General features: G+C 44.4%; 2 protein-coding genes across 3 annotated transcripts; one reads left to right on the top strand and one right to left on the bottom strand.

Moving 5' to 3' along the window:
* Positions 1-8,326: 8,326 nt before the first annotated feature.
* On the top strand, positions 8,327-42,974 carry KIF3A (kinesin family member 3A). 2 transcript variants are annotated; one of them, XM_080923793.1, is made up of 17 exons: positions 8,327-8,420; positions 11,434-11,707; positions 19,482-19,626; positions 19,724-19,808; positions 20,508-20,613; positions 23,117-23,256; positions 23,580-23,777; positions 24,039-24,213; positions 26,849-26,947; positions 32,924-33,080; positions 33,502-33,682; positions 34,062-34,172; positions 34,554-34,679; positions 37,314-37,367; positions 37,653-37,721; positions 38,139-38,263; positions 40,030-42,974. In XM_080923793.1, exons 1-17 carry the CDS (start codon positions 8,415-8,417, stop codon positions 40,076-40,078), a joined length of 2,100 nt encoding a protein of 699 aa, XP_080779919.1. In that variant the 5' UTR covers positions 8,327-8,414; the 3' UTR covers positions 40,079-42,974. The 2 variants fall into 2 exon arrangements, with proteins under 2 accessions (XP_080779919.1, XP_080779920.1); XM_080923794.1 differs by having other exon boundaries at positions 32,945-33,080.
* A 4,585-nt stretch (positions 42,975-47,559) lies between these two features.
* IL4 (interleukin 4) lies at positions 47,560-55,756 on the bottom strand (the record flags this gene model as incomplete). Its single annotated transcript, XM_080924030.1, has 4 exons — positions 47,560-47,676; positions 51,919-52,071; positions 55,308-55,355; positions 55,625-55,756. 4 exons carry the CDS (start codon positions 55,754-55,756, stop codon positions 47,560-47,562), a joined length of 450 nt encoding a protein of 149 aa, XP_080780156.1.
* Between the last annotated feature and the right edge of the window lie 5,192 nt (positions 55,757-60,948).

Consider the following 60,948-nt stretch of genomic DNA (forward strand, 5'->3'; position numbering starts at 1 on the left):
CACAACATACAACACCCTGGATTTGACTCCCAGCATTAAATAAACCCATTATGATAGTGCACGCCTGTAATCCCAGTTTGAGATGTGGAGGCAGGAGGATCAAAAGTTCAAGGTCATCCTCAGCTACATAGTGGATCTGAGGGCAGCCTGGGTTACAAAAGACCCTGTTTCAAAAAAAAAAAAAAAAAAAAAAGTGATAACTCCTCCCTCTAAGGGGAATTCAGTCTTTTCTGCATTTATCCACTTACAAATTAGCTGTCTAAGTCAATGTTCTATTGCTATGAAGGGACACCATGACCACAGCAACTCTGATACAGGAAAACATTTAATTAGGCTGGCTCACAGTTTCCAAGGTTTAGTCCACTGTCATCATGGTGGGCAGCATGGAGATACCATGGGGAGGAAGAATAGTTGAGAATTCTACATCCAGATCAACAAGCAGCAGGAAGAGAGAGACACTGGGCCTGGCTTAAGCATTTGAAACCTCAAAGCCCACCCCCTAGTAACACACTTCCTTCTAATAGTGCCACTCCCTGGTGACCCAGCATTCAAATCTGAGCCTATGGGAGCTGTTTTTACTCAAACCACCACAGTAGCCCTGGAATATTTAATAATGGAGAGGGTTATCTGTAGGGGGCTGGTTATGTTTTGAATATTCTGATCTCTTCTACTCGCCAAGTGCTGGGATTAGGGACATTACCAGGAAGTTGTGCTTCCCAGGGCCTCATGCATGCCAGGTGAGCTCTCTCCCAACTGAACTACATCCTCACCTTGAGTTGGCAATACCTTGGGTGGTTTTTTTTTTTTTTTTTTTTTTTTTTTTGTATTCTTTTCTCCCTTTTCTCCCTTTCTGGGCTTCATGAGCACCAGGCACTAACAGGGTGCTCATATATGCATACAAGCAAACAAAAAGTGTATAACATGAACCATGCTAAAGATATGGAGGAATTCATTCACAAAAGTCACCCAAGATGTGGTTTCACTTGCATGAAATGTCCAGAATAGGAAAAGACACTGAGACAGAAAATGACTGCCTATGACTCAGGGCACAGGGAGAATATAGGCCCTGAAGGAAATGGAATGAAATGTTGTGGGTTATTTACCAGAGAGGCACCTTGGACATGGGTGTGAGCCAATGGAAAGTCTTTATTAGCTGGCCAGTGACTACACTAAGTGTTTGAGATTTCAGCGTAGCCTGAGCCTTTCTCAGGATAAGCTTTTAAGCATAAAAAACATGCCCAGGGTTGACACACTTGAATAAACAAGAACAGTCAGCCAGAAGCACAGCTAAAGCTAAAGGAGCCCAAAGCAAGGTTAGTACCTTTAGGGACTTTCCCAGACTATAGGGTTCTTTTTCATTTTTGACAGGTGGCACTGTGTCTATGTGCTGAGTTTTACAGCCTGAGTGGTATACTTTCATCATGGAGTCGGTCATGCTAAGGTCTGGGGGCCTGCTAAATCTGGGCCTTGTTAATACTATAAGCACAGAATGTTTTTTTTTAGGGTGAGGGAATTATTATGTTTATAGTCATGTGTTTATAGTGTTTATAGTCATGAAGTTCCACTCATGTTGGCAAACTCCAATGGACTATGCAGCTGAAGTTGGTGAATTGTATGGTGGGGAATATTAGTTACATCTTAATAAAGTTTGTATAGGATCAGCAAGATGGCTTAGTGGGTAGAGGCCAATCTGCCTTCCCTGTTGACCTGAATTTGATCTCCAGGCTCAAATTGATCCCAGATGATATCAGGCTCAGTGTGGTAGAAGAGAAGAGGCTTCCCCAAGTGGTCCTCTAGCCTCCATGTGAACATCTGCAGTTCTCCCACCAAAATAAATAAGTGCACACAATCTTACAAATCTGTATGTATATCAGCAGATGAACATATATCCATACCAGGGATATATGAGGTATGGAGAAGAGACAGGAAGAGCTGGGTCTGGGGAACTTTCAGGGCTCACTGAGATGTTTTCTGCACAGACTCTGAAGGAGGAGAAGGGGTGAGTTAGGTGGACATTTCAGGGAAGAGCTTGTTGATGAGCCTGGGTTTGTACCTGCGCCTCATTGTCTGTGTACATGACTTTGAAAGAGTTATATACTGGCCTCTTCCTTACTCTTTTATTTATAAAATAAGAACAACAATCACTACCTATTTCAAAAGGTTAATGTATGGATCAAATGACTTTTTACTTTTTTTTTTTTTGATACATGGTCTTTTTACATACTTTTGGCTGTCCTGGAACTCACTATGTAGACCAGACTGGCCTCAAACTCACAGAAACATGCCTTCCTCTGCCTCCCCAGAGACAGGATTAAAAACTCTTGTACCACCTTACCCAGATCCCAGATGATATCATTTTTTAAAGATTTATTTATTGTATATGAGTACACTGTAGCTGTCTTCAGACACACCAGAAGACGGCATCAGATCCCATTACAAATGGTTGTGAGCCACCATGTGGTTGCTGGGATTTGAACTCAGGACCTCTTCAAGAGCAGTCAGTGTTCTTAACCGCTGAGCCATCGCTCCAGCCCTGCCAGCCCCTAGGTGATATTTTAAAATGTATTTTTATTGCATTTCCTCACTTCTTTGTGAATGTGTGTGTCATGAGTGCTACCACGGGCCACCATGTGTGTCTGGACATCAGAGGACAACTTTTGGGAGTCAGTTCTCTCCTTCTCTGTAGGGTCCAGGGATCAAACTCAGATTGTCTTGGTGATAAGTGTCTTTATGTGCTAGGTCATCTCGTCCACCTAGATCAAATAATTTTTAAAAGAATGCAAGGGTTGGAGAGACGGCTTAACGGTTGAGAGCACTGGTTTTTTCCAGAAGACTTCGGTGTCTAGCACCCACATGGCAGCTGACAACTATCAGTTCCAAGGGATTTGATACTTTCTTCTGACCTGCAAAGGCACCAGGTACACACATGCTTCACATGCATACACACAGGAGGAACACTCATACACGAGAAATAAAATAAATGTCCAAAAAGGTACTTTCATAATTAAAAGAAAAAACGAAACAACACAATATATCAAGGAAAATTCTATTGGTTTTCTTGAGACGGGGTCTCACTCTCTAGCTCTTGCTGTCCTGAAACTCCTTGGAATCCCGGGTCATTCTTGAACTCACAGATGATCCTCCTGCCTCAGTCTCCTGGATACGGGAATTGCACGTATGGGCCGTGGTGCCAGCTAAAGTTCCTTATGGTTGTGTTTGTCATTTTGTATCTACAGGCACATAAGCCTTGCCTGCTAAGATGAAATCATATCTGGGATGTTGGATGAAATGAGGAAGCCAACTGGGGCTGACTCAGACAAACCCAGAGCGAGAACGGGGAGGCAGAGGGAGGGCTGTGGCTTTTACTCTGTGAGGTGGAAAACCAAAGGAGTGTTAGGGCAGGGAACAGACCCACTCCATGTTTTAGCATCATCCCTATAGGTACTGTGCTGAAAACACAGTCCTTTCTCCAGACATGTGGGAGACTGGATCCAAGGTCCTCCCAGGCCCAAATCTGTGCCTGCGTGTCTCTCCCCTTGTGGGCTGAGCTTTTTTCCAAAACTCACTTTAATAAGGATTCTTTAATGCTTTAACCTCCCTTCCAGCCCAATATCCACCAGCGGTAGTAAAAAGGAAAGTATAGCAGGACAAATGGGGATGTGGACCTGTTTAGAAATAGTTCTTTGAGGGTGCTTCGAATCTTTGTTTGAGAGGATATCAGCAGTTCAGTTCCCACAAACCAGCAGCAGTAGCCTGACCCACTTCCAAACACCATTCGTGAATCAGCAAGGCAGTTTGAGCCAGGAAAAAAAAAAAGAAAAAAGAAAAAAGAAAGAAAAAAAAAAAAAAAAGAAAAGGCAAGGCTCTCCAAATGGTCTGAGTCTGCAAAATCATCACGAAGCCACCAGAATATCACAAATAGTTCTTTGGTGCGTTTTTCTCTATGAAGTCATGAGTCATGACAAGTGATCATCAATGAAGAAACCAAGGCAAACCAATGCCACAGTGTTGTCAGTGAAGACCAGCATCAGCAAAGCCCAACAAAGACCAGCAAAGGGTGGCAAGGTGAACCAATGCCAGAGCATTGTCCACTGTCTATTGGGTTATACTTATACCTTTTCCAAACACCACAAGTTCTCTCAACTGTCTGCTCCAGCAAAATATCACATGCCCTTTCACCAGGCAGCTTCCGGAATATGTCTGCTCCCAGCAAAACATCCTTTCATAAGACAGTTTCCAGAAAAACATCACACGACACAGCTGAGTCTCTAAAGAAACCGGAAATTTCCACTTTATCCCCTACTCCACTTTGTCTCCTGCTTCTCTTCCTCCTCATTTAAAATTATTATTATTATTATTATTATTATTATATAAGTGATTTGTCTACATATGTGTCACGTGCATGCCTGATGCCCAAAGAAGCTAGAAGCAAGCACTGGATCCCTTGGCATTGGAGTTACAGACAGTGTGAGTCACCATGTGGGAATGGGGATTGAAGACAGGAATTCTGGGAGAGCAATCAGTGTTCTTACCCACTGAGTTGTCTCTCCAGCCCCTCATGATTTTTTGCTTTTTGTTTTTGTTTGAGACAGGTCTTACTTTGCAGCTCTGACCCGGAGCTCACTATACACACCAGGCTTGAAGTCACAGATATCTATCTTGTCTCTGCCTCTGCCTCTCCTGAGTGCTGGGTTTACCATAGCTGGGATCCTTTATCTCCTGGATCTCAGGTTGCCTCAGACAGAGCACGCAGTCGAGGATGATCCTGAATTTCTGATTCTCCTACCTCTGCCCATTTGTACTAGTTTTACACAGTACTTAGAATGGAACCCAGAGATTCAGGCTCGATAAGTAAGGACTTAACCAACCAAGGCACAGCTACTGCCCCTCAAGGATGTTATGGAAACTGGCTCTGTGTATGGCAATGCACAGGAGGGTATACCACAGTGCTGGTGATGGTGGTAAGAACTCTCTGGTTTTACTCTAAGGTAGACCCTTAAATGGGCTGTGTTGAAGGACTGGCCCTGGGGTGGAAGAAAGAGATGGGTTTGAGCAGAGCAATTTTCAGAATTCTGCTTCTGTTTGTTGAGACGAGGAAGTCTGGATGGAGCCTTTCTGTGTGTATATGACAGGGATAGTGCGGAGGAAGGAGGCAAACAGGACTAGGGAACTCGATTCAAACTTTGACACAATAAACCTAAATATCTGTTATGCCTCCACGTGGACTGAGGCTCAGGGGAGAGGTTGGGTGGAAGGATGGTGGATTATTGGGTTTTCTGGGCCAGATTCTGTGCTAGGCTGTGGTGAGACAGGTGAGAATCTGGGCTTACTCCAGAGATGCTCTGTTTCTGCTGGTGGTACAGGAAATAAACCAACAAGCACAGTCATTCTGAAAGGTCGTCTGCTCCCTGTGTGGGACAGGATGTACAGTGGCCATTTTTCTTTTGTTTTTGTTTTTGTATAGTATTAATAGTTTGATTTTTACACAACTAGAGATTTTTTCATTAGTAGAACATATCTAAATGTAAAGCAATACACTCAAAATGGAATAATTTCATTCTTTCAGCAAACACTTAAGTACTATTCCAGAAATGAAGCACAAGAGGAAAAAAAACATCGAAAGTGTCTAGCCTGAAGAGACTTGTGGTGGCCTATATATATATATATATATCTGTGTAGTGTAATATGATGTAATATAACACACATTCAAATGCAGGATTATACAAGACAAATGGGCATGGCTAGGAACCTGGATTCTGTAGGCATACGTTGTTTTGCAACCTACTTTTAATAAGAGTTCAACCTCTCCTCTAGTCCCCACCCAGCAGAGGCAGTGGAAGAGAAAATATTAGGATATGGGGAAAGTGGACTTGTGCAGCAGTAGTTCTTTGGGGGTGAGCTTGATCCTTTTGGGTAGTAGTTCAGTCCTATAAACAAACACCAAATACAACTCAGCAGCTGCAGACCAGTCCTATAAGCAGACAGACACCACACAGGAACCAGAAGGTACATTCCAGTCCTCTTGGCAGGCAGACACCAGGCTCAAACCAGCAACTGCCTTTCAATCTCGAAGAAACCACCAGGCTCACCAACTGGCCCGAGGCAAGGCTACAGAAGTGGTAAGATGCTGCAGGAACCTCATGAGCAGCTCTTTGTTGGATTTTCTCAGTGTCAGAGTTATCACAAATTGAGCTCAACAACGCTATGCAAGGCAAACCAATACACGTGTGTTGTTAAAGAATAGTGCATCGGAGCAGACGGAACCAATGCGCTGTGCTCGTGTCCCACTGTCTGAGGTCATATTTATGCTCCATCACGGGTCCTTATGTGTCTGCTACATCCACACTTCCTTTCACCTGTGTCTGCTTCAGGAAAAGCCTTCCACCTCTGTGCCCCAGCAAAACATCGTTTGACATAACTTTCCAAAGAAACTAGAAGTTTCCACTTTCAAGATTCATTTAAAATAAAGACATCTTAAAAAGAAAAAAAACAAACTTTAGTGGCCAGCAAGGTTGCTCAGTGGGTAGAGGTGATTGCTGCTAAACCTGACTAGCTTAGCTCCATCCGTGAGATTCACAGAGGAAAGAAGAGGCCAACTTCTGAAAGGTGTTCTCTGACCTCCTTAAGCATGAGCCACGGCATATGAGTATTGGAGCATACACTTACATAAATAAGTGTAAAACTTTAGTGAAAGAATAGGGGATTATCACTTAATAGCAACAGCTATGCAATGGTGGTCTAGATGATCATAAGAAATGGGTATTTTACCTTCTCCTGCTCTGCATCTTCGAGAAATAATACAGAACATTTTACTAATATTCAAGACCAGCTGTGTAATGTATTGAAGAGGAAATTTTTAAAAAAGACTTTAAAAAAAGGATATGTGTGTCCCTGTGAGTATATGCTTATGAGTGCAGTTCCCACAGAGACCAGAAGAGGGCATAGGCTTCTCCTAGAGCTGGAGTTATGAATGCTTGACCTCAGTACTGGGATCCTAACTCCAACCCTCTGCAAGAGCAGTATGTACTTTTTTAAATTTAAGATTTATTTATTTATTTATTTATTTATTTATTTATTTATCTATTTATTTATTTATTTATTTAATATAAGTGCACTGTAGCTGTTTTCAGACAGACCAGAAGAGGGCATCTGATCCTATTACATACGGTTGTGAGCCCCGATGTGGTTGCTGGGAACTGAACTCAGGACCTCTGGAAGAGCAGTCAGTGCTCTTAACCACTGAGCCATCTTTCCAGTCCCCAGTATGCACTTTTAATTGCTGAGTCATATCTTCAGCCTCCAAAACAAATATTTTGAATGTTAACACAAAACACATTTTATAATTATCTGCAACCTAAACTCTTCTATAACTTCTGGGTGTGATGAAGATGCCTTTAATGCCAGCACTGGTGAGTCAAAAGATCCCTGTGAGTTCAGGCTCAGCCTGGTCTATCCAGTGAGACCCTCCAAATCAAGCCAAAACCAAGACCTAAACAAACTCTCCTATAACTGAGAAATCCAAACCAGTTCTGTTGAGCAAATAGCTGTCTAGATGGAGCTTCTACTTTGAGCTAGTTTCTTTGAGCTAGTTTCTCTTCCCTTCCCCTTCCTTCCCCCTTCCCCCTCCTCTCCCCACCCTCTCTCTCTCCTCTCTCCCTTCCTTTTCTTCTTCTATTCCAATACCTCAGGCCAGAAATAAACTTATGTCCTTCAAAGTGCTCAGTTTTAAACAAGAACATGATCATTGCCCAGAATATCAGCATGATCATCCTGAAGCCTGAGGTACAATCCGTGCACAACCCCCCCCCCCTCTCAAAAGCCCTCTCCTGTCTAAAGGAGCGCTCGCTCAGTTTAATGGTTGAGGAATGCACAGATGCATGCGTGCACATACACATAAACAAAGTTCATGCATCACAACTTTTTATTCAGTCTCAAACTGCTGGTGAAGGCAGATAGTAGAGATAAACAGAACCCAACCTCTGATATTTCTAATAAAAGGATTCATCAGAATCTGGTGCGCTGTTGTCCACTGTTGTTTTTAATATTTGGGAACATTGCAATCGCCAGAAGCTCCTGGCAATCTGAGCGGGTCAGATGTCCCGGTGGCCTCAACATGAACCAGCTTTACTGAGCAGAGGAACGGCAGCACCCCGCGGGCGTTGCCCGAGTCTGGCGTCCATGGAGATAGACGCGGAAAGCCCTTGCGCATGCGTACTTCAAGAAGTCCAGGGCATCGGAGATTGGGCGGGGCGAGCTCAGAGTGCGCCTGCGCACTGCGCTCTGTCGCTGTGTGAGCCGCAGTCTCCGAAGCGCTAAGGTGTTTCGGTCGCCTGTGGCCAGCCTCGCCTCTAAACCCGGTGTTGTTGGGCTGCATTCGGAACGGGGACGTGGGCAGAGCACCGGACGCGGCCACCATGCCGGTGAGAATGGACAATCGACCACGGGGGCTCCGGCTCACTGTATCGGCCCTGCTCGGGGGCGCGGCCGTTGCCATAGAAGCGCGCGGCGGGCGGGCGGGGCTGGGCGGCAGGGCCGCGAGGCCTCTGAGGGGACGGGCGGTGGTGGAGCGGCGGGGCTGGGGTCCAGGGAGCATCTAGGGGGCCTCCCGGGACCCGCCCTGTCGCCCCGGAACATGATGCATCCTGCAGGCCTGTGCTGCCAGACAGCAAAGCATCTCGCGGCCAGCAGGGGCTTGGTGGCTGCGCGCGGCCACCAGGGGCGTGGGGATGCTGGTGACCCCAGAGTCCACGCTCTGGCCTCCTACTTCCCTGGGTATAAGCTGTCATTCTTAGCTTATGATACAGAATGTAACCCGTGGGTATCTTTGTGCGAGTACGCGATGGCGATTTGGTTAGCTCCTAGGATTTCACGGATTGTTATCGTGCCATAATAAGGGGGTGGTTGTAAGTCCCATTGAAGAGGACTTGAGCCATGGTAGGTTATTTTTTGGTTACAGGGCCTCCAAAGGTTATTTACATTGTCTGGGCCCCTAGTTTCTACACAATTAAACTTTCCTTCTTGGGATTTTTATCAAGGCGAAATAAATGAATGCACAGGACACTTGAAGGACAGGGCTTGACATTTAGCACAAAATGCTCAGTGCTTTATATTTATTGCTTTCAAGCTATTCATTCAATAAATATTAGGCACTAGCCGTATATATGCTAACTATGCCGGTGGTAATGCTGGTTGAGCAAAATTTGCTAGGCATTTTTTTTTAATTTTTGTTTTATGTGTACAAGTGTTTGTCTGCATGGGTATATGTGCACCACGTGCCAGGGGAAGGAAGAAGAGGGTGTGGGACTTTTTGAAACTGGAGTTGAAGGCAGTGGTAAGCCTTCAAGATCCTCTGCAAGAGTGCTCTTAACCACTGACCCATCTCTCCAGCATCATGTGCCAAGATACTGGCTTTGGAGAAGAGAAGCTTGCCTTTTGAGGCAGAGGTGAAAACTGTGTACATTAACAGAGAAAAGACAGCCTTAATAAAAGGAAGTGGGTAAGCAGCATATGGTAGAAATAGGCTCTGGTGAACTGGAAAATGTTTCCATAAAGGAATGCTGGCCTACAAATATCAGATCTACTTTTGTTTTCAAAAAAGACTTTAATTGCTATATTTGTGAAATTTCTCAATGTTAGCTGTTGATTAAAATACTTAAAATGCTATGAGCCAGCTCTGGCCAACACTTTGAAATGGTGACAGGGAGGAGGAAGATTTAGAGCTTGAGGCTAGCCGGGCAGTAGTGGACCTTTAAGTCTCCCAGGAGGCAGAGGCTGACAGATCTTTGGGAGTTCGAGGCCAGCCTAGTCTACAGAGTAAATTCCAGGACAGCCAAGGCTACACAGAGAAATCCTGTTTCAAGTTCAAAGTTATCCTTGGCTTCAAATGAGTTCTAGTCTGTCCTGTACTTCCTGAGACCCAGTATCAGAGCAAACCAAAAAATAGGTTGAGAATTTAATGGGCTGAATTGAGACCCTTGACTCCTTGTTTGGATCTCAGATGAAGATAGAATGGCAGACATTAGCTAAGGAGCGAACCAGAGTAAAATTGTATCCTTTCAAAGCCCGGTGTGCTCCCTCCCAGAGTCTGTTAGGTAAAAAAGCATTTGACCTAGTCAGAAAAGTGTTCCCACAGGAAGTGGCTGCTGAGCGGACACCAGAGGATAGATAGATGTTATCTAAGTGAAGGGCGTGAAATTTGTCCTAGGCAGAAGGACTCCAGGAAAGCCGCAGTGAAGAAAAGATCAGGAAGCTGCTGAGAGGAGGAGTTGGTGAAGCCTGGAGGCTTTTCTGTGCCACCTCAACATTTTTTGGCTTGTCACCCGGGGAAATTTTTACATTGGAGAATTATGTGACTTGATTCTTGTTTACACCATCATGTACGAGGACAGACCAAAGGGCAGTGTAATTAGATTCAGGATCGTACACAATTAGGAAACTAATGTAGGGCCCAGGTGATGAAGGCCAAACTAGAGAGAAGAGTATTGATGATGATGATGATGATGATGATAGTAATAGGATTGGACTTAGTTTCTTTGTCATGTAAAATTTTGAAAATCAAGACTTTTTTAAAAAGATACACACACACACACACACACACACACACACACACACAGTAACTGTCTTCAGACACACCAGAAGACGGCATCAGATCTCATTACAAAAGGTTGTGAGCCACGGTGTAGTTGCTGGGATTTGAACTCAGGACCTCTGGAAGAGCAGTCAGTGCTCTTAACCTCTGAGCCATCTCTCCAACCTAAAAATCAAAACTGTATAAATGTTCATAAAACATTTTCTTTGTATGTCATTGGCCTTCTCTGTCCTTGTCTTGTGTAGAGAGGTTAGCTATGTATGGAGGTAAAAATTTTACAAATGCATTCTATGAAATGTCATAGGTGAGCAAAGAACCTCAAACCTTAGTTTGTTTTGAGACAGGGTCTTACTCTATTATATAGGCTGGTCACAAAATCACAGAGATCCACCTGCCTCTGCCTCCTGGAGTTCTGAGATCAAAGGTGTGCACCACAGCGCTGAGCCTCATACATTCTTGATAAAGCTTGTCAACCATGTTCTCGTGTGGTTTTTTACAGGCAGGAACTCCCGATGTTGTGGACTGTTTAGCTAATGTCTTGTATACTAGTTCATTTAATGCATCTAAAGCATTTGCTACAGATGTAAATTTTCTCTTCTCTTTTTTGCACTCCAAAAGAAACATCTCTGTTTGCATCCTGATAAATCCTTTCTGTCTATGTAGAGATCTTTAATTGCACTTAAATTTAATTAATAAATTTAAAAATAAATTAATAAATTTAATTGCACAGAGGCTTGTGAAGTCTTAGCACATTGAGGGTGCTGAGGTGGAAAAATAGCCTTTTCTGACTATATTAGGGAAAAATGAATGTTCTTTTTATTCTTTGTAAACACTCTCTCCACCAGATCAATAAATCCGAGAAGCCGGAAAGCTGCGATAACGTGAAGGTGGTTGTCAGGTGCCGGCCTCTCAATGAGAGAGAGAAATCAATGTGCTATAGACAGGCCGTGAGCGTGGATGAGATGAGGGGAACCATCACCGTCCACAAGACCGATTCTTCCAACGAACCTCCAAAGACGTTTACTTTCGATACTGTTTTTGGACCAGAAAGTAAACAACTTGATGTATATAACTTAACTGCAAGACCAATTATTGATTCTGTTTTGGAAGGCTACAATGGTGAGTGACTGTGCAGTTTGCATTAACCTCCCCCTCCCCCCAGACACACAGTTGTATTGTTGTAGAAGTAATGCCTGGTAAAACAGGCAGCTGCAGCTTGATGGGTTGTGGTAATGGACAGTTGTGAGGCCTCACCCAAGTCCTGTTCTAGAATGCCAGTGTCATTCTCCACCAGCATCCACTGACCTGCCATCACAATAGTTTTGTCCTTCTGAAAATTCACTTAAAGAATTATCTTTATTTTATGTGTAGGAGTATATTGCCTTCATGTCAGCCCGTGCTTGCCTCACATACTTACAGTGCTCACGGAAGTAAGGAGGACAGGCAGGCAATCCTGGGTCTGGAGTTACAGGGCCGTGAGCCACCATGTAGGTGCTGAGAATCCAACCTGGGGCCTCAGGAGAGCAGCCAGTGCTCTTAACTCCTGAGCCACCTCTCCAGTCCATAAAATGCTACCTTTTAAAAAGTGGTTTTCTTTCTCTTTGTGCAGTGTTTTCAATTTTACCTGTCTTTGTCTATCAGCAGTAACGTTGTGACTTAAGAAAAAAAAGACTTATTTATTCTTGTTTATGTGTTTGAGTGTGTGGACCATGTGCATGCCTCATGCCTTCACAAGAAGGCTTTGGGTTTGTGAGACACTGTGTGGGTTCGTTCTAGGAACTGTGTCTAGGTCCTCTAGAGGAGCTTAAGGGCTTTTAATGGCCAAGCCATCTCTTCAGCCCCTGTCATTTTATTCAATCTTATTTTGGATGGTTGGTTTGGTTTTAGTGTTTCAAGATGGTTTCTCCCTGTAGTTCTGGCTATTTTCTGTAGACCAGGCTGACCTCAAGAGGTTTTCCTGCCTTCCTGCCCCTGCCTCCCTAGATCTGGGATTGTGTCACTACACCTAGTTTAGTGTGTGTCTCTGTGTGTTTTAATGTTGAATTGTGTTGCTTTATTGAGACAGGGTTGACCTTAAACTTGTTAGTAGTTGAGCCCAGCCTTGAATACTTGAACTTCTTCCTGCTTTTCCAGCCTCGCCTCTGAATTGAACTCCATTGTATGTCTGTAACACACTGTCCACAGCAGTTGATTGAAGTGTAGTCTTTTTGTTAGATAAACAGTGCTGCTGTATGCCTTTGTAAAGACACAAAGTCTGTCTGTGGGTGGTCAGATTGTGTGTGTGTCCATTTGCTCCAGCAGCTTTTGATCTCAGCACTTGGGAGCAGAGGCAGGCAGATCTCTGAGTGTGAGGCCAGCCTGTCTGCAACTCGAGTTCTAGGAGAGCCAGGACTACACAGGAGAACCTTGTCTGGGAGTAGGAGGAGGGCGGGAGGAAAACTCCACAAAACAACAAGAAGTTCCTTTTGATATTGAATTGGCTTTTGCGGAGTGGGGGTTATCAAAAATCAGTTGACCCAAATGTGTGCACTTGCTTCCTCTTGGACTGTTTGTTCTAGTCCATGTCCAGCCCCCCATGAAAGCTGTCAAGTTAGGTAGCAGCGATGAGATGACACCCATTCTCCACCCTGGCTAGCTTGTTTGTCAGTGTCCACGGCTGGTTTTGACCTTTGTATTTTCCTATAGATTTTATAACCACCTTAGCAGTTTCCGTAAAGTACCTTTTGGGATATTGAAGACAGCTGTGTTTAAATCCTCGCTGACAGTATGGAGTCTTCTGTTTCATTAACATGACTATGCCTCGCTCACCTAAACTCTCACCTTTTTAATAGTTTTTACATATTCTTATGAACTTAAAAAATTACTTGTGTGAGGACATGTGTGCCACAGCATTCACATAGCAATCAGAAGACAACTTGGGGGCGTCATTTCTTGTCTTGTGGAAATTTCTGATTCAAACTGAGGTGTCAGGTTTAGTGGCAAGTGTCTTACCTACTCAGATGTCTCTCTCGATGACTTCTCTGCATTCTCATGTGGATAGAATTGTTTGCAGAAGTTCATGTTGGAATTAAGTATTGTTACTAATATGTAGCAATACATCTGATTTGAAGTAATGTTTATTAAGATAAATTTTAAGTGGCATAGGTTCACTCATCATTTACATGTGGGGTTAATGTTTCCAGTGGATCATGGGGTGCAAACTGTCACTCCCACTCTCGTTAGACTGTTTCCAGTAGCCCAAGAGGGAATCTGAATCTGTTTCAGCCACTTCAGCCCGCTCAACACCACTGCTCTGTTGGAGTTTCCTGCTCTGCCATCTCATGAAAAAGGCTCACATTCCGCACAGCCTTTTATCTGGCTTCTTTCATTAAGCACAGTGTTTTCTGTTCTCGTCCGTGTTCCTGTCATCACCAAGTGGTATTCCTTGTGTAGATACTTTCTGTCTGTACATTCATCTGCTGAGCATTTGGCCTGTTGTTATTTCTAGCTAGTTGTTAGGAGTAACACTGTTTAGCATATTGTACACGCTTTTAACTTTTCTGCACACCTAGGAGTGAAATTGCTGAGTCCTGGGGTTACTTTCTTTGACCTTTTGAAGACCTGCCAAAGGGCATTTCACAGTGACATCATCATCTCACTTTCCTCCCAGCAACCTGAGTGTTCCAGTCTCTCCAAGCCTTTGCCAGCCTCTGTCATTGTCATCCTAATGGCACTAAGTGCTGTCTCACGCCAACCTTGTACTCTGTAACCTTGCTAAACTTAGTAATTCTTGCCAAATTTTAGTGTTTGCCCCTGGGTTAGGGGGTAGAGATCAAAATCAGGACCTTTAATGCCTTAAAAAAAAATTCTCTAGGATTTTCTCCGTGCATAATTATATTGTCTGCTGGTAAAGACAGTTTTTACTTTTCTTTGCAGTCTTTTGCCTTTAATTTACTTTTGTTGCCTGAAACCCTGGCCAGAAAATTCAATAAAGGTAGAGCACAATTGGAGAGAGTGGCCTCCTGATCTGACCCAGAACCTCGTGTTAACTGTGGGGGAACCTCGTGTTAACTGTTGGTTTTCCACAGACGTTCTCAGCCAGACCGAGGAAGTGTCTCTCTTCTAGTTCACTTTGCTCACAGGTATTTGTTGTGCTTATTTGCCTGTCTGCCTTTTCTTTCTTGCAGGGATGTAATATTACATATTTTCAAATGTAGCTTTGTTCTTTTGAAGTTTGTCATTAGGTTTTTATAAGTGAAGCCAGCTTTGTTACTTGGTCATGAGTTATTGTTCTTTTCAAATATTGTTACGTTTCATTTGCCAATTTTTAAAAAAATTTTTGTGTTCATGAGGGATATAAAACAGTTTTCTTGAAATGTCTTTTTCTAGTTGAGTATCAGAATAATGCTAGTTTGTTTTCGTTCTCTCTCTCTCTTTTGGCTTTTTGAGTCAGGGTTTCTCTGTATCATTTCTCCTTTGTTCTTTCTCTGTTTTCCTTCTGTTTGTGTTTGTTTGTTTGTTTGCTTGCTTGCTTGTTTGAAACAGGAACTCTATGTCCATTTCCTGGCTGTCCTGAACTTGCTCTGTAGAGCAGGCTGGTCTCCAGCTCACAGAGATCCTCCTGCCTCTGCTCTGCATGCTACCATTAAGGCAACTGTTGTCATTTGAATCAAGAAGTTTCTCTGTTCTGGTGGCTCCAGACACCTTTCTTGTTCCTCCATGGTGTTTGTTTTCCTGGCTGGGTTGACTAGAGGTTTATACTTTGGGTATTTTTCACTTTTCCTGTGTTGTCTCATATTTTCTGTCCTGTTTTCTTGTTCTGATTTTAGTTGCTTCTTTTTTCTGACTTTGGGTTTGCTCTTTCTCTGTTTTATTTTTGTTTGTTTATTTGAATCGGGGACTCTATGTGGCTCAGCCTGTCCTAGAACTTGCTTTATAGACCAGCCTGGCCTGGAACTCAGAGTTTTTTTTTTTTTTTTTTTTTTTTTTTTTTTTTTTTTGCCTCCCCAGCACTGGGATTAAAGGCATTCGTCACTACTATGCCTGGCCTCTGTTAGTGATGTGCCCTGCCCCACCCACCCACTGCTTCAGTGTTATCCAAAAGACTGGCATACTTTACGCCCATTTCAGAGTGCTTTCTATTTTACTTTGTGTGTGTGCACATTTATGTGTTTGTACCTTCATGTGTGTGCCAGTGTGCATGCATGTGTATTGTACACACGTGTTTGAAGGCCAGAGGTCAGCCTTGAGTGCTGTTCTTCAGGAGGCTGTGCCTTGGTTTCTGAGACTGAGCTGGGCAGGCTAGCTAGTGAGCCTGGGGTCCTCTGTCCACCCCTGCCCAGCACTTGAATCCAAGCACACGCCACCACCTCTGGCTCTTCTGTTGTGATTGAACTCAGGCCCTTGTGCCTGTGTGGCAGGCACTTTACTAGTTGAACCATCTCCCCCCAGCCCCTTGATTGCCTCTTTGATACTCTACCTGTGTGTGTTATTTAGTAGAGATGTGTTGAGGTTTTTCCAGAGGGTCTTTAGATTCTTGCCTAATTTTCATTCTAGCTAGCAAACATACTTCATGTGATTAGAGTCTTACTGCCTTTATGGAGACTTGTTTTCTTTCCTGGAATGTAATTTACTATTAAATGCTTCGTGTATATTTGAAAAGGCTGTGTGTTCTACTGCTGAGGCAGAGGTGTTAACATCTATTAGTCAGTTGGCTTGTTGGTATGTTTAGCTCTTCTATCCATTATTGAGAAATCTCTAAGTACATTTTCTGTATTTGCCTTTTTTACAAATTTATTTTATGTATGTTTCAGACATACCAGAAGAGGGCATTGGGTTCTATTACAGATGGTTGTGAGCCATCATGTGGTTGCTGAGAATTGAACTTAGGACCTCTGGAAGAGCAGTTGGTGCTCTTAGCTGCTGAGTCATCTCTCTCTGTCTCTCTCTCTCTCCTAGACAGCATTTCACTATGCACCCCTGGCTGGCCTTGAACTCAGTGCTGGGGTTATTAAACATGTGGACCATCATCCTGAGTCCCACTTTTTTTCCTTATATTTTGGAGCTCTGTGAGAAGGAGCATAGACGGTTAGAATTTTTTGCTGTCTTCGTGACTTTTTATTGTGCAGTTGTTCTTTTGGGTTTTAGATATCTACATGTGAATAATGCAAGGGTAGTCTTTACACCGTGCACCCAAACTTCACTCCAACTACTCAGCTAGGTACTTGAGGAGGATCCTCCACCAAAGTGCCGCGTTCTCTCTGCAGCCCTCTCCCCGAGACACTGCTTCCTTTCTCATAGGAAGCCAGCTATTCTCTACATGTGTCCCTATCTTGTTCTGTGACTTGGATTTGCTTTTTGCCAAGCTCTGTGTTTGACTTTATGCAAGAAGCATTGCCTGGCTGCTGTAGGCTGAGGAACTGGGGTGAATGAGGCCCCAGCCTTAGTCCTCAGTTGAGGCTGAAGAGCCCACAGAAGCCTCCCACTTGTAAACCCACCAAGGCCCAGGCCAGTTCCTGGCTTTCAGCAGAAGGGAGTTTCCTGAGGACATCAGTTAGGGGCAGGAGCATGGAGACCTGGATTTTGTTTGTTTTCTGGTTTTCTCTCTACATAGCCCTGGCTGTCCTAGAACTCACTATGTAGACCAGTCTGGGCTTGAAAACTCTCAGATCCACCTGCCTCTGCCTCATGTGTGCTACTACACCTGAATTAGTTGGGTTTTTAAAATTAATTGTTTTGAAAACTTTTGCTTTCATTTTTTTATTACTTTCAATTCCAACAAGGATGGCTAATATAGGCCTTAATACTCCATCTTGGTTGGATGAAAGTGTGCCTGCTTTAATTTTGAGTTAACAGAATTATAAACTTTTAAAAGTAAATACTGCGAAGAATGGTGTTTTACGATCAGGTTTGTACCCATTTTCCATTGTCTTGTGCTGATTCTGGAAATTGTGATGACTGTAGAACAGTTTGGAAGAGATGATACTTAGGAATGAAATAACAGTGCAATTCACCCTCCATTACTAAAATGTAATGTTTAGGATTCTCAAGGTTAGTTGCTAATCTTTACCTGTTTTAAATTAGTGTTATCTAGGTTCAGTGATGCATGCCTATGCCAGCTACTTGGAACACAGAGATCAGAGGATCACCTAAATCAGGAGTTCAAGATTGGCCTGCGAACATAGCAAGACCCTCGCTCAAGAACTAATAATAGACTGTATTTTAGAGCAGTTTTAGGGTCACAGCAAAATCAACAGTAAAGTATAGGCAACTGTGATGGGACCCAGTGTAGTGTGTGCAGAGCCTCCACAGTGCGGCTGTCCCCATTACAAATGCATTGAAGCTAGTGTGGCCATTTTGTCATCTCCCGGAACCTGCCATCCACATTCAGGCTCACTGCAGTGGCCTCCTAACTCGCTGTGTCTGCACTGCGTTCTGACACTTGGAGCCACAGTGATCTGGAGGCTGCGGCTCTGACAGGACAGTCCCTCTGGCTTCACTGTGAGCTGGTGTGGTCAGGGTCCTGTGAGTCTCTCTGCTCTCCGTGGTCCATCCTCAGTTTCCATCTCTTTTTCCCATCCTGGAGGCTCCGGTTCCTAGGAGTCTCCTTCCGTTCTCCTCACCACCTTCTGGTTCTTGCACGGTTTGAATCCTAGTATAATCTGACCTCCTGTGGAAAGAATTTCCTGACCTCTCTTCTTCCTTCTCAGCCATACCCTACCTGGTTTATGTCCATATCTCTGTCTAGATTTGTTTCTCCACCATAAGACCGGAGTTTGTATTCACCCTATTTGTATGGGGAATATGTAAGCCAGGCTGGAGAGATGGCTCAGCGGTTAAGAGCACTGACTGCTCTTCCAAAGGTCCTGAGTTCAATTCCCAGCAGCCATGTGGCTCACAACCATCTGTAATGGGATCTGATGCCCTCTTCTGATCTGTCTGAAGACAGCTACAGTGTACTCACATAAAATAAATAAATCTCTAAAAAAAGAAGTGTAAGTCATAACCAGTTGCCTGTAGTAACTATCACTTTTCTAGTGAATAGTATTTCACAACTGTTACTTTAGATAGTTTCTTTTAAAATAGTGAATTATTTTAGGATTAAAAAGAAGAAAATATTATTTTACCGATATTGTCAACCAGGTATGTGTTGAGAATACTTGATGTCTTGATTCTTACTGTTGGTGAGGAGCGAGTCATCTCACTCTTGCTCTTGTTTTATCTCTATGGTCAGATGGCCAGAGTTCCGGTTATGATGGACTCAGACGCATGCTCCTGCTCTGATGTCTTCTGCTGTGTTGTACGATTTAATGACCCCCTCCAACTTAATTTCCAGAATTAACTACAGTGTGAATTTTCTTTTTTTTTCTTTGTTTTTTCTTTTCTTTTCTTTCTTTTTTAATTTTTTTGACAGATTTCACTGTGTAGTCCTGGCCAGCCTAGAACTCACTGTGTAGAGCAGTTTGACCTCAGAATCACAGAGATCCATTTGCCTCTCCCTCCTGAGTGTTGGGATTAAAGTTTTGTAAAGGGTACTTTTTACACATTAGCAGGAGTGCTTTGTTGATCATGGTGCTTTAACAATACTTTGTTTATTTGGTATGACACCTATTGGACATGTTGATACTAAAGTCAAACATATACTAGAATATGGTTTTGTTTAACTTTTTAAAGATAGAGTCTTACTGTGTAGCCCAGGACTGTCCTGAAATTTGCCATATAACCCAGGCTACCCTCAAACTTGCAGTGACCTCCCACTTCTTCCTTTCTGCTGCTGGGATTATAGATGTGTGCCATTGTGCCCAGGTGTAGAATGAAGTTTTAGTTCAGGGAATATGTTACATAGCAGCATCCAAATACTTAATCTTAAAATTCATCAGACTCTGGAAGTAACGACTGTTTGCACCATTCTCAGGGACCATTTTTGCATATGGACAGACTGGGACAGGCAAGACTTTCACCATGGAAGGTGTCCGCGCAGTGCCGGGGCTCAGAGGGGTCATCCCGAACTCATTCGCTCACATATTTGGTCACATCGCAAAAGCAGAGGGCGACACAAGGTGAGGCTGCTTCAGTTTCCTGATACCGAGAGGTTCCCCCCAGACCTAGAGGCATGGCCGCCTTTCAGACACTGAATGTTCACCGTCGTCCTTCCAGGTTTTTGGTTCGAGTGTCATACTTAGAGATATATAATGAAGAAGTTCGAGACCTTTTGGGAAAAGATCAGACACAGCGGTTGGAGGTAAGGATAGAAATAGAGTGCTTGCCAAATTAGGGTTCTTCTTCTGTAAAAGAGGCTTTTAAAGAACCACCTTCATATGTCACGTCTTCAAGTGCACACCTGCGTCATCCTAAGTCACCGAGGCATGGCTGCTGAGTGCGGCGGGAACTTTGATGTCACCATCTTAAAAAAAATTTCAGATACAAAACAAACTAGAAGGGATCGGCCTTTCCAATATTAGTATTAGATTTTTTTTTTTTTTTTTTTTGCAAGTATCCGATTTGTTTTTTCCATCTGAAGATCCTTACCAGTATCCCTCTACTTCAAACTCAGCCTGCCTTGGATGTTTCACAGTTTTAGGTTAGATCACAGAAGCTTACCTGTTCCTTTCACTAGCTTGTCCCCGAATACATTCCCAAGTGCCCAGCAGGTAAAGGGCTTGCCACTGAGCCTGTGCAACCTGAATTTGATTTCTGAGACCACATGGTGGAAGGAGAGAACCATGAACTGTTTTTTTAGACTGTCCTGTGTTTTCTTCATGACCCCATCACAAATAATTATGTGCACAGGGTTTCCTTGTATGTTCTTAAGCCGTGTCACCTCTGTGAGTGCAGGTGTGGCTCCACCTAGTACACTGCCTGGTGCCTTCCCACGTGTGACAGTGGATACTCTGAGTAACTGTTATCAACCAAGGTCTTAGGCTTGACTTTTGTGTTTTAGGTTAAAGAAAGGCCCGATGTGGGAGTTTATATCAAAGATTTATCAGCATATGTAGTGAACAACGCGGACGACATGGATAGGATCATGACTCTAGGCCACAAAAACCGTAAGTGTGCTGTGCTACTGCGCTACTGTGATGGAGTGCTTGTCTGCCTGCTGCTGGAGAAGCAGAGGGTGGCTCTTCCCCACACAGGCTGAAGTCTTCTTCTTCTATTGCATTAATATTATTATTAGTTGTGGGTTTGTTTTTGTTTTGAGACAGAGTTTCTCTGTGTAACCTTGTCTATCTTGGAAATTGCTCTGTAGACCAGGCTAGCCTTGAACTCACCTTGATCCACCTGCCACTGCTTTCTGAATGCTGGGATGAAAGGTGTGTGCCTTCACTGCCTGGAACTTTTGTTTTGTTTTGTTTTAAGTCTACTTATTTTATTTACTATCTAGGGAATATATCTGAATGAGCAGTAGCGCAGTTTGTTTTTCATACTGACTAAAGTTTATTTTCATTAATACCAATCTTTAAAAAAAAATTTTATGTATATGAGTGTTTTGCCTGCATGTATGTATGTGCACCACACGTATGCAGTGCCCACAAAGGCCAGAAGAGGGCATCAGAGTTCCTGGAATTGGAGTTACAGACAATTGTGATCAATCATTTGGATGCTGGGAACCAAACCCAAGTCCTGTGGAAGAACAGTCAACACTTTGTAACTGCAGAGTTATCTCTCCAGCCTCTTTGTTTGTTTGTTTTCTTGAGACAGGTTTTTTCTATATATCTGAGCTGTTTGGTTGGCCTTGAACTCACAGGGATCCTCCTGCCTGTGCCTCCCAAGTGCTGGTATCAACCACATTACCACCAAGACCAGCTCTTCAGCCTCTTAATAGTGCCAGTCTTTGAAGTAGTTTTGCAAGTTAAAATCTTTTTTTTTTTTTTTAATTTTTTTCAAGACAGGTATGTGTGTAGCTCTGGCTATCCTGAAACTCACTGTGTAGACTAGGCTGGTCTTGAACTAGAAGATCTGCCTGCCTTTGCCTCTGAGTTTTGGTGACATTTTGATTGGACACTTAGTGAGCGGGAAGTGCCTCTGCTGTGTGCTTTCTCACACTGATGGCTTAGTCTTCACTGTCATCCACTGGGACTTGGGAGAGTGACACATAGTTTAAACACCATCTCTAAGGTAATAGAATTACCAAGTGGTAGGATGAGGGTTTAAACCTAGGCTCTTAGTCTGAATTAGCCAGAGTCTGTACTGCTTTGCTTCTGTTGAAGAGAAAAGCAAAATTAAATAACATTTTTACTTTCTTGTAATTGTTTTAAATTTTTCTTCTAGAGAAGAAATATTTTACCATAGATGATGGCTTACACCTTTAATCTAAGTGTTTAGGAGGCAGAGGCAGGTGGACCTCTAGTTTGAAGCCAGTCTTGTCTACATAGGAGTTTTAGGCCAGACAGAGCTATCTTGCCCAGGCTAGCCTCAAACTTGAAATCTTCCCTCAGCCTCCTGTATACTAGGATTACAGAAGGAATCTCCAGACTGTTTTAGCATGTGCTAAAATGTTTGTTTTTGTTTTTAGACACAGTCTCACATGTAGCCCTGGCTGGCCTGGAACTTACTATGTAGATAAAACAGGTTCACAGAGATGCGCCTGCTTCTGCCTCCTGAGTGCTGGGTGGGATTCAAGGTGTGTGCCATCGTGCCCAGCTCTTAGTGGTGTAGTTCCTGTGGTGTTGGCATCGCTCGATGTGATTGGATGTGGCTCTACCTCATGCTTTCAGTGGCTGCTTAGTGACTTTCTATCTCACAGTAGATTGACAGCCTTGTGCTGGGTCTTGCTGGTACTCAGTGTGTGAAACAGTCTTTCACTGATTCTCCCTGCTATACCCGATGAGTGTGCAAGTCACTCTAGTTTGGAGTCCCAAGCACAATTCCCTAGAGGGTTGAGTCATCAGCAGGTTGGTTTTTGGTTTTCTGTTTTGTTTTTGTTTTTGTTATTTAATATATGTTATAAATTTAATATATTTAATATAATAATATGTTTGTGGTGTAATCTTTTCTCTTTTTTCCAAGAGAGGAGGTCTTGCTATATTACCGATGCTGGCCTGTCACCTGAGTTGACATGCCCTCCTGTCTTGGTGTCCTAAGTAGACACCACCATGTCCAGCTTTATAGATAGTTCTAATCTTTAGATAGGAGTATTTTGGAGTGAAGTACAGCATTTCATGCTGTGATTATGTTATTATGTTGAGTACATTACAGATTCTTTGGTTATAGTGAGAATTATAAAAGAGGTATACAGTGGCCAAACACAACCTGTGGTTAATGGTTAGGCATAGTCACTGGCTTTGACTGTGGTGAAACCAAGCATTTTAAACGTTCTGGCTGTTTAATTAGTAAAGCTATTCTCTGGGCTGAGGATAGCTCAGTTGGCACAGTGCTTACTTAGCATGGGTAAAGCCCTTGTTCAACCCCAGCACTGCATAAACAGGCATGGTGATAGTCAAGGTAGAGAGAGGAGACCAAAGTTTAAGGATAGCCTTGGCTACAGGACATCCTGTCTCAACCGTAAAGGCATTGCGTTGAAATTTTAAGGGTTTCTTGTCTCTGTTAAAGGTTCTGTTGGTGCGACTAATATGAATGAGCACAGTTCCCGGTCCCACGCCATCTTTACAATTACTATCGAGTGCAGCGAGAAAGGCGTGGATGGAAACATGCACGTCCGGATGGGGAAGCTCCACCTTGTGGATCTTGCTGTAAGTTACCCAGTGCTGCTCACGCTCTCTCCTGTGATGCATCTGTCTGTTAATAAGTTAAAGGTGTGGTTTACACATAACTTTATGTTTATTATTCTGGGACATCTGAAAGTGGGTAGAGCATCATCATGTCACCCAGCGTCAACGTCTGTAAGCTCCTGGCTAGGCTTTTTCATCTACTCTTTCTCACTTCTTCCCCCTTTATTTTGAAGTGGATTTCAGATGGCATATGAAATATTTTAAATTACTTAAAAAAACAGACTAGAAAAAGCACATTCTTCATTTTAAAAAAATTAGACCAAGTTTTGTCTGTTTATTGCTAGGGGTCAGAAAGACAAGCAAAAACTGGAGCCACAGGGCAGCGCCTCAAGGAAGCTACCAAAATCAACCTTTCATTGTCCACCCTGGGCAACGTCATTTCTGCCTTGGTGGATGGAAAAAGCACTCACGTGCCATATCGGAACTCGAAACTGACCCGTCTCCTGCAGGATTCCTTAGGAGGGAATTCAAAAACCATGATGGTAAGGCTTCAGTCCTGGCAGTTAGTCCATATAAGGCAGAATTAAGATTCTAATTAGTGCCCATAATTGACGTGAGTAGCACTTTACAAATTAGTCCCCTGTCTTTGTGTAGTGCACGATGTGATTGGCATGGCTGTACCATTTCCAAACCTATATGATTGACACCAACTTAAAGAAGGCCAGATTGCATGTGTGCTCTGGGTATGTTTTGGTAATGGTGGTATTAGAAGTGTAGAATGATTTACATTTCTAATTCAACAGTGTGCAAATATTGGGCCAGCAGATTATAATTATGATGAAACCATCAGTACCTTGCGGTATGCCAACCGCGCCAAGAACATTAAAAACAAAGCTAGAATTAATGAAGACCCAAAGGATGCTCTGCTTCGCCAGTTTCAGAAAGAAATAGAAGAGCTGAAGAAAAAGCTTGAGGAAGGTAACTTCTTACAGAGATTACTGTCAGCTGAGGCATGCTGGGGACCACAGCATTTGCTTCCTGTCAGACAATAGCCTCTAACATTGAGATGTAAAGTATCTCTCTCTCTCTCTCTCTCTCTCTCTCTCTCTCTCTCTCTGTGTGTGTGTGTGTGTGTGTGTGTGTTGGACATGTCTGAGTGCAAGCACCCACAGGTCACAGTGCACTTGGGTCAGAGGACACCTGAGGGAGCCTGTCCCTCCTTGTGCTCTGATTCTAGGATTCAAGTTCATGTCAGGTTTGTATGGCAAATATTCTATCTGCTGAGCCATTTGTTGACCCCTAATATTGATGTTTAAAAGTAATATTTTTGAGGAATATGTGTCTGCTAAGAAACTATTTTCTAGGGTGACATCCCAGCTGATGGTGGTGAGGAGCTTCCAGGCCTGTTCCAGACACTCCCCCAGCACCTACAAGAGCTCTGGCTGGTATTAGCAGCAGGCGAAGGGCCTGTAGACCAAGCCTTTGGAGTCTCTAGGAAAAACCCAGAGGTGCCAACTTGCCACTCATGTTATCTGGGAAAAATCCAGATTCTGAGAAAAAGCAGAACTACCTCACAGATACTGGTTGCCATCTGTAAATGGCCACTAGGTGGCATTGATAGCCAGTTTGTTTCTGAGATCATTCACTTTCCAGTTAATGCTGAGCACGTGCCTTTATTTTGATGATTCATTTATTTTTCACATCTTTATAGACAAAATGTACATGATAAAGGTTGACATTTGACTCTGCTAGGCACTGCACATAAGGAAAAACATTGTGCATTATCTGTATTTGGCTTATTCACAGGGTGAGGGCTTCAGGGCCCTTCTGTGCTGTGCCCTGTTAGGATTTCTTTCTATCTTAGATCACTAGGACTCTATCCTGTCTCCACACTGGTTTGTGCTCTATCCCTCTATTCTGGATGTGAGTTGCTGCACCTCTTGGTTCGTGTGAATGGTGTGACTGTGCACATTGGATCACACATGATCAGGTCCTTGAGCAGATGGTGCCGGGAGGGCATGTACCCAGAGGCACATGTCGTTTGGGACGGGTTTCACTTTACTGTGTCCTTCTGACCCTGTGCTCTTGTTTTTATGATCTAGTTAATAGAATGATAATAATAAAATGTAGGCAAAAGCATGAAACGAGCAGTTTATAAACTTACTTTAAAATTATTTGAGGCTTGTGGCAGTTCATATAGCAGGGAGAGTTTCCATCTGCCCATGTGTGGCATTATTCACACTAGGACCTGTTACTGAGCCGAGAAAATGCGATTCAGAACTACTCGCCAACCTGCAGACTACCAAGACTTTGCCTTGTAGCGAGACCCTGAGTGAAGTGACGGCTTATTGATCCAGAGTCTAACTCAGAGGCGCTGGCTAGCCTCAGTCCCCTGGCAGTCTTCCCTGCAGCTTCCAAAGACTTGTGACTCTTTAAAAACAGAAATGTCATGGTTAAAGAGATGGCTCAGTGGCTAAGAGCACTGGCTGCTCTTCTGCAGGATCTGCTTTCTTATTTCAAGCACCCACACAGTGGTACACGCTGTAAATGCCCATATACACAGAATTTTAACAAAGGTAGAAATCTTAAGCAGAAAACAGAAGAAAATGCTCCCCAAAATGATCACAATTTAATTTTTAATGTATTTTTTAAAGATTTATATATTTATTTTATTTATGTGAGTGCACTGTCGCTATCATCAGACACACCTGTCTTCAGAGGGCATCAGATCCCATTACAGATGGTTGTGAGCCACCATGTGGTTGCTGGGATTTGAACTCAGGACCTCTGGAAGAGCAGCCAGTGCTCTTAACTGCTAAACCATCTCTCTAGCTCATGATCACAATTTTAAAAACCAAATGCTAGTACATGATCCTTGTGTGTGTGTTTAAAGCTGTCCTCACAGTGGATCAGATTTTAACTTCTCTTTCAGGACTTTAAAAGTAAAATTTCTAGCTAGACATGAAGGTATATACCCTTAATCCCAGCACTCAGGAGACAGATGCAGGCAGAGGCTGCGAGTCCCAGGCCAGTCAGTTACACAGTAAGAGCCCATCTCAGATTTTTTTCCTAGGGGCTGGAGAGATGGCTCAGCGGTTAAGAGCACTGATTGCTCTTCCAGAAGTCCTGAGTTCAAATCCCAGTAACCACATGATGGCTCACAACCATCTGTAATGGAATCTGATGCCCTCTTCTGCTGTGTCTGAAGACCAGCTACGGTGTGCTCATATACTTAAAATAAATAATTCTTTAAATTTTTTTCTAAAAAAGTAAAATAAAATGTTTGTGTACATAGTGTGTGTGGTTGCATGTGATCTGTGCATGTGCACAGGTTTAGAGACGAGAGGCCAGTGCAGGTGTTGTTCCTCTTGGTGGAACCAGGGGAAGCCAGGGCCTCTCAGTAGCCTGGCATTCGTCAGCAAACTCCAGGAGTCCTGCGGTCTCCACCTGCCTTCTCTGTCTCACGTTAGACATAGATACACTGTGCATGAGCATTTAAATGGACTTTCAGTTTGTATTTGGTAAAACAAAAACTCAATTAAGAGAATATTTTCTAAATAGCTAGTAATGACTTGGTAACAGAGTAAAAGTCATTGTTAAATTTCTGTCCCAGGGGAAGAAGTGTCAGGCTCTGACGTCAGTGGGTCAGAAGAGGATGACAACGAGGAGGGTGAACTTGGAGAAGATGGAGAAAAAAGGAAAAAGAGAAGGGGTAAGTTATGCTCATGTTCTGAGCAGTTGGAACCGGCTAGAGCTGCTCCCTGATGGTGCATTGCCCACTCTTTGTTTGCTCTTCTGAATTAAGGTGGCAGTCCAGCAGGGAGCGCACGCTACAGGTGGTTAACTTCAGACTTTGTTTATCCTGCTGGCCTTGAATGCCGTAGCATCTCTTGTAAAATTTTAAGGTGTAAAACTCTGTGGTGGCAGACACATCAGTTACCTATCTGCTTTTGAGATTAGGACAATGTGTGATTTCTTTTCAAGTGATGTTAGTTTTTCAAAACCATGTGCCACTGCTAATGAGGATTACAGTTTCTTGTTGCACTCCTTTCTTTGTGAACTGTGTGTCCTTCTCATTCTTTAAACCTCGGTTGCTGAGGCTGCAGGCGGCATACAGAGCTCCTCAGCTACTGCAGGCTGCTGCACATTGCTGAAAACAGACCCCTCACTGCTTGATGGGGAACCCAAATCAAAACTGAGGATTCTGTACAATCAAAACACAATACAAGCACCATCGTAGGGCAGAAGTTGGCAGAGTACAGCGTGCTGGCCAAATCCACGGAACCTGTGCGTGTGGATAAAGCTTCAGCCCAGCCGTGCTCATCTGTTTGCATGTGGTCTCTGGCTCTTCGCAGTAGAGCGTGCGGCCTGGCCGGTGGTCCGTTTGCAGACACTGTCAGCTGTCCCTGACTCTCACAGCTAGTTTGTTTTCTGACCTGAAAGCAGATAGTAAACTCACTAAAAATAAATTTTATGTCGAAAAAAAAGTTCCACTGTTTAATATTAAGACATTTAAGGTAACATGTGCTGAGAAGCTTAACGTGTTTTCAGTGAGCCTTGTCAATTATCCTCTCAAGCTTTAGATATGAGTAAGTGAAGTCTGACAGCTCGATATCTTGAGGAAAGATGGGGGATTGGAGAGTGTTGTCTATGATGAAGAACAGCTTATCTTTATAATGTGAATTGTGTGACTTTGTGTTTTAAAGCTGTTTCTTCTTAGCAGTTTAAATAGACTTGCCTGTCACTGAGTGACATTTTTGTCCTTTCAACCCTCTGAAGAATTATTCTTTAGATAAGTGTGGGTTTGCCACTGCTGCAAATCTTTAAAGAAATGCATGGCTTTATGGCAGGCGTCCAGTGGCGGGGCTACCTAGTCTCGAGCTGAGTGGATGGGAAGCTTTAGTCCTCTTAAGTTCCTCCTGCGGAACTCAGGTTTTCTCTGTGTACTTGCTCACATCTTGTTCCCTCTCTCTGGTTGCCGTGGGCTCGTTTCTTTGTCTTCCAGGCAGTAGCAGCAGCAGTAGCTCAGACTCCACATGTTCTGTCATAGAGAAGCCCCTGGATGAGTTCTTGCCTCGTGAGTGGCGGCCCTCACCTTCTCTAACAGAGCTCTGGCTTCTCCATCACTCATGGGCTTCATTTGGGAGATGCTGCCCCACTCCCTGTCATGACTGGTCCATGTTGGGCTCCCAGTTGAACAAGCATGTGACCCCCACCCTGCCATGGCTTCAGTTAACTGAAACATAGGCCAGAGCCTATGTTTGAGACAGTGGAAGAGAGAATCATGCTTTTGCCGCTGAGATAATGTAGAGAGAGCTAGTAAGCTGTGAGAGAGGGTAATTCTCAGATTCTTTTTTATGCCTCATTATACACTTCAAACTCTGGTCAGTGTAAGAGACATGAAGAACAAATCTCGAATCTCTACAAGCACGAATTAAAGTTGGTCGGTGCAGCAGCACCCATTGGAACAAGCTGCATGTGTGCCAAATAAAGAACTGTGTGAAGCCAGAGGCAGATGGAGACCGAGTAGTGTTTCATCCCAACTGGATGTTTCCCCTGTCTCGTTACCAGGTCACTTTTAAGACTCTGTGAGGTGTGATTAGAAAACCCAGTCACACAGAGTTTATAAACTCTGTCTGGATTTAATTCAGACTCCGATTTTTTTTTTTTTTTTGTAAACCATTAAGTTGAAAAGCATCATTGTCTATTAATACTTTCAGAAGATGAAGTAAAGCTTGCTTCTCTCAGCTCACAGCTTGCTTTCTCTTAAAGCATTATCTGCATCCTTGCCTTCTCCAGACTAATGACAGAAAACATTGCTTTTAGCTTTACTAGGGAATATCTCAAGAATCTCAGGACGCTGTGTCTGTGACACTGTTGAAACAAGCTACCAGAGCAGCTGACCTCACCGGATAATTTATAAAACACAGGCATTGTGCCGATGTCACGTAGAAGCACAGTTTTGTATTATAAACTGTGAAATGAGAGAAATATCTGAGCAGGAAGCACTGTTCTTTAATTTTCTGTTGTAAAACTTAGCATTCTTAGAGAGTAGTTATATGAAAGTAGGTTGTGAAATGAGTGGTACCTATTCAATTCAAGACCTTTTTTTTTTTTTTCCAATTCAAGAAGCTTTAATTGCCTTTTGCATACTTAACTTTTACTTTTTGTTGTTGTAACATGGGTGTGTTGGGAGTGGAGAGATGACTGTCCCAGCATGTGGTTGCTGTGTGTAACTTGCGTGTATGTCCCCTCCCATTAAAAAATACCAATGGCCGGTCAATGTCCCTTGCTTGAATCATCAGTTGTCATTCCCTTCTCTAGTCATTGTCTAACTACACAGGACAGTCTACCCATAGGCCGAGCTCAAGTTTGCTACTCTACAGGTGTTCTTCATTTTCCGGGGTCAGAGCTGCTTACAAATGGAGTTGGCAAATAAAATATTATGAACTGGCTGCTTTTAAAATTCATTAACCCTTTTGTTAGTCACACGATCAGTATAAACTGTCGTAAACTAGTTTATCTATGTTGTTGCTTCAGGTCTACCTGGTAGATTCTCTTTAAATGGGGGACACCTGTAATGGGTTTCTATGTAGAAAAAAAAACATTGAATTGGGAAATTTTGGAAATGGACAATGAGAGCTTTGCTACTTTTAATTAACTCATTTTAAAAATTGACTTCATTTGCCCTTTTAGCTGTTTTCCAGGTCTTAGCAGGTTCCCAATTCCATGTCTGTAATCCATCAGCATAAGCACATGCTCTGAGCTGCACCACTGTGGGCACTGTGGGCACCGAGATTGCGTGGGAATCGCAGGCTGAACCAGCCGAGCACTCGTGACTGTCTTATGGACGAGCTTTCTTTTTCTTTCGGCTTTATTTCAGTTTTGATGATTTGATTCATGTCTGTGCTCGTGCTAAATGAATGCTGTTACACATTTTCTCTGTTTTACAAAGGAAATAATGTTTTCCTTTCTTCCCTCCTCATCTCTGTGCACATGCTTCCTGTCTGCGACTCGCTTACCGCTTCTTTGCAAGACCAAGCAGGTTGGTGTGATTGGCTGGCACTTCACCTGGTACACTTACTCATTTTCTCAAGACCTTTTATTTAAGTACTTGACAGTTTTTTATTTTAATATTTTTACAAGGTAAGTATCTGTTTTAAAAACAATTCCATTTTAGCTATTTTAAAAACCTTCTCCCCTAAATCTTTAAAGATCAGTTTTTGAAAACACACTTGTACCTGGTTTGACTTCCAGGCATTTTCCTTCTTTCTTGAAGGCCAAGAGTCAGTTCTTGTTGCCTGCGCCATGAGTGCTGTGACACTCAGGACATTAGTCCGGTTGTCACTCACTGCAGCTCCATTCTTGCCCAAACCACCAGGTCACCTTCACTTCAGTGGCACCTGGCAGGCACTGGGAGGCTCATGACTTCTCTTTGACTTAGCTAAATACTCTATTCTATCAATGTGCCTTTCTAGATTTATACTTAAACTTTTTTTGCTAAATTTTAATCAGTGAGAACTAGAAAAGTTTCTGAGGTTGGGTTTTTTTCAAACCCTCTAGAAGTTTTGTGGTTGCTGTTTTGTTTTGTTTTGTCTCTTTATTGATTTGCTTGGTGAGACTGTGTGTATGGTCCCAGGAATGAACCCGGGGCTTTGCACATAGTGGCCAAGCACTGAGCTATGCCCCCATCTCCTTTAAAAATCTCCTCAGAAGTATATGTAGGCTCTTATGCCCCTGAAGAGGGCAAGTGCACATTGAGGTAGGCACAGAGGGCAGACCACGTCAGGCTCCTCACGGCATCCCCCAGTGTAAAGCAGCCCTGGAGGCTAAGACTTACATCTAGGGGAGCACTGGTTAGAAATTCATTCCTTAAAGATCTATGTAAAAATTACTCTTGGTCACCAAATTTTTACACAGTCACATTTAGCTCAAAGTGTTACGTGAAAAAAAAATGTGACTTGTCACAGTGATTCTGGCTACAGCCACATGGGCCTTGGATGTGTGGCTTAGAACTGACCCTAGCTGTGTGCATAGTGTCTCCATGAAACCCTCTTGAGCATGGTGAGACACTTGCAGCTAATGCACGGAGTAGAAGGGGTCACCATTTAAGGTGGTTACCTCAGCAAGAGACAGCATTTATACGTTTTTCTATGCAACCCTGTTTTGTATTACTGCTTCCCGATAGGTTTTTGGAACTGTTTATAACTGTTAGAAAAACAAAACGCTATGAGACCAAAAATCTGTTCATACTGATCTGAATACTTCATCTGTTCTGTCAGTACTCATGCCTTCTACACGCACTGTTTTTGTTTTAGTATATTTACCATTTTTTCTCTAAACATTTGTAACCCCGAGGTGGAAGTTACATGTTTTAATGTGTATGTACTTCCTGTAAACCTGAGTTTGGACTTTTCTCCTCAAATTTTTAGAAAGTTATTACTGATAGAAAGTCTTTTCACGGCATTTATTGGGACTAGGAATTAAATTGTTTGTGAAAACTGTTCTTGTACAGCGTAGTTCAGAAAGAAGGTTCAGGGTAGATGGCGGTGCCGTTAGGCCCTGCCCACCTCCGGCACGAAGTGCAGTGAATCACACCACACCAGCCGCCTGGGTCACAGTCTTAGCTCCTCTTTGATTTTGTGCTTAGATTTTGCTTTTAGACTTTGGTTCTGAAGAAGGAAGAATGTGGTTAAACTCTTGAATTCCTAATGTGACTTTGTCTTAAGACTCGAAAAGACCTTCACATGGTCCTGCCGTTCATGGCTCCTGTCAGAGTCTAGTCAGATCGTAGTCCCCTCGTGATTGGTTTTCAGTTCCTTTTCCTTCTTAGTAGGAGGGGCTCAATTTAGGGTAGAGGTATTAGTTTATACTTCTCTGTCCTTGTCCCTTGGGAAGGAAGTTGAGAATGACAAGCTTTCAGGAGAGCCTCAGGCCTGACAGTTCTGTGAAACACTTGTTGTTCTGCAGGAACAACATTTCTAAGAACTGGATCAACCACAAATGAATTGTCAGTGGTTCAGTTTCAGAACCACTTTAATATGGTAGTGCTTGTTTTCTCTTTGTGATTTTTTCATATAACTTCGTGATTTTGAGGTTCACTGGTGACTTCACTAGAGCAGGCTGCACACATCTGCACACATTAATACACTGCTGTCAGTTGGAAGCTGCTTTTCAGCCTTGTTAGCTGGCAGTGCTTCTGCTGCCTTCATACTTGGCATGTTTGATCTGAGTTGGGGACTTTGAGGATCTAATTTGACATAGTAAGTTACTTTGGTGGCTCATGTATGGTTTATCAGGGCAGCTTACCCGTGTGACATGCCTGCCTTAAATAAGTAGCTTGCAGATCAAGCATGAAAGTGATTGGAGAATCATTTTCGTTTTTAGCTTCTATGTGCTATTTGGGAACCCACAGGCTTTGCTTTTTATTTGGCTTTCCTGTTAATTTTCTTTCCTATTTTCTGCTCATCTATTTTGTTCCTCTTCATTTTCTCCTTTACATATCACTACCCAGTTGGACGACAGTTTGAATTTATTGATGAATTAAAAAACTCTAGGAACTACTAAGTAGAAGTGGAAGTTTGTCTTTCTCTGCTGACTGAGCATAGGCATCGCTGTACTAAGCTAATTCTTAAGTCCGAAAGCCCGGCTGGTTTTAGTGACTGCTGCAATTACATGACTCAAATAGGTAAAAAGAAAGTTTCCCCAGATAAGATGCTGGAAATGCAAGCGAAGATTGATGAGGAGAGGAAAGCACTGGAAACCAAACTTGACATGGAAGAAGAAGAAAGAAACAAGGCTAGAGCTGAACTAGAGAGACGGGAGAAGGACCTTCTGAAGGCACAGTGAGTGTGCCAGAGTGGGGTCGTGACTGCGGGCTCTGAGTGTGCAGGGGGGGGACGCTCGTGACTGTGGGCTCTAGTGTTCTTTACAGGATTGTGTATCAGGAAAACTGATCAACTAAAACACAACCAAACACTTGATTTTGTCTGCAGCATAGCTGTTTTGGGGTGGATGGTGGGTCCACTGAGTGTGATGTATGTCTGAGACTTGGATCTTTCTGATCATTTATTCTCTATGTAGGAGAAAATATTGGCCAATGAGAATTCTATCTTTGGTGATGAGTTAATGCCATGTAGTGGTATGATTTGTAGGGCTGTCACGTGGCGGAATTTCTCTAAGCATGCCCCATCAGCCCTACTTAAATTGGGACTGTGAGGTTAGAGGGGCAGATGACAAGGTTTTAGAATGTTTTTTTAATTGTAGACAAGAGCATCAGTCTTTGCTGGAAAAACTGTCTGCTTTGGAGAAGAAGGTAATTGTCGGTGGTGTGGACTTGTTGGCCAAAGCTGAGGAGCAAGAGAAGCTTCTTGAGGAGTCCAACGTGGAGCTGGAGGAGCGGAGGAGGAGAGCTGAGCAACTTCGGAAAGAACTAGAGGAAAAAGAGGTGACGCCCTGTGGAGTGTGCTGAGTACCTTTCCAAAAACACAAAATTAAATGCTTGGCTCTAAATACCAAAAGTGAAATAGAAGCGAGATCATGGCTCATTTCGAAGGCAGTAGCTGCTAAATGTCTGGATTGTTTGTTACACTTTGAGGTTTGGTGGTGACTTCACTAGAGCAGGCTGCACACATCTGCACACATTAATACGCTGCTGTCAGTTGGAAGCTGCTTTGCAGCCTTGTTATCTGGCAGTGCTTCTGCTGGCATGTTTGATCTGAGTTAGGGACTTTGAGAACCTAGTTTGACATACTAAGTTACTTAGGTGGCTCATTTAGTTTGTGACTTTAGGAAATTATTCTAAAGCTAACCTGTTTTTATCATAGCAAGAACGCTTGGACATCGAGGAAAAATATACCAGTCTGCAGGAGGAGGCACAAGGAAAGACCAAGAAATTAAAGAAAGTCTGGACCATGCTGATGGCTGCAAAGTCAGAGGTTGATGTCTTAAAAATTGACCCATAATGCAGCTTATAGTCTTAATGTGTGTCTCTAGTTTGTTTGGTTTTGTTGTTGTTTTTTGAGACAGGGTTTTTCTTTGTAGCCTTGGCCATTCGGGAACTCACTCTAGTTATGCTGGCCTCGAACTCAGAGATCCATCTGCCTCTGATGGTACTAAAGGCATGTCCCGTTTTAAAGCACTAAAACTCTTCTTTCTGTATATTTTAAATTTTACTTAGTAAGCTCCCCCAGCTGTAAGTGATTTGAAATAGCCAACAGTAGTGCCAGTCTGTCTGAGCTGGTGGGTCAGTGTTTACTGGGCCTCAATGTTGTGCTTCACATCTTGTTTACTTTACACTCTCGTGGGTTCTCTGGTAGATGGCTGATCTCCAGCAAGAGCATCAGAGAGAAATTGAAGGTCTCCTGGAGAACATTCGGCAGCTCAGCCGTGAGCTACGGCTTCAGATGCTCATCATTGATAACTTCATACCTCAGGATTACCAGGTGAGGGGAGACTGATCTAGACATTAGGTCGTTGGTGAAGGCTAGAAAATAAAGTCTGCAAGGTTTGCTTGAACTAATGCCATCATATAAAAGTGTCCTGGTTAGGGTCACCATTGCTGTGATCAAGCACCATGACCTAAGCAACTTGGGGAAGAAAGCGTTGATTTGGCTTACACTTCCATATTACTATTTATCATTGAGAGGAGTCAGGACAGGAACTCACGTAAGGCAGGAACCTGGGCACAGGAGCTGATGCAGAGGCCATGGAGGGGTGCTGCTTAATAGCTTGTTCCTTGTGCCTTGCTCAGCCTGCATTCTTACAGAACCCAAGATCACCTGACCACGTCGGGCACTGCCCACATGGGCTGAACCCTTACCCACCAATAATTAAGAAAATACCCTGCAGATGATTCTTATGGAGGCATTTTCTCATTTGAGGTTCCTTTCTTTCAGATAACTCTAGTGTGTGTCAAGTTGATAACTCTAACCAACATAAAAGATGTTAATTTTCTTTAGACCATAATATCTTTTTGATTATCTAAATGTAATGCATGCTTAGGGAGGTGTCAGACCTACTGACTCATTAGCATGTTTTATTAGAAAGTAGAGAGGAAGCTTAAGAGGTAGGTCAGTGGTTAAGACCACTGGTTGCTCTTCCAGAGGACCCAGATCCAACTCCCAGCACCCACATAACCAACCATCTGTAATTCCAGTCTCAGGAGATCCAACAGCCTCCTCTGTCCTCCACAGGCATCAGGCAGACACATGAGTCACAGACACACACAAATACACAGACTCCAAAATCCACATATAAATAACTTTCAAATAAAAAATATAAGCAGAATGTGCTGGTGTCCTCTCCTTGATGGATGTGCCCTGCCCACCGCCTTTCTCCTCTCCTCTTTTCTCTTTCTCTTCTTTCTCTATCTCTTTCTCTGTGTAAATAGACAGAACATAAAATTGCCCATTCTAGTCGTCTATATTTAAATGGTTCAGTAACACTAAATACAGTTCAATAAATTCAAATTCATTCACAACCAGACGTCATCAGAAATCATTTTCAGACATGGAGTAATTGTTTTCATCAACAAAACTTTAAAATCTTATCTTTTTCGTAGCAAAAAATTTATTTCGTGTTTAGTTTGTGTTTATGTGAGAATGTGGGTTTGTGCATAGAGTCTAGGAAAGAGTAACTAGAGTTACAGGAGGGTGTGGGCTGCTGGATGTGGGTGCTGGCAACTGAGCCCCAGTTGTCTGCAAGAGCCGGGGGTACTCTTAACCCCCAGAGCCATCTCTCCAGCCCACCTTCTAGTACATTTTACTACACTTTAATATGTATGTGTGTCTTTTTTTTTTTTAAGATTTATTTATTTTATATAAGTACACTGTAGCTGTCCTCAGACACACCAGAAGAGGGCATCAGATCCTATTACAGATGGTTGTGAGTCACCATGTGGTTGCCGGGAATTGAACTCAGGACCTCTGGAAGAGCAGCCAGTGCTCTTAACCAATGAGCCATCTCTCCAGCCTGTGTGTCTTTTTTTTTTTTTTTTTTTTTTTAATGTTGTGATTCTCAGTGTAGCTATGAGAGATTTGTGACTCCAGGTTCCCAGAATCAATTCTGGGTTTCTGGTATGCTCCAGGATGCCCTAGTTCCGTTAGCTTATTATCCCAACTCAGAGCTGAAATCTCAGCTGGAACCTATTTCTAGCCAGATGGTTTCCCAGCCTTTCCATTTATTGGCCTCTTCCAGCCCAGCCTGTGTGTCCTTCTGACTTCTGGGATCCCAACTCTAGCCTTTTGTTGTTATGTAGTTGAGTGGTACGTACATGAGTTCCTAAGAAGTGTGTGTGTATACTTAAATTGACTTTTAAGTATATGGGTGTTTTGCCTATATGTCTGTATGTATACTGTGAATATGAATAGTGCCCACAGAGAAGAGGTGTCAGATGCCACTGCTGTGAGCCACCATGTAGGTCCTCTGCAAGAGCAAGTGCTCCTAACCATTAAGCCAACTCTCCAGCCCTAGGAGTATCTATGTTTTAAGTGCTTGATGCAGGCTGGGGGACAATAGTGCACGGCTTTAATGCCAGCACTCGGGAGGCAGGTTCATGGATCTCAGAGTTCCAGGCCAGCCTGGTCTCCAGAGTAAGTTCCAGACCAGTGTGGGCTGTTCACCGGGAAACTCTTGTTTCAAGACAAAAGCAAAAATGAAGTACCCAATGTTTAGAAACAACTTTTTTTACTTAACATTGAAAGTGTGGGTGTAAAGGGCCAGTGAGAGGGGTCAGCAAGTGAAGGCTCATTAGATAAACTTGGTGACCTGTGTCTGAAGCCCGGGACTCACAGAAAGGTATACACAGAGAGCACTGGCTCCACAGAACTGTTCTCTGACCTCCTTGACATGTCCTGACCCCATCATGTGGGTTACGCAGGAATGACAAGACGCAGGGCCTTTAAAGGAGCTCACTCAGTTCAGGGCATGGGGAAGTCAAAGGGATTTTTGTGAGCAAGGTGCAGTGACACATATAGGAAGACGTCACACATGGCTGTGTCATTTTTATACTCACGGTTCTATCAGTATTCTTCAGTACCTTACTCGTTAACTAAAAGTAGGCTTTTACTCTTTTGAAGGAAATGATTGAAAACTACGTTCACTGGAATGAAGACATAGGAGAATGGCAGCTAGTGAGTATTCCTTCACACTTGGTGAAATTCTAGCGTAGAGAGTGCTGACTGCTGTGGAGGAAGCCGGTGCAGGTCGGAGCAGATGAGCGCGCAGTGCACCAGACGGGATATGTTTTCTGATTCACAGCAATGTGGAGACCGTTTGTGGAAATAGGTTGGGCCTGGGGCTTCTTGGCACTAGACTATCGGCATCTTGGTGCTCCAAGATAAGCATCATGTTTACTAATGCGGCTCCCTTCCCAGCTCAAAGTGTTAATTCAGACGTGTCTCTTTTCCTTTTTTGAGAAATGTGTGGCCTACACAGGAAATAACATGAGGAAACAAACTCCAGTCCCTGACAAGAAGGAGAGAGATGTAAGAGCACACACACTGCCTCTGTCTCTATAGGATGGGGCACGCTGCATGGCTATTGTTTCGAGCAGAGGCTCTCGGGTGGGTGGGGCTGCTAGGACAGGCTTTTTCTCCAAGCACTCAGCAAAGCCTTTCCTGTCCTTCCACTGCTGTCACTCTGCTGTGCCTTTTTCAGCACTCTGGGCTGTGGGGACACAGCAGGGGACTAGGCTGCCTCCCTTCCCCCAGTCTTTCTTTACATCTGGGGAGCTGTGTGGTGTGTCAGGACCTCTGACTCCTGAGCTTTGAGCACAGTGTCCATATTGGGACAGAAGACACCTTAAAGGCTTATTTGATTTTGTCCTTAGTGGCTCTTCTTAGTGTCCAACGTGTTTTAAATCTTCCCCAAATCTGTTAACTCGCCTATGTGTTTTCTTGTAGCCGTTTGAAGTAGACCTTTCCCACGTGTACCTCGCCTATACAGAGGAGAGTCTGCGTCAGTCTCTGATGAAGTTAGAAAGGCCACGGACCTCCAAGGGGAAAGCAAGGCCAAAGACAGGAAGAAGGTGAGCAAGGCCAAAGACAGGAAGATAAACTTAAAGGCAGTCAAACTTTAGTTAAAATGGCACATACTGTGAAATTATGTTCTTATGCAGTTACAATTTGATAAGCAAAACAGAAATAAAGAATTGCACTCTGGGACAGTTGTGGTAGCAAACACCTTTTATCCCAGAACCTAGGAGACAGCAGCCTGAAGATCTGAGTTTCAGGTCAGCCTCATCTGCACTGCACATTTCAGGGCAGCCAGAGAGACATAGTGAGGCCTGTCTCAGACAAACCAGGGACTCCGCCACCGAGGAACAGAGCTAGTTCTAGCCTCTGCTGGCCTTGTTCTTTACTAGTGTTTACCCACCACCTACCCTCTAGTTCAGTCTCTTTATCTTCACACTAAGTCTCCTACTTAGATGCTAATTAATTTGCCTAGTTGGACTCTCAGACTGCATTTAGTAGACTTTGTCCCAAGGACGCTGAGAGAAGTCTGTGTGACTCTCCAGCACCAGTTTTGATGGTTGTGTAGTGTGTGCTCAGTGGAAACCTGATGTGGGGCTAATGCACCTTGTGTTCCTACTCTGAGCTAATCTGAACTAATTACAAGACTTTTGTTTTACATGTAGGGTGGCTAATTGTTATTACATAGTCTTTAAATGTAATACTAAATTATTAGGATCATTAAACTAGGGCTTGAAGGAATCAGCTGCATGTTAAAATATACAAGTTTTTGTATTTAATCACATGTAGATGATTTAAAATTTTTATATGCTACCTAAATCTATACATGGAACATTTAAAAATATATAAATACCATTTTATCTATAAATGAGTGTTTTTCCTGCATGTTTATATGTACACCAGGTGTCAGATCCTCTGGGATGGTTGATTGAGAGCCACCATGTGGGTATTGGGATGTGAGCTCAGGTCTCTAACAAATGTCCTTGAGTACCCATCTCTGCAGCCCCACTGTTGTGCTGTTAGTATGTGCTTTTCTCTGAGCTCGCCAGTTATTAAGAGAGTTGGCTTGACAGGGAAACAGGCAGAGGAGGGCAGTGGAGCAAGCTGGGAGTGGGGTCTGTCCCTTGTTAGTGTGGGAACTGAGGCCCCATTATTGCTGGGTTATTGCCTTTTAAAAGAAGATCCAGGTTACTCAGCTACATTTTTATAGATCTTATAACAAATAATTTGGCAAAGCTGTTTTGATACAGTTTTTATAATGCACCACTATAGAATATATGCCTCTTTTTTAACTTAAGGTAAAGAAAATATTTGTGGGCCAACATATGATGCAGACTCAACCCTGTAACAGAGTCAAGAAAAAAAAAACTAGTTTTCCTAAGAAGTAAGAAAACATGCAGTGCTTCATGAGAGGCATGCAGTTGATTATACTGGACAGCAACAAAGAAGGCCCATGGGAGACTCCTGTAGGCTCTGCGTCTGCATCTGGGAAACGTGACTTCGTTTCCTGCTTCATTTTCGGAGGAGATGACCAAGGGGCATCCCTGATAAGTTTAGCTGCCCCCTGACTACACCTTCTCTGATCCTGCCTACCCTCAGCTCCTCACTACTCTGGAATACTGTGCTGTGGCAGCGTGTTCTTGTGCTTGCTTTCTGTGACCTACTCTGAAAAATGGGTGGTAATCAAACTTTGCTATGGTCAAGCACGGGCAGTGTTGGTCCATTCATGGACCCTGGACACAAAAAGTGTTGACAGTTCAGTCTCTTTGGGAAAATCACTTACCTTGTGGTTTTGTTTTGTTTTGTTTCCTTCTCTTAACAGAAAGCGTTCTGCAAAGCCTGAGACCGTAATTGATTCTTTACTTCAGTAAATGTTACGGAATTAAAGTTACAATAATAATTAAAAAAAAGAGTGCTATTCCCATGCCTGGAGAGAAATCCTTAATTAAGACGTGGAGGACGCCTGTATGGTTCACCCGATGGAAGCTGTAAATTACAGCGAGAGACTGGAAAAGGCAGTTTTCCTAATGTCTTTTAGACTTTTAAGTTTCTGTAACGTGTAAGTGCGCAGCTCATGATTGTTGGGCGTGGCACACCGTGTCTGTCACACGCTCTGCAGGAAGTGAGGGCACTATGGTTGTACGTGAATGTGCGTCTCTTAGCTATGTACTCAGCTACCGTGGGTCTAGACAAGCGGAATCTCAGAAGAGAACCAAGTCTGTCTCGTCGGCACACAGCATATAGCAGATCCCCGTGTCCTGTGCCGGTGTCTGGGCTGCTCATCTGAGCAGTGACGTGATCCCACACCTGCCTGGCCAGTCTACATGCAGTCCAACTTTCTAATAGTGATTGCTTCCAAGTGTGCAATGACTGCCTTTATTGATCTCCCATGGAAAATTGCAAACTCTGATCGCTTTGCAGGTTTCCATAGTAAAAATGCAGTTTGAGCGCATGTTTTACCTGTCCCCTCACTTCTGTCACTCCTGCTCCACACTCCGCCTTTGTTGTCACTAAGATGGCTTCGCACTCCTCCTGAAGCCAGCATTAGCCACTTAACTTTGCTCATACACACATTTGGCTTACAGTCACTTCCTTGTCTGAATTTTAAGTTTAATGAAAATAACTACAAAAATTGAGACCAGTCTCATTTTTCAGAAAATGAAGCAGTCAAAAAATACCTTTTAATTTTCTTTATTTTATATATAAATTTTATATATATAAATACTCTCCTGGACTTCTTGTATTGACTAATCCAGTTAGGTGGTATTCCTCTACTAAAAAAGTTATATTCACTGTATAGTAAGGTAAGTTATAGTAAATAGGAGGTCTTGGTTTTGTCGGTTACTTATGAACATTTTTTGAGGATCATGTGCTTCCTAAACCTGTTTGAAATTATACAATCAATTCTGAGCTATTTATTGCAAAAGTTTTGTGACTTCCCAAGTTAGAATTAATTAGATTGCTATGATTTTAACGAGTTTGGATAAATACTGATTTATAATTACATTGCTCTGTGTGGCTGTGGACGGCTGAGGTGGAGGAAAACATGGCGGTACATCTTTAGCTTTCCTGAATTGGAGCACTGAGTGTCCTGTATGTGTAGGGTGCTGGTATGGGCATGGCATCTTAGAGACTGTGTGTGTGTGTGTGTGTGTGTGTGTGTGTGTGTGTGTGAGAGGCTCATGTGAGCCTAGCGTCTTGCTGATGTCAGATTCGCAGTGATGTAAATTTAACTGTTAGTAGTTAGAAGAATCAATAAACCTTTGTTTAAAAGTCCACGTTTCTACCATTTAACAGTTCATTTGCCCTAGAAGGAATGTCTGCTGTAAACTAAGCTAAAACGGGAGCGAGATTAAATCTGCAATAACTCCATAAACTAAAATTATTAGAAACTTGTCTAGGCATCTTGACTTAATAATTTTGTTTGCTTGCTTGGTTTTTTGTTTTGTTTTGTTTTTGAGACAGGGTTTCTCTGTGTTAGCCCAGGCTGGCCTGGGACTCCTGGTCCTTCAGCCTCAGCCTCAGGTGCTGGGGTGGCAGATGCATGTTATCATACCAAGCCATATGTTTATTAAAGCATTGATGTTAAAACTCTAATCAGGTGGACATTGTTCATTTTCTGAAAACCAAACTAGAGTCTCGCCAGGTGGGGAGGTCTGTTGAAGAATGCTAGGACGCTCATTTCTGTCCAGCCGTGCTATGGCTATGTCTTCCTTCCTCTACAAATGGAGTCGTCTGTATTTTCAGTGTTAATTTCATGATTGGATAGAGGTGTAGAATAAACTTGCTTAATGTTTAAAATAAATGTACAGATTTAGATGAACGGAACAGATCTATAAATAGACTATTGATGTGTATCCTTTTTCCTTGATTTAAATAGTATGTATTTATCTGAAGGAGCTGTAAGAGGCCGCTATGGCCGGTTGTGCACTTACACACCTAACAGTCAGGTTCTCTGCACCCAGTGTCCACTCTGCAGCCTTCAGGCTTGGCTGAGAGGCTCTGCAGCCAGTGTTTGCCCCAGGATCCTCTGGTAATCTGTTTCATTTATATTCTGGAAAAGATGATTTTCAAATTTATGTTTTTGGCAGCCAGAACATCAAGGTTAGTTTAGAAAGAGAGGGGAAATTGTTGCTTCATCTGCAACATGTTTTAAAGTTATGATTATAGTTTCAGCGATTTTATTTCCATTTTAAGTTTGTGTAACCCTTCCCTTTTTCTCTCTGAACTCTTAACATAAGGAACACCTTTTTTCCTTATAGAGCTGTGAATTAAGCAATGGTCGAAGTTTACATTTACACACACCTGTGTCTGCCCAGTTTCTCCCCCTCCCCCCTCTTCCATTTTGAGATAGAGTCTGATGTAGTCCAGGCTGGCCACAAACCCTCTGTGTAAGCAAGGTTGGCCTTTAAACTCCTGATCCTCCTACCTCCGCCTGACAGTTTCTGGGATCATACTTCTGCACTACTGTACCCAACTTCTCCTCCATCCCTTCTTAACATATGGAATTGTTTTCTGTCTTCCTTTGTCTTAAAACACTAGAACCCTAGTTCTTCCTAGTGCCTTTGAGCTGCCCCTGCAGTCTGACTAATTAGAATCAGTGAAGCCCTGAGAAGCGCTACTGTAATGCTGTTGTCGACCGGGATACAAACGGTACAGAGAGTTTGATGTGTTAACTGAAAAATCCACACTTGAGTTGTGTTTTATGTATAAGTTGTGTTTGTCTAAACTTTGTATATCAATGTGTGTACATGCAGCATGGTAAGATGAGAAATAAATGCCTCCCCAATGCCTGCTCTCTTTTAAAATATCTTTATTTTATTTTGTTGTGTGTGCACCACATGTGTGCGGTGTGGCTGTGCTGGGATGTCGATTTTTCCATGGCTGTGTAGATGGGAAACCACTCTGAGACCGTGTACAGTGAGGGCAGAATTCCATACAAGCGGTTGGGGAGAACAGCTGGCCACTCTGGTGAGGCTCCCAAACAGCCCCAAGTCCTCTGAGAAGAGGTTTCTTCATGGTTTCCATTTCCTTTGTAAAGATTGGGTTGTTTTGTGTGTCTGCATGTTCTTCCCGAATCTGTGCTTGTACGTGTGAGTGTGCCCCGTGCCTGCAGTGGTCGGGAGAGAACATCAGGTCCCTCAGAACTGGACTTGGGGACAGTTGTGAACCACCATATGGGTCCTGTGACTCAAACCCCATCCTCTGCAAGAGCAGCCAGTGATCTTAACTTCCGAGGAGCCTCCCCAGCCCTCGTCTCTCTGATTGAGCCCTCAGATCTAATGGCTGCCTCCTGGCCTGGTGGACTCTCACCATCTCCAACTCCCTTTCTCCAGGACTAATAACAGTAGTGTTGGGGTGCACACTACGTGCTCACGCTCACGTGTGTGCACGTGCAGGTCTCTTGCTCTAGGACTCACTGCTTAGGCTGGGCTAATGGGCCAGTGAGTCCCAGGGGTGCTGCTTTCTCTGCTTCCCAGGCCAGATACTGCTGTGCTCAGCCTTTCCGGGAGTGCTGGGGTCACTCTCTCCAGCCCCCCCTTCCCCACTTCAAAGATTTTATGTTTGGGTTGAGTTGGGGGTGTGGTGGAGAGGTATGTACACATAAGTGTAATTACCATGGAAACCAGAAAGGGGTGTCAGATGCCCTCAGACCTCACACAGCATGGGAGCTGGGAACTGAATTCCAATCTTCTGGAAAAGCACTAGGTGCTCTTAACCTCTGAACCATCTCTACAGCATCCCTCCCACCCCCACCTCAGTTTTGTTTCACCCCGAATGCCCTTTTTTGAGACTGATTCATTTGGCCCAGGTTGGCCTCCAACTCTGTATGTAACCAAGGCTGACCTTCAGTTTCTGATCATCTTGACTCCCCTCCCCCAACACCCTCCCGAGGGAGGACTGAGATCTCAGGCAGGGGCCACCAAGGCTAGTCACCCTACTGTTTCCTGTCCTCATCCTTTCCAGCGAATCACTCACATTCATTTGTAAAACTAGGTAGTATCTGAATGAATGGTGATGACTGTCAGTCTAAGTCCAGCAAGAACTGGGCAGAGCCTCCAGACAAAAGTGTGTGAATGGATTAGCAGAGTTGCTCCTTCTTAAACTCTTTCATTTGCAAAGCAAATGAGGTATTCCGTCTTCCTTCGGAAGCTGAGCCTTCGTGTGGGAAAATGATTGTGAAGAGGGCTACTTCAAAAACAACCTGTTTCCTCTCAGCATTTATCTTGGGCTTCCTGCGACCCAACCTTCAAGTTACTTTTATCAGTGTTATCAGAACATCGCATAGTCTTACCCAAACACGGCCCTGGCTCTGCATAGGACAGATCAGACGCTCTCCCACACCTGCTCCCCTCCCCCAGCCCCTTGGAGGGCTGGGGAAATTTGAGTTTAGTCAAAGGCTGCATCTCTGATTGTAGCTAAGAACTCAACTGGGACTTTACAACCGAATAAAATTTTCTCAGAGTCCGATACCAATCTTAACAAAGAGGATATTGCCTAACCCAGCCTAAAAGTTGGTACCAGAGATGCTGCAGAAGTCCTAATCTAATCTCCAGTCAAGTGTGCCCCTTGCTGGACGGGCTGCCTCCCTTTTACTCTTAGCTCTTTAAACTGGCATACAAAGTGGCTCACTGTGGTATCCTATTACACATATACTGTTGTGTTTTGTAAAAGAGAAGAGCCAAGGATATGTTTGATAGAGCAAGGTATGGTGAGGTAAAAGGGGGTGCTTCTGTGGGCCCATGCTGAGGCACTTCTCCCTGGGGTACCAGCCATGAAATGGGTTTAGTATGGTATAGAATTTATTTAGGGTGTAGGAAAGGGTAGTGGGAAGGGAGGGCGAAGGGGGAGGGATGGAGGGAAGGAGAGAGAGAGGGAAAGGGAGAGAGAAAGACTGGCTAGGAACATGAGAGGGATGGGGAAGGGGAGAGGGAAAAGGGGGTCAGAGAGAGAAGGGGGGCAGCCCTTTTTATAGTAAGCCAGACATACCTGGCTGTTGCCAGCTAACTGGGGCAGAGCCTAGCAGGAATGCTAACATATACTTTATAATGTGTTTAATTAGCTCCCCTCTCCCGTTCTCCTTCCCCATCTTTCCTCCAAATAGTCCCAGCTTCTGCTTCTCACAGGTCACTTGGCATTCAGCCTACCCCATCCCTGATGATCTCTCCCCCCCCCCAATTTATTTTTATATGCATTGGTATATGCATTGGTGTTTTTGCCTGCATGTGTCTGTGTGAGGGTGTCAGAGCCCCTGGGAATTGAACCTGGGTCCTCGAGAAGACCAGCCACTACTCTTAACCATTGAAGCATCTCCAGCTCCTCTCCTGCCTCTCTTAATTCCCTTTCACTTTACCCATGCACACATGCTCTAGGTATACAGATTTAAATCCACATTCTGCATAAAATGGAAAATTTTGTCCTTCTCAACCTGGCTTTACATAATCTCCAGCTACATCTACTTTCTGTAAACGTGATTTCATTCTTCACGCCTAAGCACAATTCTATGTTCTTTATCTAGTTCTCTGTTGATACCTTGGTTCCGTATCTTCACGACTGTGCCACACTGCGGTGCTTGTGGATGTACAAGCATCTTTGGGGAGTCAGTCCATCGGTTTACAGCTGAATCATCAGACTCATCTACGTTTAATTCTTCAGGAACCCCCATTCAGGCCCCACAGTAGCTGCCCTAGCTTGCTTTGTCACCAGCAATGTTTAAGTGCCCTGGTGCCCTCCTAAGTGTATCTTGGGGTTGAAGAGATGGCTCAGTGGGTCAAGGACACTTACTGAGGAAGCATCAGGACCCATTGGCGCTGTACGGGAGACACAAGTTTCGGTGAAAATCTTGTCTTAAACACATAAGGCAGAATAGTGGGGCAGGACACCCAGTGTCGTCCTCTGAACTGTGTACTTGGGCCCACGCAGGCAAGTGCACACACATGCACACACAACAATCATAAAAATTAAAATGTCTCTCCTGTGTTGAGGCAGTACCACACCTTCTCCCATGGCATGTAGTATGTCCTTGAGAACAGAAATGCCAGTCCAAGGGAGCAAACATGTCTTTCACACACAGTGCTGAATGGGCACCCGGCATGCACTGGGCCCACAGCATGGAAGCATGCTTTTTGTTTGCTTTGACGTTGGCCAATAGAGAACAAGAAGGTTTAACCTTAGGCTTTTCCATGGACACCCTAGTTCCCAAAATAATGACTCCGAGACTTATTACTTACGAATAAATACCTAGACCACGAGCTTTGGCACACAGGTGCACACTAAATAGCATGTATAAAAAAGAAAGTAAAACAGTGATGAGGAAAGACCCAGGAAATTGCCTGGACTTCACATGGTAGTGTAAAGCACATGTACATACATGCGTGTGAACACACACAAAGGCAGTCTAGAGAGCTAAGGTGAGAACACTGTAGTCTTTAAGAGCTCCCCTGCTGTGCACAAGGCTCGAACAGCAGGAGGGGAATCTTCTTTAAACTTGCTTTTTTTTTTTTTTTTTTTTGAGACTGGGTTTCTCTGTGTAGCCCTGGCTGTCCTGGAACTCACTCTGTAGATCAGGCTGGCCTCCGACTTACAGAGATCCACCTGCCTCTGCCTCCTGAGCACTGAGATTAAAGGTGTGCACCACCCGCCCAGCTAAATTCAAGAGAGGCCAGTTTAGGAGATGTCAACAAAGACAGCTACTTATGGGCTACACTACAGTAGTGAGTGTGGAACCCTACCTTACCTTGAATAAATTAACCCTGCAAATTAACGAGACAGTGGCCCCAAGGCTAGAGAAAGCCTGTGTCTTGCCCTGGGTGGAAGTTGACAGTTGAGACGCTGGCCTGTGTGCTGAGGGGCCATACTGGGCCTCTTCCATAAGGAAGCTGTGTTCTGTCTGCCTTGAGCTGCCCAGACCTTAGAGGATCCTGATATCTTGGGATGCGAACTGAGAACACAGGTGCAGGGGAGTGAAGAAAATCTGCAGTCACAGGTAACAGTGCAAAGAGACCGTAACCAAACTCAGGTCTTCGAGCTTGGCAAGTGAGCCATCTTCCTGGAATATCCCTGTGGCATTTTTTATCAGAGGCCAGCATTTCTTAATGCGCCAACCCCCAGGAATGTCGCATGCAAGACACAGTTAGATATGGTTTTGTTAGCCATTTATCCATGAGAGACTTACTACCCCCTGCCAGATGCCAGTTAAGAGGTAACCCATCTGCTGTCTGAGGACCAAGGCAGAGGTGATGAGCATCACGGGAGAGCGAGCCAACGGCCCCACCCTCATTGTAAGTGTCACACTTCAGTGACACTGGCTGTGGCTGGTGGCCTCGGTGACTACTCCAATCACAACTCTCACTTAACTCCCAGGTTTCTCCGCGCGTGTTTTATGGCTGTCCTTAACCTGCGTTCTCTTCTCTTGGTCGAAGCGGAGGCTGATAGTTGGATGTTTAAATCCAGAGTCCAGGTTCCCTGTCTGGATGAGAACATAAGTGTTAGTGTGTCCTGACCGTCCAAGCTTAGGGTGTGACTACTGACCTAGAGCCTGCCTGTGTCCTTCCGGTCTATTTTAGGTCTTTCTTTTTGACAGCCATTCCTTTATCATCTTGGCCTCACATACCAAGTGCAAACCCACAACTCATATCCTGTGGCAGACACAGTTCACATTAGCCAGGACATGCAAATGAGTTTCAATCAAAGGAGAGAGGAAATTAAATTTTTCACTGCGTAGCTCCCCAATTGGCCTTAGAAGAGCTTCTGTTGCCCTTGGCATGTTGGTATTTCATGTGGGCAGGGTGAAACTGGCTGTGGGCAGGGTGAGATTTGAAGCTTTTGATTTTTTCCCCCTTATTTTGAAGGGGTTAAAAAGCTGGTATGTATTTTTGGTGTGATGTCAGTGTTGGTGTTAATTTTTGTCATATGCATGTGATTGAGGGTCAGAAGAGTGCCAAGTCACTGTTACTAGACCGCTGTAGAAGACGGCGCTGCGCAGAGCATCTCCTCACGGGCCAGTCTGATGGCATGGAGCTTGGCTGGTTTTTCGCCTCTTGCTTCCTTTTTTAATGACAGCATTAATTAAGATTGAGATGTATTCATGTTGGTTTGTGTGTGTGTGAGGACATTGACTGCATGCATGTCGGTGTTCTGCACGCAGTGCCCACAGAGATCAGAAAATCTGTCAGATGCCCAAAAACTGGAGTTACAGATGGTGGTGACCGACCATGTGGTTGCTGGGACTTGAACCTGGGTCTTCTGGAAGGGCAGTCAGTGCTCTAGCCACTGAGCTGTCTCTCCAGCCCCAATTCATGACTACACTTAGCTATTTTCTTAATTATCAACTTTATATATATATATATATATATATATATATATATATATATATATATATATGAACTTACATATGTATATTGATTTCATTATTAATAAAAATGAAGATTTTTTTTCATTTTTTGTGAGGGGTGGGAGAACACAGAGTTGAAGTAAAATCTCCATTTATTCAGGTTGCTCATAACTCATATTCTTTTTTAAAAAATATGTATTTATTTTTGTTTTTCAAGATAAGGCTTCTCTGTGTAGCCCTGGCTGTCCTGGCACTTTCTCTGTAGACCAGGCTAGCCTCAAACTCAGAGATCCACTTGCCTCTGCTTCCCAAATGTGCCACCACCACCCGCCTATTTTTTTCTTGTAAATTATGTGGTAGATGTGTGTGTCTGTACATGGATGTGTGCATATGAGTTCAGTCCATAGAAGCTGGAGATATCAAATCCCCTGGAGTCACAGGTAATTATGAGGCAGAATGTAGCTGCTTGGAGACAACCTGGCCCTTCACTCCTGCCCAGTAACTTTTTCTCTTTGAAACAAAGTCTCACTATGTAGTTCTGGCTGGTCTGGAGCTCAATATATAGACCAGGCTGGCCTCAGACTCAGAGATATATCTGCCTGTGCTTCCCAAGTGCTGGTATTAAAGGTATGTTCCACAACACCTAACCAGTTACTCCTGCTCTTTAAACGGTCTCCTTGTCCTGTTTAGTTGCTGTCTTAGTTACTGCTCTTACTGTGATAAGACGCCATGACCAAAGCAACTTAAAAAAGAAAGTGTTTAATTTGGGGCTTAAGGTTTCTGGGGTTAGAGTCCATGATGACAGAACAGAGGCATGGTTAGCTGAGAGCTCATGTCTTGATCTGGAAATTGTTGTTAAAAAGAGCATACTGGAAATGGCCTGGGTTTTTTGAAACCTCAAACCTGCCCCAGTGACACACCTCCTCCAATGAGGCCATACCCCCTAATCCTTCCCAAACAGTTCTACCAACTGTGGACCAAGTATTCAACATATGAGCCTATGGGGGCTATTTTCGTTCAATCAGTCACAGTCTCCCAGAAGTCTAAGGCCACACCCACATGTATGGCTTCCCCACAAAATTTTTTGTAGTCAACTATTGTATTTCTATTATGTTAACAGTTTTAAACACTTAAATCTCTTGATTTTCTTTAATATATTTATGATGATTGTCTGTATGATTGATGTCTATGTGGAGGTCAGAGAACATCTTTGTTAAACCTGTTTTCTCCTTCCACTTTTACGTGGATTCTGGGGATCCATGCTGGTGTGCTTCAAACTGAATTGTAGATTAGTGCTACTAATTTCTTGTCCTTAAAAAAAAAATCATTTTTAAAAGAAATTTGTTTTTTGTTTCATCAACCACAGGCTCTGTTGTCTCAGTAACCCCTCCCCATAGAAGGTGTGGTGTGGTGCCATGTCTCTGTTCTCTGTCTTATTTACTCTCTGTATGTGTGTGTGTGTGTGTGTGTGTATGTGTGTGTGTGTGTGTGTGCATGCACGTGTGTGTATGTGCGTGCGCGTGTGTGTACCCATGTGTGTATACCCATGTGTGTCTACCCTCTCATTTGTGTGTGTGAATGTGTGTGTTTGTGTATGCATACCCCCTCATTTGTGTGTGTGTGTGGGAGAGAGGGGGTGTATGCATGATAGGGAGTTTGGGAGGGGGTGTTAGAGGACAATTTCAGGGAGTCAGTTCTCTTCTATGTCTGGATTCATTTCCTGGCCTTTCTATTCTTATTGTATTTTGTTTTGCCTACATATGTGTGGTCTGTGTACCTCCACAGGAGGTTAGAAGAGAGCATCAGCTCCCCTGGAACTCGAGTTCTTGTTTTAAGCTGTCATGTAGGTGCTGGGAATTGAACCCAGGTCCTCTGGAAAAGCAACAAGTATTCTTAACTGCTGAGCCATCTCTCCAGACCACATCTATCCCTCAATGATCTTGTGCCTTGTGATCTTGAGGAGACTGGGAACTCCTTGAAAGGAAGCCAGCTCTCTCTTGCATCTGCAGCTCTGTAGCCACAGTAAATGAAGTGCTTTCCTAAACAGTGTAAACGATGACCTTATTGTCAAATGAAGTGTCATTAGTTATCATTTCTGTTACATTATACAAATATTTTATTTTATGAGTTATAAATATATATAAATATTAAAAAAAATAAAACCATTAAAAAACTCATAAGTTAAAGCAGGGAAATTCAGGACTGCCAGAATTTCTCTCGCAGGATGGTTTTTAGTCTTTCCAGGAAGTTTTTCAGTGTTGTGAACGTGGACTCATCCCCGGTGCAGCTTTTCTATAAAAGAAACGTTTCATTGTGTGAATATATATTTGGGTCTCGCTATCAGGCCTTGGTCAAGTCGACTGTGGTAGTCTCCAAAACATGTTTAAACCAGGGCTTCCAGGCTGTCCCAGTTTTGGTTGTCATGAGGCCAGCAAATTTTGACCTGCTTTCTTAGCATGTGCTAGGGACACTACTGGTCTGCCATCAGGGTGCCACCGGCTCTGGAGGGGTGTGTCATGGGCAGAGACAGCTAGAGGGAGTAACAGAATATGCAGGCTGAGGCCCGTGGAGCAAGATGAGAGTCTTACTGCTCTTCTGCCCGGGAAACAGATGCATTTCGGAGTGCGGACATTGTACCTAACAAGGAACCTAGGAAGCCCCTCCGTGCTGATATAACAAGGAACCTAGGAAGCCCCTCCGTGCTGATATAACAAGGAACCTAGGAAGCCCCTCCGTGCTGATGCTGCCGTTTGGGCCTCAGCTCCTGCAGCTATTCATTGCATAGATTAGACCAGTCACCTCACTTACAAAAACTTCAGCCTTCAGTCCCTCCGCTTGGGGACCACTGGGGTGGCATGGAGTGCTGACATTACCGATCAATGAAGATCTAGTCCACTGCCTTTACTATCCCGGCCCTATTAGGATGGCCCTCCATCAGACCATCTTGGTCTCTCCTTATGTGCATGTACCCCGTCCACCCAGGGGCCAGTGTGAACAAGCATCACTTGGTGTACACCATGGGCTCCAGCCTGTAAGTAAATAGGTGTTTCCCTCCATCCCTGGGACAGCATCCAAAGGCTCCTGTGAACCCAGCTGCTAAACCTACTTTCTTGACTCTGGTCCAGCCACACTGGAGTGCCTATACCTGCTCCAGGCTTTTGTCTGGTAGTCAGCCGCCTGGCCTGCTTCCCCACTTAATCCAAACACCTGCTCAGCCATTCACTCTATTATTTTCATGCCTTTCTGCACAGCATGAGCACAACTGGGCACTGTATTGATGTTCATCTCTTCCAACTACTCCCCTAGAACATTCCATGAGAGCTCTGTCTACTGGCCTTATATGCTGGGCCGAGTCACCTGTTACCCTGCTCTCCTTACCAATGGATTCTGGCTGTTGGTGGCTCTAAAGGCTCTCCTCAGTTCGTTGAGAACCCTGGGGTTTTTCTTCAAGCACAGAGATAGCTCACGGTGGGAATAAAACTTGCGAAGCACCTTGGAAGCCCTGCAGATGAGCTCGTTCTGTGTGGTGTTCTGCAAAGAGAAATGACACAGGAGGCTGTCGGCTTCTTGGTTTTGAACTTGCCTGAGAGGTTTTCCTGCCTCGAACGTGGATCTTCTCAACTTCGAATCTGTGTGACGGTATTTCTCAAGATCCACTCAGGTTCTAGCCCACGGAGGTTTTATTGAAAGCCTTGAGGTCGGTAAGATCACACCCCTAGGTGCATGGCAGAGTGGGGAACACATCCTCCTTGGTAAATGACAGAGTGGGAGCCAGTCTCTGTGTCCCACTGGGAAAAGCTGCCTCTAGCCTATGCATGCTTCTTAGCAACTCTCATGGCTCAGCCTGGGCCACTCAACCAGGATGTGTGGTGGTGAAAGCCGGGGGAGCTTCAGGCCCAAACAGGTTCTAAACTGTTTCACTTTTCACAATTGCCTTTCTTTTTCTGACTATTAAGATTTATTGAACCAAAACAAATTCCCTTATCCCACCAGCCAGATATAACTCTTACACTACTAATGTTTGCATAAATATCAGAACTGGGGATGAGCTCAGTGGTAAAGCACTTGCCTAGCATGTGTGAGAGCCTGGGTTCAATATAGCAAAAACAAAAGAACAGCACAGCACAGCACAGCACAGCCCTCCCCTCCATTGTATCTCCACAGCCTTGTTGGGGCCCATGAGAATTTAGTTCCATCTCTGCTACATTTCTTTCTCTCTAACAGGTCCCAAACCCAATCAGCCAGGGCTCTAGGAGAGACACTCTGTTAAAAACAGCCACATGAGCTCAGTGGACACAGTGCTTGCCTGGCAACCATGAAGGCCTGAGTTCAATTCATTGAACCTGCTTGTTTTTGTTGTTGTTTGTTTTTTTTTTTTAACAGCTGGATGTGATTGTGTACCTTAGAAATCCCAGTACTGGAGAGACAGAGAGACTGGAGGCTTGCTGGGTAGCCAGCCTAGCCCTACTTAGCAAGCTCCAGGCCATTTAGGGACTGACTTTAAAAAAAAAATGTATCCTATATGCATGAACACACATGTGCAATCATGTATTCATTCACATGTATGCATGTGAACATGCATAGGTGCATGAGCGCACACACACAGTGCATCTCAAGGGCTCCAGTCTTTGACACTCTTTAAAATTGGAAGTAACCCAGCGGTTGGTACACCCAGAAGCTCCTCTTAGAACAGCCAGCTTGGTGCTTGCCACGTGCTTTTCCTCAGATGACTATCAACATTGCCTGTCATGCCAGGGATTTCCCTCAGCACGCTCTTTCTAACACCAGCGGGGTCACCCACCTTGGAGGTGCTGGGATTTTTGACCCCCCAAAAGAGTTAAAGTAAAGGTACTAGATTTTGGAAAGGTAGTCTCTTGGGAACCGCAAAGAAGTCATCCTCCTCATGGCACTGTTGAGGGGTGTGAAGAAGAAGCCACACTGTGAAGGTAGGCAGAGTGTTTGGGAGATAGAAGGGGAGGGAGGCAAAACCAGTTACCCAGGAGGCACCGAAGCTGCTTGGGGAAGGGCTACAAAACAGGCGAGTGTGAAGGGGGTCAGAGAAGGCACGTGTAAGCACATGTAAGTGTTGGGGCAGAGTAAGAGGAAAGCCAGCATGTGAGCTAACAGGTGGGAGTGGGGGCGTATGGGGTCTTCCAGACCCAGCCTCCAAGGGGCAGACCCAGACTTGAAGCCATGTAGGCTTCACTGGCCCTTCTTTAGACTCGTCTCTGCAGCTACAGCCAAGCTGTGCCTTTGGTCTGAGTCCTAGAGCCATCCACAAACAACTTTCAATTCAACTCTTACAACTGCCCTCCAACCAGCCCTCATATGAACTTCGGGATCAACCTTTGTGTCTCCAGATGTGAACAGCGAGCCTCCAAGGTTTATGAAGACCTACCAAAAGCCATTCGGCTAGTGAACGGCAGAATTGCAGACAAAACCAAAGGCTCTCACTCCCAGGCCCCACAATTCCTCTAGGCCCGGTCCCGGAGAGCTGGCCCCTGCCTTGGCTTTTGTTAGGGCAGGGCAGTAGACTCAGCTTCTGGTAGCTCCCATCTGAGTTGGAAGGACTCAGAATCGGTAAATACTTAAGGTTACGCATATAGAAAACAGTGAGATATAGTGAATAGGTGAAGAGACAGACATATATGCACACGTATATACACATGAATGTACACATATATACATACAGGTACATTTGTCCTTAAGAAACTGATCCTGTATCAGACTCCTGGAGTAATCTTGGATAAAATGAGATTATCCAGATAAAGACAGGACACTAGTAGATCTCTGGTGAAGCAGAAAAAACACTAAAAACACTTCCCATGGCCTGGGTGCCAGGCTGGGACCCCAGCCACCCCACAGGGCTTTGTCCCTGACCTCACCCCAGCGAACTGGAAAGCAGGCAGTCTGGAGACCACTGGTAAGTCAAGGCTTTGGGGCCTTTCTTTCTCAGTTGTGCGTTTCCATGAAAACAGGAACTGAAGTGCACAAAGCTATTGATACGGTGTAGCCAGTCATGTGTTTGTCAGAGAAAATGCACTATCAGCTCTCATATCTGTTCCCTCCCACTCCAGATAGAGGGGCGGGGGCGAGGCAGAGCAGGGGGCAGAAAGGAAGAGAGATGGCCAAGCAGAAGCAGTGATGGCTACACTTGTGCCCACCCGAGGACAGTTCCAAACCAGGCTGAAGGGGACTGGGGAATGGGATGGGACAGAGTCAGCTGAGGAGCCATGCAGTGGGCCACCACCCTAGCTGGCTGTTAGGTGACCAGAAAGAGGAGACCTGTGGGGACCATAGGAAGTCTCTTAGACAAAGCAAAAGCCTTTTCAACCTGTAATCTTCATAACTGTTATTGAAGAGTATTTGGTGTTTCAGAAATGCATGGCTCGAGGGGGGAGGAGAGGGAGAGAGAATTGTCTCACTCAACAGCACAAATTGTGTGACTTCTTTGATCCAGATACCGTGTCAAGGCTGGGTAGGACTCTAGATATCTGTTCCCTATCTGAGTTACAACGAATTAATCCCAGCTTTCTCTGACATGTCTTCTAAGTCTAGTGAAATTTGAAACTTTAAAACACAATAACTCAGCCTCCACAAAGTATAAAGACGCCTTCTTTGGGCCTCTTGGTTTTCTATCACAGACATTTCTCATTCAGATACCTATGTGTGTGTGTGTGTGTGTGTGTGTGTGTGTGTGTGTGTGTGTGTGTGAGCTCCCTCTCCCCACTCCCGAAGGGGCCAAAGCAGACCCCGGGTCCACTTACCTCCTTTGCTGTAAGGACGTCTGGTACAAGCATCTCCGTGCATGGCGTCTTGACACAGACAGAGGTAAGAGCGAAAGATATACGTTAATCCAAACGGGACAGAGAAAGCATGGCTCCACCTCTCCCCCCCGACACTCAGAAAGAAGCCTCCCTCTGCCTCCGAGATAGAAGTAGCTGGGTCTCTCGGAGCCTCGCTTAGTCCCCAGTCCTGCTCCTACCATCTGCTGTCCACCTCTCTAGAACTCAGTCCCCGAGCCTAGACCTGCCTGCAGCATCACCTGGGTATGTGGAGAGATGGTGCCAGATAAGGTACTCACCCCTTCTTTTGTGACCTGGTTCAAAATGGTGATGAGCTCTCTCAAAGGCCTGTCGTCGTATTCCTGGATACGGTTCCCGGTACAAGCGAGAAAACAGAGCAGGATGACAGCAAGCTGGGGACTGAGACCCATCAATAGTTTTCTACAGTCAGGGACAGGAGACGATTGAGTTTATCAAGAGACACTAGCAATGCAGAGCTGGCCGAGATCTCTCTATATATAGAGTTAAAGTTGCTGAAACCAAGGGAAAATGAGTTTACATTGGAAATTTTTATTACACCAGATTGTCAGTTATTTTGGGCCAATCAGCACCTCTCTTCCAGGAGAAAAAAAAAAAGAGAAACAGGTAAATTTTCCTGTGAAATCAGACCAATTGGAAAATGAAACCCTTTTTTAAAAAAAAAAAAAATCTACAAAGTTTCAGCATAGGAAATTACACCATAATCGGCCTTGCAGATTAATCTTATCAGTGTAGGGTTGCCACTGGCTCTGTGTCTGCAGAGAAGGAAGAGGTCGCAGGTGTCCGAGTGCTCGTGGCGTCCTGGGGAAAGACAGTAATATCAAGAAAGTCTGCCTTGAACAGCCTCTGGGCCTAGCTGCTTCCTGCTATGGGGGCACCTTGGAAACTCTGATATCTTGGGAGAGCTGACTCTGGGTTCTTCCTCAAAGAACAGTGATGAAGGCAGACTTTCTCCCACCCAGCCCTGCTGTTCGTACAAGTCTGAAGTCTTTGGAGAGATGACCTCAAGTAGGGCAGGACCATGAAGTGAGGCCTTTTTCTATGAGGAAGACCTGGACAAGGCTGAAAATTGTCTCTCCATAGGCAGAAGCCTAAGAAATGACTAGTTAAAAAAAAAAAGTTTAAAAAATGACAGTATTTCAGGTGAGTGCTGTGATTCTGCGCACGCCACAGTGTCAGTGTCAGTGCGGAGGTTAGAGGACAATCTGCAGGAGTCGGGGCTCTCCTTGCACATTGTGGATCCTGGGACTTGAACTAAAATTTGCAAGCTTGGCAGCAAGCACCTTTCCCCCTGGGCCATCTCACTGGCCCAAGAATGGCTAGCTGCTTTTTAAATGGATTTAAACACATCCTCCACTAATCAGGGAACAGAGCCATCTCTCGCCAATGAACGCCCCAGCTGTTCTCAATCTGTACCCCGTCCCCAGCCCCGCCCCCAGCCCCACGACTTCATCTAATGCATGCACATGTGGGCCCTGGTGAGGTACCCATTGCCCACCACTGCAGAGAACACCCCGTCTCTGCCATCTTTCTGGAAGCAAAGATCTATTTTACAGTGACGCCTTAATTTTCCTCTGTTGAAAGGATTCTTTCATATTCCCCCAGGTTCCTGCCTCTAGTTCTGGCTTCTACTTCCTAGATCGTCTAGAAACATTTGTTGCTAAGGTTGTCATTAACAATTGTGTGTTAAAAGAACTTTTTCCATTATCGTTATTTAATTAATAAAAACTGAAGATGTTTATAGTAGTGAGCCTTCCTTTCTTCTTTCCTTCCTTCTTTCCTTTCTATCTTTTTAATTTTTAAAATAAAGTTTGAAGGGTCTCACTCTGAAGTCCAGGCTACCTTGGAACTCATGTAGATAAGGCTGACCTCAGATTCATGGTAATTCTCCTGCCTTCACCTCCCAAGTGTTGAAATTACAGGTATAAGCTACCACACTATGTCCCACTTAAATATATATATTTAATATATATTTAACTGTGACTGTTGTAAAGTTGGACACAGTCATGTTCAGTAGACCTAGAGACACAGTCAACACTTGGGAAACTTTTATCTACCAGGCACTGGTGACAAGCAACAGGCAAATTTCAAGTCTGTTCCCCTGGGCCAAGAGCCAGGATAAAGGCCAGAGCTCTCTTTGGGTGAAGGGGATTCATTAAAGAATAAATAAATTAATTAAGGGCTGGAGAGATGGCTCAGCAGTTAAGAGCACTGACTGTTCTTCCAGAGGTCCTGAGTTCAATTCTCAGCAACTACATGGTGGCTCACAACCATCTGTAATGGGATCTGGCGCCCTCTTCTGTTGTGTCTGAAGACAGTGACCGTGTATTCATGCATAAAATATGTAAATAAAATCTTAAAAAGAAAATTTAGCAGGGCATTGGTGACCCATACCTTTAATCCCAGCACTGGGAAGCAGAGGGAGGGGGATCTCTTGAGTTCTAGGCCAGCTTGGTCTACAGAGTGACTTCCAGGACAGCCAGTGCTACACAGAGAAACCCAGTCTTGAAAACCTAAAACTAATAAATAAATAAGTATCTACTTATGACTTGGGGTCGGTTTTCCCCTTCCACTTTTATGTGGGTCCTACGGGTAAGCATCTCCCTGCTGAGCATCTCACTGGCTCTGAAGCTGAGCCTTCAGTGCAGATGGAGGAGTACTTTTTGTTTCAATTTGCTTTTTAGAATTATTATGTTTTACACATTTGAGTATTCTGCTTTCATGTGTGTACCAAACGTATACCTGGTGCCTCTGGGGTTGTTGAAACCCCTGAAACTGATGTTACAGGTAGTTTTAAGCCTCTTTGTGGTTGTTGGGATTTGAACTCAGGACCTCTGGAAAAGCAGCCAGTGCTCTTAAGCAGGGAGCCATCTGGAAGGGTGGGCTTCTCCAGATGAGCATTTGGAAGGACACTTCTAGGGTAAGGGGCTATTCTGCCTCAGCTGAGCTTGGCTGGGGTTGAGCGTGCAACGTGAGCAGGGTGGGGCATCAGGAGACTGAGACCCAGAAGGAGTTTGTCATCCATAGCTGGAGGAATTCTGCTAAGAAGGGACACAAAAGGGCTGGGGGAGGCCTGAATCCCACAGTGTCTCAGAGGCAAAGAATAAACCATTCAGGTTTTCCTTCAGGCGCCTTAACCACCAGGGCTCTGTGGGAAGATGTGGAGTCAGAAAGGGAGAGAGTGTGGGAACTTTGCTTGGAAGCAAAGTTCGGTTTGCCTTGCTTGTTTCAATGGTTGAATGAGGTCAGGGAAAAGTCTGAACAGCCCCAGAGTAGAAGGGACGGTCTACACTGCCCCACAGTGATAGATGCTATGGATGGAGCAGATGAGGCAGTGGTTGGAAAAGTTGGTGCTTGCCCTGTCTGGGACGAAGAATGTTAGCCAGCCTGTAGGAGTTGTGGTCAGTGGAGGGACAGGGCAGGCCAGGTGGCTGTCACAGACCCTCCCCTGCCCTTTGTGAGCCAAGAGCCACTGAGCAGTTTTGTGCACCAGTGTAGAGTCCAGAAGGCAGCTCCTTGTGCCTGTGACTATGGGAGGATTGTTAGCTCTGGGCCCAGGTTTCCAACAGTGAAAAGAAATGGGTACCTCCTCCCACTGGGGCGCCTGTGTATATGGTCACCATATGACTAAGAAAGAAGACTCTAGGCCCCCCACTGCTTGTCAGACCTGGCTGCTCTGGGTCCTCTTGTGTACTTTGGGCATACTGAGGACTGACAGTTGTAGTTGTCTTGTGAGGTTGTTCTAAGTACTAAATTTCAGGTACTTAGGTAATCACCCTGCACACAGCAGGTACTGTGCCAGAGTACTTTATTATTCATCACATTTTTTGGTTGGCTGAATGACTATAGTACTCAAGTCTGGACGTTGGAGCTTCGGTTCGCACACTTGTTTCTGAGGAGTTTCAGTGTTGGGTCTTTAATCCTTAGATGTTTGGATCTGGGCAGGCAGCAGAGGAGGCCGACTCTGACGCCATGGGCATGTTATTCAGTGAAGGGCGGTGGATGGGGGGGTGCGGAGAGGGCTGTCGGAGTGGGCGCACACTGGGCCTCAGACTCTGCAGAGGGCCTGGAGCTTGGGTGATACAATGCTGAGATGCAGCTGTGATGACCTTTCAACCTGCCACATCATTTCAGAAGAAAACTTGGCATCCCCACAGCCCACTGGGAGAGAACAGCGTCACCTTCCTTCTGCCGTGCCTCGCTCTCTGGAGAAATTATCTTCACACAAAACCGCTTCAGCAGATGCTCAGACATGACACTCGGAACAGCCAAGCCACAGTGTCACATGCACCATTGAAGGATAAAGGAACAGAACCAAGCAAAACCGCTGTGTCCTTAGGCCTGGCTGGCCGTCCCCACAGAAGGCTTGTTCAAGCCCAGGCTTGCCTTCCTTTCTCTCCTTGCAGCTGAGGAAGGTGCCCTTTCCAGCTCCCCAGAGGCTAGGAGCTGGGGTTGGCATTGTGGGGCTGAGTGTCGGAACCAGGCAAGCGGCAGTCTTTGGAAGGCCCCGTGTGGTGTCTATGAAGCCCCAGAGGAAAGGAAGGGTGTCAGGAAGGGAGAATGGACAGACCAACAGGGCAGTTAGAATCTGCAGTTGTCTTAAGAGTGGCCAGAGTGTGAGCATGGGAAGGAGTCCATAGCTTTGAGCAGCCGAGCAGCATCACGTCAGTTAAGACCTGGAGTCGAGGCTCCAGCGAGCTGACTCAGTAGATCAAAAAACGATCTGTTTAATCCCCAGGGCCCACAAAGAGGAAGGAGTAACTGACTCGCTCCCTACAAGTTGTCCTCTGACTTGCACACACATCTATACACACATGCAAATGCATACATATTTATACACACATGCATATGCACACACATCTAAACACACAGGCATATGCATACATATCTATACACACATGCAAATGCATACATATCTATACTCACATGTATATGCACACACATTTATACAGACATGCATATGCACACACATTTATACAGACATGCATATGCACACACAAAGAAAGACTTGGAGTTAACCATCTTTGAACCCATTCCAGACACCTTTCTGAGTGACTTTGGGCAAGTCATTCTGTCTGGGTATCCCAGTAAAACTGGTTGATAGTAGAAAAAGGGTGTGAGAAAATCATGTGTAGTGATAAGTGTCAAGTGTTGGTGTGGTATCTGGCACATTAGGAAAAAAACATAGGCACACAACATTTGAAAGAAAAACATAAAGCCCCAAACCCAGCTGTGACCACCAGCGGCAGTGGCAGCAGCCACGGATCACCATTCATGTGGGTCACCCTGGGCTGGGTGAGGAGTCAGCTGCAGGTGACCCAGGTTTCTGTCCCAGGGAACTTCTGGCTATTCTAGAAGGTGGCAGTTTAGAAGGTGTGAGATACGGTCAGACATCAGCAGTGTCGAGCTGAGGGGCCACCGTGACTCTGAGGATGGAGGTGTTTCCATAAAGTTACACAGGGTTGAGAGAGGCAAAGGGGATAGGAAATGACCCACTACCCACCAGGAAAGGGGGGGGGGGTAGGAGGCCTGACCCGGAGCCAGTACAGTCAGGGTCAGAACCCCAGAAAGTGAGAGTCTCAAG

This window comes from Micromys minutus, assembly GCF_963924665.1.
Source record: "Micromys minutus genome assembly, chromosome: 10".
NCBI classification, from domain to species: Eukaryota; Metazoa; Chordata; class Mammalia; order Rodentia; family Muridae; genus Micromys; species Micromys minutus.

Coding starts and splice junctions, on each gene's coding strand:
- KIF3A (XM_080923793.1), top strand. Junction 34,173..34,553: donor TGATGGCTGCAAAGTCAGAG/GTTGATGTCTTA, acceptor GTTCTCTGGTAG/ATGGCTGATCTCCAGCAAGA. Junction 38,264..40,029: donor AGGCCAAAGACAGGAAGAAG/GTGAGCAAGGCC, acceptor TTCTCTTAACAG/AAAGCGTTCTGCAAAGCCTG.